Consider the following 72,089-nt stretch of genomic DNA (forward strand, 5'->3'; position numbering starts at 1 on the left):
AGCTGTTTTCATACTATCACCAATTCATGTTTGGATCATTTTTAACTGTTCCAGTACATACTGGTTCCTCTACTAAAATGCAGCATTTATTCACCCAGTATATGCTGCAACACCCACTAATAGTATAGAGCTCAGTGGGGAATGAAAAGGTGAGTAAGCCTCTTAACTCTCTTAAAGTCACTTATGTGAACATTCTTCATAAACCTTCTGTAGTGAGATATCATATTTATTGCTATTATAATTACTCTTGTGAGAAAAATACCTGCTTATAAAAAATTAATCACTTTAAAGACCAAGACAAATAGATAAATCTCCGATGCTTTCATAGAAAAGTTGTATAGCTGCACTGTCCTGAAATGGAGGAATAATCAGCCACAGTGGTTATGTAGCACATACAACATGGCTAATCCAAATTGAGATGCACTCTAACAGTAATATATGTAAAATACATCAAAAAATCTATACAGAAATAAGCATGCAGAATGTCTCAATAATTAGTAGTAATTGTGTGTTGATACAATTGTTTGAATATCTTTGGTTAAATAAAAAATGTTAAAATCAATTTCACATGTTCCATTTACTTTCTATGATGTGTACATTTAAAATTGCAAATACAGCTAACATTTCTATTGAATATTACTGTTACAGATGCTTCTGAAAGTGCAAACACTTTTGAATCAGCAAGAATAAGAGAAGGGAAAAAAAAAACAAAGAGAAGATGATAAAAGTAGAGGATGAATGGGGCATCCATGTTCCTCTGAACTTGTGCTTCCAGTCTTCCCACTCACATACGAGCCTGGTAATGAACAAATAAGCCAAATTAATATTCATTTAGATGAAAATCATAACATTTCTCCTTTCCCCATTTTTTTCTGTTTCTAAAGAACATATGGTCAAGGAAAAAAAATTGTGATTATCTGTATGTTAGGAGGGCTGACATTGTGGTGCAGCAGGTTAAGTCATCTCTTGTACCACCAGCATCTTATATTTTAGCACGTGTTGGAAACTGGCTGCCTTGCTTCTAATCCAGCTCCCTGATAATACACCTGTGAGAGTAGCAGATGTTTGTCCGAGTGGTTGGGTCCTGCCACTCACATGGGAGACTGGGATGGATTTCTGGGCTCCTTGCTTTATTCTGAATCAATCCCTGCTGTTACAGCCCTTTGTGGAGTGAACCAGTGAGAGGAAGATCTCTGTCTCTCCTTTTCTCTGTCTCTCCCTTTGTCTCTATGTCACCTTTCCTTTCAAATAATTAAATATCTTTTTTAAAAAAGAGAAAGGTGTAAGTTTGCAATTTGAATCTTTACAGTTTTCATTCATAATTAACTCTTTGGCAGAGTGGACTTTCTGAGCTGGACACACAGAGCACAATAATCAGGGGAGAAGTAAAGGTAACAAACTTGGTCTGAGTTTAGAGAAATAGACATGTCTGATTTCTATTAAATGTAGGTGGCAAGGCAAAGATTAAAATTGTTTATTTGACAGAGGCACTCAGAAAAATATGCTGACATATTATTAAAGTGAGATTGAAAAGGAAGCCAATAAAGTTATCAATAAAGTTATCACTGTGGACAATTGGAGCTTTTTCTCATTATAGAACTCCTCGATATATTCAGTTCATGGGCTCCAGAATTTTACTATCCATGGAATAAAGGAATGTACTGTTTAGCCCCCCAAAAATCTTCCATCATTTATTGATAATAGTGTGAGAAGAATGTTACCTCCCTGGCACTTCCAGGGTATTCAGGTCACCCTCAAAGCATCTCCCATAGTGTGAGAGGGATTTCAGGCAATGTGTCACAAATGGTGGACAGTGGAAGTCCAGATGCTCTACTCAAACTGTTGAAATCTTTACTTAATGCATACTAAACTGATCTTCTGTAAAAAAAAAAAAAGAAAAGAAAAAAAGAAATTATCAATTCCCAACTTGACTCTCACTGGGATTAAACATGACAATAGGTCTGCTCTGATTTCATCATCATTTAAAAAAAAATCATCTATTATTTTTCACTTTATGTTTCTGTGTGGGAGCAAACTGTTGAAATCCATACTTAATGTATACTAAGCTGATCTTCTGTATATTAAGATAATCGAAAATGAATCTTGATGTGAATGGAAGGGGAGAGGGAGTGGGAAAGGGGAGGGTTGTGGGTGGGAGGGACGGTATGGGGGGGAAGCCATTGTAATCCATAAGTCGTACTTTGGAAAATTATATACATTAAATAAAAGTTTAAAAAAAAACAATAAATCTCAATAGGATATGGATGAAATGCTGATATTATCTGAACTATAGTGCCAACTGCCACTGATTTCCTTCAAGTTGGAGGTTGGTCATAATTCAAAGAAAAACACTATAAGAAGACAAGATACAGTCTCCATTTCTGCAATTGGTGTCATGGACATAACTGATACTTATTATCTATGCCATCTACTACTCAGTCTAGCTTCCCTCTCCCCCTCGCCCAGCCTTTCCAATCTAGGTCTAGGTTCTTTAACCACTGTTATAACACAGAACTTCATCCCTGGGACAGATGAGCTCCAAATTACTCTGCCCTTGTGAGACCAGGTTTACTACAGTAGCTTATCTATGCCTATCAATCAGCATTGCAAAATATTTTCTGTAGTGAAACCTCTGAGTTTGAGACATGTGCCTTCCTGTATACATCGTGTAATAACACATCCATCTCCTTTGGAAAATTAGCATCAATTACAATTTCTAGAACAATACTACCTTCTTTCTTTACCTATTACTCTCTTTGGGATAAGAAAATATGTAGATTATATGGAGCCCTCCCCATGTCTTCTTACTGTAATCCTTGGTGAAGGGATTTCTAACTCCTGGTAACCAAAACACATAGACAAGCAGAGATAAAAATTTGCAGTGTTTGGAAGCATCAAATTTCCAAGTGGACTTAAGGGGAGTTGTAAGATGAGCCATTTCTATTTCAACTCTTTATTTCCTGAATCCCTGTACTCTAGTGTTCAGGGATATTGTACCATGGATACAGGTTTGGAATATGTACCATATCTCAAAAACAGTGTCACAGTCTGCAAGGTGTCATCTCAAGCTGACATACTCTGAGACATATGACTTTTTTCTCATTACTCTACCAAGGCAGTTATGCTATTTCTACCTAAATTACTATAGGCATTGTAGAAATTCTATACATTTATCATTTGTTTTAGTCTACTCTGGCTGCTGTAACCAAGTATCATCAACTGAGTGACATATAAATAGAAATTTATTTCTCATAGGCCTGGAAGCTTATAAGTACATAGTCAAAAAGCCAACAGTTTAAGTGCCTGGTGAGGGCCTGTTTCCCAGTTCATAGGCAGGTGTCTTTTCACAGTAACTCCCCTGGAAAAAAGGACCAGGAAGCTCTCTGTGGTATCTTTTATAAGAGTTCTAACTAATCAAGACACTCTGGAGAAAAAAAAAAAAACCTAAATGAAAGATCTCTGCAAGTGAAATCCCAGTGGAAAGAACGGGCCATCAAAGAAGGAGGTACCTTTCTCTGAAGGGAGGAGAGAACTTCCACTTTGACTATGACCTTGTCTAAATAAGATTGAAGTCGGTGAACTCAAAAGGCTTCCATAGCCTTGGCAACTCATGACTAGAGCCTAGGGAGATTACTGATGCCATAAACAAGAGTGTCAATTATTAAGTCAACAACAGGAGTCACTGTGTACTTACTCCTCATGTGGGATCTCTGTCCTCAATGTGTTGTAAAATGTGAAGTAATGCTATAACTAGTACTGAAACAGTACTTTACACTTTGTGTTTCTGTGTGGGTGCAAACTGATGAAATCTTTACTTAATACATACTAAATCGATCTTCTGTATATAAAGAGAATTGAAAATGAATCTTGATGTGAAAGGAATGGGAGAGGGAGCAGGAGATGGGAGGGTTGCGGATGGGAGGGAAGTTATGGGGGGGAAGCCACTGTAATCCAAAAGCTGTACTTTGGAAATTTATATTTATTAAATAAAAGTTTAAAAAAACCCTAAATCTTAAGAATACCATTCTATTTTATAAAGAGAAAATTGTCTTTCTTAAGGAAACAGGAAATTGTCCTAGGAAAATTAGTGGAAAAGCTCCTAAAAATTTACTTATAAGGAATAAGTGTATGTAGGTTACACAGAAGAGTTGATAATAATTCCAAATAATTTAAAATTTCTCATGAGTCTTGTACCACCACCACCAAAGCTAAAATAATTACATATATTCATACAATGGAAGGCTGTTCATCCATTAGTATAATCATATAAGTTTACATTTTTTAAAAAGAAAAAGATACTTAATGTGTGATTAATTGAAAAGTAGAGTTATCTTAACATATAAATCATATATTTGAGAACAATGACCTGGTTACTTAATGTTTTGCGTGTAATATTTGTTTGAACACTCAGCAGTTTGTAAATTTATGATGAAAGAGACTTTGGTTGGCTTATTATCACATAACTTTAACAGCTTTCATTCTAAATCTTTTCATTATAGTGAGTCCATGCTGAGTGAAATCATGCAAATGTCTTCTACACACACACACACACACACACAGAGTTACATATATCAATCATATAGAGGAAGATATATGCTCTGTTTAGACTGAAGAGAATAACCTTTCCTCATAAGTTTTAGTGAGGGATGTCTTCTACTTTTCCTCCCAAAAATTTTTCAGGAACATTCTTTTTACAAAATAACAATTAGAAAAACAAGGGATAAATTGTGATGTGTTCCAAAGGAGATGTGACCAAACCAAAATAGTAACAGAAGTTCTGCTAGAGTCTACCACAATTTTGTTATGTGCCAGAGGAGTGCAACAAGGATGAAGAATTCAATTATCCAGGTTTTAAGAAAAAATAAACAACTGAATAATTAAAAAAGCAGTAAATTCCTAACCAAAGAACAAATCTGAAAATGTCCTTAGAGCATAATAGAAAATAGACTACTAAGAGAAAACAAGAAGGAGGGAGGAAGGGAGGCCCTCACCATGCAGCATATTCTGCTGGAGAAGTTGAAATTTAGAAATAAGTCACCACTTGGAATAACATATGAAAATTATGACAAGGGGATCCCAGTACAAGAATCTTTTCATCCTCAAAATGTCCACAAATAATTAAAATGCACACTGGCTGCTATGTGACTTCTATTCCACATGTGTCGGACAAATACACAACATGCACACACACATTCCTTGAGTTACCCATAAAATCTTTAAATACCTGTGATACAATATGTGTAAACCTTACCATACAAACCATTGTTCTAGAACTGCTCTGAAATCAACCATTTATGTTTTTTGCAAAGCTTGGAGACGGATCTATATATGCAGATTTTGTAATACACAAGGGAAGTGCAAGGTGTCAGTAGTGATTTTTTAACACTTTTATTTAATGAATGCAAATTTCATAGGTAAAACTTCAGGAATATAGTAGTTCTTCTCTCATAACCAACCTCCCACCCCCACTCTCATCCCATCTCCTACTCCCCCTTTCATCCTTTGAAAAATGTCTTTTTAAGACCTTTGCCCATCTCTTAACTGGGTTTTGTTATTGTTGTTGTGGAGTTTCTTGATCCCTTTGTAGAATCTGGTTATTAGTCTTTTATCAGTTGAGTAGTTTGCAAATAATTTCTCCCATTCTATTGGTTGCCTTCTTTTGCCACACAGAAGCTTCTCAAATTGAATTAATCCCACTTGTTAATTTTGGCTTTGTCTGCCTTTGCCTCTGGCATCTTTTCCAAGAACTCTTTGCCTGTGCCAATATCTTGGCAGGGTTTTCCCAATGTTTTTGATTAATTTGATGATGTCAGGTCATAGATTTATATCTTTAATCCATGTTGAGTGGATTTTTGTGTAAAATGTATGGTAGCTTCATACTTCTGCATGTGGACATCCAGTTTCCCCAGCACCATTTGTTGAAGAGACTGTCCTTGTTCCAGGGATTGGTTTTAGCTCCTTGATCGAATATAAGTTAGCAGTAGATGTTTGGATTTATTTCTGGTGTTTCTATTCTGTTACATTGGTCTATCCATCTATTTTTGTACTAGTACCAGGCTGTTTCAATTATAATTGCCTTGTAGTATGTTTTGAAATCTGGTATTGTGATGCCCCAGCTTTGTTTCTGTTGTATAAGATTTCTTTAGCTATTCAAATTCTCCTTTGTCTCTATATGGATTTCAGCATCATTTTTCTAGATCTGAAAACAATGTCTTTGGTATTTTGATTGTGTCACATTGAATCTGTGAATTGCTTTTTTTTTTCATTTTCGATTCTCTTTATATACAGAAGATCAGTTTAGCATACATTAAGTAAAGATTTCAACAGTTTGCTCCCACACAAACATAAAGTGAAAAATAATAGATGATTTTTTAAATGATGATGAAATCAGATCAGACCTATTGTCATGTTTAATCCCACTGAGAGTCAAGTTCGGAATTGATAATTTCTTTTTTTTTTTTTTTTTACATAAGATCAGTTTAGTATGCATTAAGTAAAGATTTCAACAGTTTGCACCCCCATAGAAACACAAAGCGAAATATACTGTTTGAGTACTCATTATAGCATTAAGTCTCAATGTACAGCACGCTTAGGACAGAGATCCTACATGAGGAGTAAGTGCACAGTGACTCCTTTGTTGACTTTACAAATTGACACTCCTGTTTATGGCATCAGTAATCTCCCTATGCACCAGTCATGAGTTTCCAAGGCTATGGAAGCCCCTTGAGTTCTCCGACTCTTATCTCGTTTAGACAAGGTCATATTCAAAGTGGAGGTTCTCTCCTCCCTTCAGAGAAAGGTACCTCCTTCTTTGAAGACCTGTTCTTTCCACTGGGATCTCACTAACAGAGATCTTTCATTTAGGTGGTTTTTTTTTGTTTTTTTTTTTTTTTTTGCCAGAGTGTCTTGGCTTTCCATGCCTGAAATACTCTCATGGGCTTTTCAGCCAGATTGGAATGCCTTTAGGGCTGATTCTGAGGCCAGAGTGCTGTTTAGGACATCTGCCATTCTATGAGTCTGCTGACTATCTCGCTTCCTATGTTGGATCACTCTCCCCTTTTTTTATTCTATCGGTTAGTATTAACAGGTACTAGACTTGTTTATGTGCTCCCTTTGACTCTTAGTCCTTTCATTATGATCAATTGTGAACTGAAATTGATCACTTGGACTGGTGAGATGGCATTGGTACATGCCACCTTGATGGGATTAAATTGGAGTCCCCTGGTATGTTTCTAACTCTACCATTTGGGGCAAGTCAGCTTGAGCATGTCCCAAATTGTACATCTCTTCCCTCTCTTATTCCCACTCTTGTGTTTAACAGGGATCACATTTCAGTTAAATTTCAACACTTAAGAATAACTGTGTATTAATTACAGAATTAAACCAGTAATATTAAGTAGAACAGACAAAAAAACTACTAAGAGGGATAATGTATTAAGTTGTTCATTAACAGTCAGGGCTATGCTGATCAAGTCACCGTTTCTCATAGTGTCTGTGAATTGCTTTTTTAAGAATGGGCATTTACCAAACTCTTTTATGAGTTCCATTAGTCTCTTAGTGGAGTCTTTTGGATCCCCTATATATAGATTCATGTCATCTGCATATAGGGGTAGTTTGACTTCCTCCTTCGCAGTTTGTATTCCTTTGATTTCTTTTGCTTGCTTAATGGCTCTTGCTAAAACTTCTGTGGCTATACTGATAGCAGTGGTGAAAGTGGACATCCCTGTCTGGTACCAGATTTCAGTGGGAATGCTTTGAACTTTACCCCATTCAATATAATGCTGGCCATGTGTTTGTAATAAATTGCCTTGATTGTGTTGAGAAATGTTCTTTCTAAACTCAATTTGCTGAGAGTTTTCATCATGAAAGGGTGGTGTACTTTATCAAATGCTTTATCTGCATCTATTGAGATAATCATAGATTTTGTTCAGCAGTTTGCTAATGTGATGTATCACATTGATTGATTTGTGAGTGCTGAACCATTCCTGCATAGCAGGGATAAATCCCATTGGTCCAGGTGAAAGATCATTACAATGTATTGTTGGATTTGATTGTACAGAATTTGTAGAGGATTTTTTCTCTATATTCATCAGGGAAATTGGTCTGGAGTTCTCTTTCTTTGCTGCATCTTTATCAGATTTAGGAATTAAGGTGATGCTGTCTTCATAGAAAGAATTTGGGAGGATTCCCTCCCTTTCAGTTGTTTTGAATAACTAGAGAATATTTGGAGTTAGTTCTTCAAATGTCTGATGGAATTCAGCAGTGAAGCCATCCAGTCCTGGACTTTTCTTTGTTGGGAAGGTCTTTATTATTGATTCGATTTTTGTCTTGGTTATGCATCTGTTTAAGTTTTCTATGTCTTTATAGTTCAATTTAGGTAGGTTACATGTGTCCAGGAATCTATCCATTTATTCCAGTTTTCCTATTCTGTTGGCATACAGCTCTTTGTAGTAGTTTCTGATGATTCTTTTTATTTATGTGGTGTCTGTAGTTAAATTTCCTTTTTCATCTCTAATTTTGTAATCTAGTTCTTTTCTCTCCTTTCTTTGGTTAGTGGGCCAATGGTGTACCAATTTTGTCTTCTTTCAAAAAGTAGCTCTTCATTTTGCTGACCTTTTGTATTTTTTTATTTCAACTTTGTTTATTCTCTAATTTTAATTATTTCTTTTCTTTTACTAGTCTTGTGTTTGATTTGCTGTTGTTTTTCTGGATTCTTGAGGTGCATAGATAATTCATTTATTTGGTGCCTTTCCAGTTTCTTGATGTAAACACCAATTGCTATAAAATTTCCTCTTAACACTGCTTTTGTTGTATCCCACTAATGTTGGTATGTTGAATTGTCATCTTCATTTGTTTCCAGAAATTTTTTGATTTCTCTTTTGATTTCTTCTATAATTCAATCACAAACATGTTGTTCATTCTCCATGTGTTTGCATATGATGTGGAAATTCTTGAGTTGTTGATTTCCAGCTTCATTGCATTGTGGTCTGATAAGATGAATGGTATGATTTCATTTTCTTTTAATTTGCTGAGACTCACTTTATAGTCTAGCATATGGTTAATCCTAGAGAAAGTTTCATGCACAGGAGAGAAAAATGTGTACTCTGTGGCTATGTGGTGGAAGGCTTTGTAGATATCTGCTAGGTCTATATGTTCTATGGTATCAATTAGCTTTGTTGTTTCCTTGTTGATGTTCTATCTGGTTGATCTGTCCATTGCTGAAAGTGGGGTATTGAAGTCCCCCATTACTATTGTATCTCCCTTTAAATCCCTTAACAATTCTTTTGAATAGCCAGGTGTTCTGTAATTAGGTGCATATAAATTTATAATAGTCACATCTTCTGGTTGAATTGATCTTTTAATCATTATATAATGTCCTTCTTTATCTCTTTTAATAGTTTTAGGATTAAAGTCTATTTTGTCTGATACTAGGATGGCCACACCAGCTCTTTTTTGATTTCTGTTTGCATGGATTTTCTTTTTCCATCTTTTCACTTTCAGTCTGCATGCATCTTTGTTGGTAAGGTATGTTTCTTGTAGGAGGCAAATAGATGGGTTTTCTTTTTTAATCCAGTTAGCCAGTCTGTGTCTTTTAACTGGGGACTTGAGACCATTTATTTTCAGTGTGACTATTGATAAGTAATGACTTTGCCCTGCCATATTTATGTATTTTGGATTTCATTTGTACTTTTGCTGGGTGGTTTTCTGCATTCATCATCTTTTGCAGTGATGTTCCTATTTCTGTGTTCCTATGTGAAAGCACATCCTTTAGCATCATTTGTAGGGCTGGGTGAATAGTTACAAATTCTTTCAATTTCTGCTTGTTGTGGAAGATACTTATTTCTCCTTCATGCATAAATGAGAGTTTTGCAGGATACAATATTCTGGGTTGATGGTTTTTCTCTCTTAGGACTTAGAATATGTCTCACCATTGTCTCTTTGCCTGCAGGGTTTGTAATGAGAAGTCCAGAGAGATACTAATTGGGTTTCTTCTGAATGTGAATTGTCATTTCTATTGTACACATTTTAAAATATTTTTTTTTTTTTGTGCTTCACTGAAGTTAGTTTTGCTACAATGTGTCATGGTGAAGTTCTTTTCTGGTTGTGTCTATTGAGAGTTCTGTGTATTTCTTTAATATTTCTTAATATTTCTTTCTTTCTTTCTTTCTTTCTTTTTTTTTTTTTTTTTTGACAGGCAGAGTTAGACAGTGAGAGAGAGAGAGAGACAGAGAGAAAGATCTTCCTTCCATTCGTTCACCCTCCAAATGGCCGCTACGGCCAGCACTGCGCCGATCTGAAGCCAGGAGCCAGGTGCTTCCCATGCAAGTGCAGGGCCCAAGCACTTGAGCCATCCTTCACTGCCTTCCCGGGCCACAGCAGAGAGCTGGACTGGAAGAGAAACAATTGGGACAGAATCCGGCACCCCAACCTGGGCTAGAACCCGGGGTGCCAGTGCCACAGGTGGAGGATTAGCTTAGTGAGCCGTGGCGCTGACCAAGAGTTCTGTGTACTTCTTGTACGTGGATATCTCTTTCTTTCTCCAGATTGGGGAAGTTCTCTGTTATTATTTCATTAAGAAGGACTTCTAATCCTTTCTCTATTTCCACACCTTCCAGAATTCCCTGTATTCATAAATTGGGTTGTTTGATAGAACTATGTAAATCTCCAAATGCGATTTTTAATTTTCTAATTGCTTCTTGTTTTTGGTCTGCACCTATTATTTCTGGAAATTTGTCTTCTAGTTCTTATATTCTTTCTTCTGTCTCATCTATTCTATTGCTAAGACTTCCACTGCATTTTTTATTTGATCTATTGAATTCTTCATTTCTAGTATTTCATTATGGTTTCTTTTTAACATCTCAATTTCTTGGGAGCAATTTTTATTTAGATCATGAATTTGTTTTTAAGTAATTTGTTTTTAAGTAATTTGACTATTAATTTTCTGAATTCCTTTTCTGACATATCCTTGATCTCTTCTTCTTCAGCCTCCGTTATTGAAGAGCTGTATTGTTCCTTTACGAGTTCCTAGAGTATTACTCATTGCTATTCGAGATTTTTCTTTTTATTTTTGGCATTTCTGGTTGAATATTGTCTTTAATTTGTGACTTTGTGTCTGCGATGCAATTTCCCTCTGCTATGAGCTGCTATATGTGCCTTGCAAGTGGAAGCACACAGCCCCGCCTCCTAGAGCCCTGTTTACTTTTAGATTGTGATGGAGGTGGGTGTCTGAGCATTGGTGCAGTAAGCCCAGCCTACTGGGGTCAGGTTCGCTTCTTACTGGTACTTGAAACAAGCTTGGGTTTTTGATGTTTAGGACTACTCTTGTTGTACAGCTTGTGTGTGGGGCGGAAATCACTCTGAAATGTTGTGATCCTCATTCCTGGGTGTGGGAAGTGTTGTGAGATGGCCCCAACAATTGGTGAGTGTGTGTGCAGAAGGCAAACACAGCAGTACCCTGCTTACACTCAAAAATGTAAACAATCAATATGGCTTCTACCCGCTTGCTTTAAGTGCATTGCTTGCCCAACATCTCCACTTGTTCCCCTGTTATTTTTCCTTCTTCCCACTTGGAGCTTCAAATGTAGTTCACCAAGCTTTCCTGCCCACTGCTATCCACAGCTCCGTGGACTTGTGAACTCCCCACTAATTTGCTGGTGGGGGGTGGTGCCAGTCTCATCGTTTGGCCTCTCCACTGTGCCTTCGCTGTGCCTCCGCCACTTCTTCCCCTTTGCTCCCTTAGCATGGCCCTGAGCAGCCTCTGGTGGACTCGGGCTTCTCTGCACAAACTTCTTTTCTGTGCCAACTTTCACAACTCGATCTCTGGCTTGTATCCCCTCTGGTTATTAACTATCTATTTTGTCCCACGTGACTCAAAAGACCCTTTTGCTATACCGCCATCTTGGCCCCTCAGTAGTGTTTTAATGACAATAAGTCTTTTGTCTGAATTGTCAGGCTCTCTAAGAACTTTGAGTATTGTTGAAAGATAAGTAATATGAAATTTTAGATATGAGAGAACTCTATCTTTTTAGGTGTTTCCCTGTCTCTTGATCATTTTCTTGACTTGTGTGGTAAAATATGCCTAAGGTCTCATGGACAGTTATAAGTGGATGTTTCAAGACTCACAGCTCTGGTTTATTTCTGTTCTATCCTGTAACACCATAATTAAAAATCAGGGGAATTGAAAATGTTCTAGATGTAACCAAAAATTGTATTGTTTAATATTTACAGATCTAAATTTATGTCAAGGGCTACAGAGGCTTGTATAAATCTTAATGTGGTTCAATGTCTCTTTAGAATAGATATATCAAAAGAATGGTGTTGGAAACTTATCTCCTAAACATAATATCAAAGCTGAATAGGAGGTTGAACTCATTTTAGCTCTTTCTAAAATTCTAAAATTATATTACATTGTATATTTTACATAATATTTATGAACTCTTCAGAAAGGTGAATATATCTCCTTAGGATAAGATGACAAAAATTAATAATGAATATATGGTGGTATGAATTTTATCTGCTTTGAAAAACATTAATTTCCCATCAGTGAGTTTTGAATTTTTTTCCTTCTTTGTAAAGGTTGCTTACAGAAAAATTCTGTACCTTGCAATAAAGCAACTTCTAGTTTAATCTGAGTGGCAATGGTTCCTGCCTTCCTCTGGTGGTTCTCTGTTAATTTGTTGGCCTCAGGATACCGCAGTATATACAGATGAATTTTCTGAACATTTACTTAGAGTGAATGGAGTTTTTAAAAACAATTAGATGTGTTTTTGTTGTTCACACAAATGCCATCAACACTTAAGCTCCCTAAGTAGAAAAAATGAAAAGCCAGGTACATATAGAGAATAATAAATCATATCAATTTTGATCTTTAAAATGTTAGAAGATTGATAAACCCTAGAAAATTATGATCCACATCTTCCATTAGTCTTGCATCAAGCACTACATAGATCCAAAAGCTCACATCAGTGGTTTATCTCTTTTGGTGAGACTACAACATGCCCAGAGAGGAAGATTGATTGACACTAAAATACCATCTCAATTCAGAAAAATGCTGCTTGGTTATGTTCCTATTGATCTTTTGATCATTTTCTCCAACCTTGAAGGATGAATCTTGTCAAATTTCAGGAAACATCGTTGTTTTTGGTGTATAGAAAGATTTTCTAGAATGGAAACTCAATAGATACTTATCATATTCTGTCCTTGCTAACAGAACTGATAACATGTCTTTAAACTCACAGACATCAGGCCAATAAGAAATTCATACCAGACTACTGATATATATCAGTATATACACACACACACACAATAGGGAAGTGCGAGAGGTCAGTAGTGTTTTAATGCCCATAATTTTTCTGACTACATTTTTAGGTCTCTAAGAACTTTGAGTATTGTTGAAAGATATATAAATAAATATATGAAACATCCAAAATGTCCCCATGTAATTCAGTGATTTCAGAAAGCCAAAAAAAAAAAAAAAAAAAAAAACACACACAGTGTAATGACAGATTGCTTTGTGATACCCAGGAACAAATGTGGATAATACAGAAGAGGCTTCTTCCCAAGAAAACAGACAATAAATATGTTTCTGAAGTATTTAGGATTTTAATTGTTACATAAAACACAAGCTCTTTTATTTGACCTTTAAAGTAACTATCCTCACCTTAATTTACATATCGAAAGTCTCTAATGAACCATGCTAAATCACTTCTAAGAGTCAGTGAATTAAACAAATATTTAAACTGATTTGTGCAAAGATAGATGAGGTCTATGTAGAGGAGGAAAAGAGGAAGGTAAAATTTTGAGACTTCAAATGTAAACAAAATTAGCTATAATATGAAGCAGAAGATGCTATCCACAATAAAATAGATGCAAATAAAGTAAAAACTCAGTGAAGACAGAATTTTGACTTTGGATTCTCAAACATGGCTTCACAGACTAGTCTAAAGTTGAGTTGGATGTAGGAATCACTCAGATGTCAGAAAGCAGCCATGTTAGTCAATGATAACATCAACAGCTGTTGTTTCTTTGCCCCGTTTGAAGACAGAGGTTGACAAGGGTCCAGAGAGTGCTATGTTGTTCCTTAAAATATTTTACTTATTAGAGTGGGTGTTTGACATAGTAGTCACTTGAGACTCCCAGCATCCATATTGGAATGCCTAGATTGGAGTCCTAGCTCTGTCTCCCATCCAACTTTCTGCTACTGTGCACCCTGGGAGGCAGCTGGTGATGGCCCAAGTAATTGGGTCCCTGCTACTCACATAGGAGTCTTGGATTGAGTTCTGCATTCTCAGCTTTGGCCTGGCCTAACCCTGGCTGTTATAGGTAGTTAGGATGTGAATCAACAGATCAAAGAACTCCCTATATTTTTCTGTCACTTTTTTGTTTCTCTGCTTTTCAAATACATGAAAATAATAAATAAATAAATGTTAAGGCATCTCACCTTGTGGATTCATTCCTTTAGAATTTACATTTGTATATTTAAAAATAAAATGAGCTCCTAGGTGTATACAACATCAGTCTCCTACACATATATTTTGTTCTAGCAAATTTTTACTGACCCTGTTTCATCATATTTTGCTTTTGTGACACATTTAGATAACTTGACTTTCCTTTTGCTATATTCCTGTAACATACTTTATATAACAACCCTGCATCATAATAAATGTTTGTAAAATGATCTCTGTCCTAGACTGTAAATTCCTTGAGCTTACTAAGTGACTACTATTAGTGTCTATACTCTCATGACCTAATTTGTAGCCTGATACATTTTCAATTTTCAGTGAATTGTTTTATTTTTGTAACTGAATATAAGATTGAAAAAATATATACTCCTATCATTGAGTTTTTGTTATGGTGATAGATTTTATGATTCATTATATTAAAATGGCTCTCTATTCACAAGGAACATGACCATAGTTATATCTAAGCCTTTTATGAAAGCGCCATATTGTTGGCTATATTCTTCCTTAAGCATTGTTAACAATATAGTTTTGTAAGGTAAAGACAATAGGGTTTAGAAGATTGTATAAGCCACATCAGTTGTTCAGAGTTATTGAATCACTCATAAAAAGGCATCTTGAATGTTTCCTCTTTTCACTGAGTATATAGATGAGCCTAATCCCCCCTTAATACCTCTAATACATACTATTTTAAATGGAGTGAAGGCACACTTTATAGATGGGTGAAACTTTAACACTCCTAGAGTGTTCAGTAAAAGCATCACTGCAATCATTTCCCAGTTAAAAACATCAATGTCTCTTTAAATCCAGCACTTTGCTGTAAAAATATGAAACTATGAAAAGGCTACTGTAGACATGACATTAAAGAATGGAGATCTCTCAAGCTGATAAAAATGAAACAACAGTTACATAAGAGCCTATCAGAACAAAGACAAACATTCCATAAAACAATTATTCAAATACTTCACAGCACAGAATTTACAGTGTCCAACAAAAAAATTACTAGACATGACAGAAAGTAGTAAAATATGATCTACAACTAAAAGAAAAATCACCAAGTATAATTAGAACCCCCCAATGGAAATGATGTAATTAGCAAAAACAATCATTTCATTATATTACTTGTATGTGAGTAAAATGGAGAAATGGAAAATATAAATGATAGGAAAATTCTCCAGATAAAAAAAATTAATGTTTAAAATGGAAAACTCACTGATTAAGTTTAGATGAGTTATTTTAGAAATAACCATGAACTTGAAGTATATAAAAAAAGAACTACAGAAAATTAAGTACACAAAGTAAAACCTGAAAAATATGAAAATGATCTCAGTGATTTGAGTATAAAGTGATTGAAAAACATGTAATTGAAGTCTGAAATGAAGAGAAAAATAGATGAGCAAAAAGAAAAGACCTGGAGAAATGCTGGCTAGAAATTTATCAAATTTGAACAGAAATATAAACTAACCAGTTCAAGAAGTCCAACAGATATCTGTCATAATAACCATTCAAACACACATACACACACAAATGCAAACACACACAGTCACAACTAAGACCACACACACACACAAAACCAAATAAAAACCACACAGCACAAAGCAAAACCGACAGCATAAGTACACACTCACAGGCCTTAAAATAAATTCTAAACAGTAAGTGATAAAAAAAGAATCTTTTAACCAATCTGGATGAAAAAAATGCTCATTATATATAAACAGGAAAATATAATTTAAATCGATGACTATTTGAAATCCAGCACAATGAAACTAAACCTTTAAAGTTCAAGAATAAAGAAATTTCAATGTAAAGATATAGGTGTAGTGAAAATAAATTTCATAAATGAAGACCATATAAAGGTGTTTACCAATAAAAGTTGAGAGAATTCATGGCCAACACTAACGTACTACAATAAGTGAAAAACAAAATTCTTGAAGGTGAATAAGAAGTGATTCCAGTTTGAAACTTGCAACCTCACAAAGAATGACAGACATTAAAATGGAGTTTATTTTTTTTCTTTAAACACTAATAAGCACCTAACACGAAAATAGCAAATCAAATAATGAGTTTAAAGTATATCTCAAAGGGAGCCGCCGCTGTGGTGCAGCGAGTTAACGCCCTGGCCTGAAGTACTGGTATCCCATATGGGAGCCGGTTCAAAACCTGGCTGCTCCACTTCCCATCCAGCTCTCTGCTGTGGCCTAAGAAAGCAGTAGAAGATGGCTCAAGTCCTTGAGCCCCTGCACCCGCGTGGGAGACCCAGAAGAAACTCCTGGCTCCTGGTTTCAGATCAGCACAGCTGCTGCCGTTGCTGCCAATTGGGTAGTGAACCATCAGACGGAAGACCTCTCCCCCACCAGTCCCCGTGTAACTGATTTTCAAATAAATAAACAAATCTTTTTAAGAAAAGAATATCTCAAAATAAATTAATAGTAAGAGAATTGCAGATGGGAAACGGAAAAATGTAAACTGTTGTTGTAATTGGTTTACAGTTAGATTGTTGAATGAAACATCTGAGAGGATCACATAAAACAATAAACTGAGATGTACTGTAGCAAGCCAATAATGATAGCAAAATGGAAAGGAGAATAATTCAATCCTTAAGAATTTTAAGGCATGAAAAGATGAGGAAAAAAAAACAAAGAATGGATGGAACGAGTGGAATATAATTAGCAATATAATAAATATAAGCCAGATAATTTTTATAATTGATTTGAATATAAATTGTCTAATGTTCCAAATCAGTCAGAAATTAAACATCAAGATAATAAAGCAAGACCAAATCATATGTCTCCCAGAGGAAAGCCATAGATATTTAGATAAAAGAAAACAAGAAAAATAGTGTTAGAATAAATAAACCGGGGCCAGTGCTGTGGCGTAGCAGGTAAAGCCACCGCCTGCAGTGCTGACAACCCAGAGGAATGCCAGTTTGAGACCCAGCTGCTCCACTTCTGATCCAGCTCTCTGCTATGACCTGAGAAAGCAGTAGAAGATGGCCCAAGTCCTTGGGTCCCTGCACTCCCATGGGAGACCCAGAAAAAACTCCTCGCTCCTGCTTCAGATCAGCACTGCTCCGCCAACTGTGGCCAATTGGGAAGTGAGCCAGCAGATGAAATACCTCTCTCTCTCTCTCTCTCTCTCTCTCTGTAACTCTGACATTCAAATAAATAATATAAATCTTAAAAAATAAATAAACCATCTTCCAAAGGATTGGAGTAAATAAGTGCTAATCAAAAGTTGTCAAAACCTGGTATCTCAAAAATATATTGGACAGAAATATTACTAGGGATAAAACAAAAAGCATTCAAAATTATGTTTCAGCAAGACACAGTAAACCAAAATGTAAATATACCCAATAACAGAACTTCAAAATAAAAGAAGCAAATTCTGATAGTTCAAATAGAAAAATCCTAAATTTTATCTGTGTATTGTAACACGTCATTCTCTGTAACTGGTAGAACAAGCCGAACAAAAGCCAGTCATTGCATTGTGGTTTCTTCAAGAGAGCCTGCTTTGCAATTGATGACTGGCACTCAATGGCTGCTACTTCTTTGAATCTACTGTATGATCCATGTCAGGGCCACCTTTTTCCCAGGATATGCCTACTCAATGATTGACATAGCCAATATAGTAAAAAAATGTTGTTCATGCCCAGTGAGTGTTCTTCTGATTAAACTGGACTAAGCTTTCTCAGAATGGCACAATGATCCAAAGCTCACACTAACCAATCTACTTGTATTCCTTCTCTCCTTCACTCAACACCAGACTAGTGAATGTATCCTCAATACTGTCCTCATCTGCACCTGTACCATCCCACTTTATCTTTCATAGCTACTACCCCCAATAAATCTGCCACACATCCATCCTGTCTTCATGTGTGAAAAAACTAAGAATATTGCAGAAATGGAAGATTTGAACACCCTTCACTTATTTAACCTAATGGAAAATAATGAAAACTCTAAGCAACAAAAGAAGTTTCAAATGCACATAATTTCAGTATACTATATTCTCATTTCACTTACTCAAACCGTTTTCTAATATCTCATGTGATTTTTAATTAGCCTTAGTTGTTTAGAAATATGTTGTTCGATATTTCCACATGTGTGGGAATTTCCCACAATTCTTTTTTTTAAAGATTATTTATTTCACAGGTGAAAGAGAGAGGGATAGAGGGAAAGAGGGAGTGGGGGAGAGAAAGGGGAGAGAGAGAGTGGGAAGGAAAGGGAAGGGAAGGAAAGATGGAAGGAGGGGGGAGGTTTGGAGGGAGGCAAAGGAAGGGAAAGTAAGAAGAGAAGATCTGGGGCCTGCACTGTGGGGCCGCAGTTTAAGCTGACACCTGTGCTACTGGCATTCCGTATGAGCACTAGTTGGAATCCAAACTCCTCTGCTTCTGATCCAGCTCCCTGCTAATGTGCCTAAGAAGGCTGCTGCTGCCGGCGCTGCGGCTCAATAGACTAATCCTCCGCCTGCGGCGCCGGCACACCGGGTTCAAGTCCCAGTCGGGGTGCCGGATTCTGTCCTGGTTGCTCCTCTTCTGGTTCAGCTCTCTGCTGTGGCCCAGGAGTGCAGTGGAGGATGGCCCAGGTCCTTGGGCCCTGCACCTGCATGGGAGACCAGGAGAAACACCTGGCTCCTGGCTTCGGATCAGCATGGTTCGCCGGCTGCAGTGCGCCGGCCACAGTGGCCATTGGAGGGTGAACCAACGGTAAAGGAAGACCTTTCTCACTGTCCACTCTGCCTGTCCAAAAAAAAAAAAAAAAAAGAAGAAGACGAAGAAGGCTGAAGGCTGCTGCAGCCTGCATGGGAGACCAGACGAAGCTGCTGCCTCCTAACTTCAGACTAGGGAATGAATCAGCAGGTGGAAACTTCCTCACTCTTTCTGTCGCTCTCTGTAACTTTGCCTTTTCCATAGATAGATAGATAGACAGATCTGTTCAAACTGGTGCTCAGATTTGGGATTCTGTTGTCACAAAGCTAGTCTCTCCCCTAATTCTTTTTCATGCCAATCTCTAATTTTATTTCTGTAGTCATGGGAGAATACATTTTGTATGATAACAACATTTTAAGAATGTTTTGAAATGTGTATGACAGCTTAGCATAATGTCTATGCCAGGAAGTCTCCCATGCATTTGAGAAGAGTGCAGTTGGTGTTCTTAACTGGAATATTCTTTAGGTATCTTGAAGTCCACAGTGTCATTCAAGCCTGTAATGTTACCTGTCTTCAGTCTCCATCATACAGAGCAGACTACGGAAATCTGAACAATTTATGTTGAAAGTCTTTTTCTTTAGTTGATTATATCAGCTTTTGTTTATCGTATTGGAGGCTGTTTCATGGCATATTTGTTTATAATGGTTCTATCTTTCTGAGGACTTGACCTTTAATTATAAAATGTCCCATTCTGTTTGTAGTAATAATTTTGTCTTAATGATTATTTTGGGTGATAATAATATAGCTACTCTCACTCTGTTAAGTCTACTCCGCATCCAACTTGCTTTCTTTCATCTTTTTACTTTCAACTTACGTGTATCTTTGAATTTTAAGTGCACATCTTTTAGACAACTTCTTGGACCTTGTTTTGTAGTTCAGTATGATGACCTCCTCCTTTTGATTGGATTATTGATCCATTTATGCTTCATGTTATAACTAATTAATATAATTATATAATAATTAATATAATTATATATAATATTACATACAATATATATTATATATATATGGTTAGTTTTGGACTATTTGTTTTCTATGTATCTCATGTCTTTTGTGTTCTTCTGTGACTCATTTATTTCCTTCTTTTTCAATACACAGGATTTTGAACTGTGCTATTTTTCTGCTATTACAGTCTTCGCAGTAGACATAGGGTTTCCAGTAGGCATCCTAATTTAGAAGACTGTACTTCAGACATGTGTTGCTTTTCTAATAGGGAAATGTAGCAACTTTATATTTGACCTATTGAACAAACTTTATTTGTTTCATTTAACTTTATGGAGTTATATTTTCTTCATCCATTTTGTGCTATTATTACTAAGCACATCAATGTCATCATTAATTTGATAATATAATAATTATTGAATTTTACCATTTCATGACTTTCACAAAAATCTAAAATAGGAGAAAAACTTTACCTATTTTTATATTAATATTCTTCTTTGTGATTTCCTAGTCTCTTCATTTTTCCTACATACTGACATTTCATTGTTCCTATATTATTTAATATTCTCCTCCTTTTAGCTATTGTTGCTATTATAGTCAAATATATTACACCTCTATAGATTGTATTTCCAAAGATATAAATTTCAAGATATAGTATTATATAATTATTTTTAATTGGTTGATGAGTAACATAAAAAACATATAATTAAAATCTCATAATTATTTACATGATTTATGTTATACAAACATCATAGCATGTACTAACACAAACTAAGACCACGTTCAAGTCGCTAAATGACAGGTTAATTAATATGATCCATGTGGACAGAAACATCATTACACAGCTCACAGCTGAATTTTAGTTTCAAATTTTAATTGCTGACTTGTATACCTGCCTCCCCTTCTCCCCTCTTTTGTCCCATGTAATTTAGACTTCCGTTAATACATGAGCGTATTCATTTTCTGTTGCTTTTGAAAGACATTACTACAACCTTAGTGTCTTAAAACAATGGAAGTTTATTCTATGGGTCTGTAGGTCGGAAATCTTATAATGTTGTTACCGATCTGATAGAAGGGTGTCAGCAGTGCTCTTCTTTCTGGAGGCTCTCGTCAGAACTTACGTCCTTCATTTTTGCTGCATATTGAGGCTGATTGACGCTTCCTCCTTTCTCAAAGCCAGCCACAATGCATGAAGTCTTTCACATACTGCGTCATTCTCATTTTTCTGCTCTTCCTTTGTTTTCCACTTATAAAGACTTCTGTTTACAGGAGACTTGCCCAGGATATCAATAAGATCTCACAATGTTAAGGTCTGCTGAGTAGCAAACTTAATTCCATCTACAATCTTAGTTGATATTTGCTATATATTTTAACTTCCTTAAAGGTCGTGGGGATTAGGGTATGGATAACTCTGGATGGCTATTATTCTCTACCCCAATTCATACATATTTAAAATTATGATATCTTCCTGAAGAATTGACCAGTTAATCATTACACCATCCCCGCTCCCTTTGGCTGTAGTAATTTTTTTTGTCTCTTCAAGTCTGTTTTGAATTTTATTGGTAAAGTAACCCCAACACTCTGTTGTGTACCATGTACACATAGAACTTGCTTTCAATTGATTGCACTCTATCTAAAGCAGATTTTTATATACATTAGATAGTTAACTATTGCTTGTTTTAAAATAGTCTGATAATTGTAGTGATTTGATTGTATTAAGTAACCAATTCCATTGGATGTGATAACCAGTATGAGTGGATTTCCTTTTTTAATATTGGCTTCCTAAATGTCTCATGACTAAGATGCTTTGGCCTTTCTGGTCCTCCTTTACTGCCTTATTCTAATGTGCCAAGATTATTACTTTGTTACTTTCTCTGAACTATTTTGATATTTCTAATTAGTTGCTCTACTAATTACAAGAAGCAACTGCTTTAGGTTAGTATTAATTTAATTTCAATAAGATTATAGAAACTTTAATACAATGTAACTGATTTCTCTCCTTTAACTTTGTCCTATTCATGTTATATAAGTTGTAGATATTGGGGCCGGCACTGTGGCGCAGTGGGTTAACACCCTGGCCTAAAGCGCCGGCATCCCATATGGGCTCCAGTTTGAGTCCCAGCTGCTTCACTTCCAATCCAGCTCTCTGCTATGGCCTGGGAAAGCAGTAAGAAGATGGCCCAAGTCCTTGGGCCCCTGCACCCGCATGGGAGACCCAGAAGAAGCTCCTGGCTCCTGGCTTCGGATCCATACAGCTCCGGCCATTGTGGCCAATTGGGAAGTGAACCATCGGATGGAAGACTTCTCTCCTCTCTCTCTCTCTCTCTCTCTCTGCTTCTCTATGTAACTCTGACTTTCAAATAAACAAATAAATAAAAATAATAATTGTAGGTATTTAATATGAGCTCAACAATATAGCTTTACAATTATTATGCCATACAATTAAACCAATTAGGAAAAGAAAATATACGCTGTGTTGCAATTTTTTTCTATATTATTAGCTTCTGTGGTACTTTATAATGAATTAGAAGTACTGTTTGGTATCATTTCCTTTCATACAAAATAATTTTTTCTGTTTCAAGTAAGACTGATTGGCCAAGAAAAAAAGCCCTCAATCTTTGTTTATAAGAAGAATTCTAATTAGCCTTTGCCTTTGAAGAAGAGTTTGCTGGGTATAGAATTACTGCCTATAATATTTTTCTTTCAACTCTTTAAATGTAATAATACTCCGTGTGTTTTTAAGCTTTCTATTTTTCTGTGACAAATCAATCATATTGTAGCTTCTTTATATAAAATGAGTTGGTTTTCTCTTGAAGTTTTAGATATTTTCTGTTTGTCTTGACTCTTGGCAAGATTTTTCAATTTTCTAACATATGGTTTTAATTGCTGTATGGAAGTCTCTATTTGATTAGTCCAAAATATTCAAGAAGAGAAAAATAACCTTACTTATTTAACAGTTAAATAAATAATAGTAATAAGCAAATAAGTAATAATAATCAGCAATAGATGATTAATAAATGTTTCAATATGTATTTTAAAATTTCTTATTTACTAAATTCAACAGGGATGGATTCCTCAATTTATAGGAAAAGAAGTAATTTAAATTTGTATTTTAAAAAGTTTAATGCAGCATTAATACATATAAACACATAAATTACATAAATTTCTGAGTCATTTTAAAATTTTCCATCTTGAATTTTTCTTTTTTTTTTCTCTTTCTCTCTCTCGTTTTTTTTTTTTTTTTTTTTTTTTTTTTGTTGTTGTTGTTGTTGTTATTGGGGCATGACATCAGCTACCTCAGAGAGTTTGCTGCTATATAGCAAAGCAGAATGATTTGAAACAGACTCCCTATCCACTTTTATATTTTTACATAATAGGAAAATAGACATCTATTACAAAAACTTCGTAGAAACTGCAACCTCACACATTATTTTGTCTATAGAATCTAGGACCTGTTGGTAGAAAACTATAGCATTTTCAATCAGTGAGCTTTCAACATTTTCTTAAACCAGTCCAGTGTGTAATGCACCTAAAAGGAAACCTGTTGAAGTGAAATGGACACTATGAGAAACAATGACTTGATCAGTCCTTGTTCTGACTATCGAGGAAAATTTACTATATTATTCCTTTTAGCATTTTTTTGTTCTACTTAATACCATTGGTTGAACTATTTAATTAATACACAATTATTCTTAGGTATTTAAATTTCACTGGAAAGTGATCCCTGTTAAATATAAGAGTGGGAATAAGAGAAGGAGGAGTTGCATAGTTCGGCACATGCTCACTCGGACTTACCCCTAATGGCAGGGCTAGAAACATACCAGGGCATTCCAATTCAGTCCCATCAAGGTGGCACATACCAATGCCATCTCACTAGTCAAAGTGATCATTTTCAGCTCATAATTGATCATAATTATAGGATTAAGCACAAACATTTTTAACTACCTTATTTCTGGAGCTTCACAATAAGTTTGAGAGAGAGTTTTAATCCAAATTTAAAAGTTTGAAATTTTGTGTTTGGAGCTGTTAGTGATGGATGGAAGTCCTATCATGTAACTAAAGAAAAAAATTTACTTACAAAGAATTATCAGTGTTTTTTATAATGTTCTTGCACTTCATAGGGCCTATGAGCAGTTGTCAGCTAGTTTGAAAAGTTACAGAAATTAGGATCATGTATATAAAAAATTCAAATGTGTGAGTAGAGAATAAAGAATCACTGCTAAAACTACATTTCCAATCATCATGAAAACATGAGGTATATAAATATGTATAGCTTATATAAATAAAATTTATATTACATATTACATATTTAGATATAAATCAACTTTATATAATTATTCTCTTACTATTTGCTTTAATTGTATATTTGAATGTTTCAATGATAACATTTTATTCCAATTATTCTTAAGTTATTTAAAACTTAATTAAAACAATGATAAAAAATATTAGGTATAATTTTATTATACATTCAAATATGACAATAAATTATGATACTTCTTCACATTTTATACCTAAAAATGTAGATTTTTCTTTTTTTATTTTCTGTGTACTACTTTCCTCCATAAAAGTCAATAAAATTGCTCCTTTAGTAATAAAATTCAAATATAGAAAAAGTCCTCAAATTTAATGCTATAGACATCAAATGGGTAATAGCTGTCTCCTGTTTATCACCTATTTTTGCTATTTTTCATCGTTGGCAAAACTTTGGCAGTAACAAAATAGCCTGAAAATACTTTAAAAGAATCAGAAAGAAATATGAGTATTATTACACAGGAGTTTTATTGATTACCATTCTGGTTTTTACTGGAAAATAGGTTATTTAAAACACATCTATTTATTTTCAAATGGTCTTTCAATTTAAAATTCAGATATGTTCCAGAAACAAAAGTAATATTCACCTGCATTTCACAAGTTTAATCAGTTGGATATGCTCGGAGAACTATCTGTCTTTATAGAATTCTGTACTCATCACTTCTGTGGCATTTTATCTTGACTGTAGATTCCATCATTCATTTGCTCTGTAGAGAATACATTCTCATATGAATAAAAATAATCTTCTCAATATTGCTCTGGGAAGAATAGCTGGGTTCAAGACATATTTTACCTACTAAATAACATGGGATTATTCTGAAGGCTGCTGTATATTCATTGGCTTTTTCGTGTGTTCCTCTCTGGAAAATGCAAGCATCTCTAACCTTTTATTTGTTGCATGCAGTGAAGTACCTTGTTCTTGACCACTGATCTAGGAACATGTTAGAGCATGCCCATAGGGTGCTATGGTTAGTGATTTATAAGGTAGTATAACCTAAAAAGTAAGTGAACAGCATATAAATATGTACAACCAGACTTCAAAAAATTCATGGAAAATTGAGTTAAAAGTTAAATTTTGGGCTACCATTCAGCCTAGTAGTTAAAATGTCCCATCTCTGGCTTCTGACTCCAAATTTCTGCTAATATGAATCCTGGGCAGTAGCAGTGACGTCTCAAGTGATTGGATTACTGCCACCTAAGTGGGAGAACTGGATTGAGTTCCCAGAGCCTGGCTTTGGACACCTGGGCCATTGCAGACATCCAAGGAATGAACCAGATGGGAGTACATTGGGAGAACATTTTCTCTCCCCCCACCCCCGCCTCTCTCATTGTCATTCTTCCTCTTGAATAAATAAAAACGTTTTAGAATATGATTTCAAAAAAGATAAGTTTTCTTTGAAACAAAAGTGTAAAATCCATGTATATGTGTAGAATTTAAAAGATAAATATTTTAATATTTATTTGGTGTTAGCACCCTTTCATATACATATGCATATATATATATACATCTATATACATATGATTTTCATTGAAGATTCAATAAACTGATTTGAATTATCAAACTGTTATTCAGACAAAAGACACCACAATTTCTGTAGAGGAAAACTTTTTTCAAGAGAAACGGACTCTAAATGTTACCAACAGGTACCTTGTGTTGGGTTTGTGGGCTTAATTGTTGCTAATTATCAACTTTGAAGATTCTCTACATTATGCTCATGACTTTCTACACCATCTCTTCTTGTAAGTTTTCCTCATTACCCTTTGTGAGTGACCATCTGTCTCTGTTCAGATCTTCAAGAAGGCAACATGCCAGTTGACTTTATCTGCCAAACTCCAAATCCACTGGGGTTAGCAGAGTGATACCCAAAGATGCCCAAATCCTTCTCTCGGAAACCTGTTATGGTAACTTTCATAGCAAAACGAACTTTGCAAATATAATTAATTTAAGGATTTTGAAATGGGGAGGTGATCTTAGATTGGCGGGATGACTATAATGTAACCTCAAGGGACTTTATATGAGTAAGACAGGAAGCTTATGGTCAGAGAAAAGAGAAGAATATCCATGTTGCTGGCTTTGTAGATGGCATGAGAGGCCCCAGTCAAGGCAGGTAGGCAACCTCTAGAAATTGAAAGAGACAAGGGAATAGATTCTCTTGAAAGTCCCAAGGAAATAGGCAGCAATTACCAACACCTTGAGTTTAGACTTCCGATCTCTAGAAAAAATAACAGAATAATTTTTTTTGTTTTAGGTCATTAATTTTGTGATAATTTGTTACATCCTCAATAGGAAGCTTATTAACTCTTTTCAAGACATCTCTTTTCAATTGTCCCTTTTATTATGTCTCTAGTTTTTGACAAAGGTTTGGTGTCTTAATGAAATTTGCAGTTCACCCATTTGAAGTCTGTTCTAAAACATGCAACACTTTCATGTAAAAGTTCAGTCATGTTTAGGGATTGAGAGGGAGTAAAGTTGCATTCAAAAAGTTAGTGCAGAGGGCGGGGACTGGTGCTGTGGCTCACTTGGTTAATCCTCCGCCTGTGGCGCAGGCTTCACATATGGGTGCTGAGTTCTAGTCCCAGTTGCTCCTCTTCCAGTCCAGCTCTCTGCTGTGGCCCAGGAGGGCAGTGGAGGATGGCTGGCCTAGGTGCTTGGGCCTCTGCACCCACATGGGAGACCAGGAAGAAGCACCTGTCTCCTGGCTTCAGATCGGTGCAGCGCCAGCCGTAGCAGATATTTTGGGAGTGAACCAATGGAAGGAAGACCTTTCTCTCTCTCCTCTCTCTCTCTCTCTCTCTCACTGTCCATAACTCTACCTGTCAAATAAATAAATAAATAACTAGAAAAGTTAGTGCTACAGAAATTCCATTGAGAATTACACCAAGCATAACGTAATCAAAACACAAAGGACATAAACACTGTGTTCTTTGAAATCTCTTTGGAAAATTTCACCTGCACAAACAAAGAAATACCGAAGGCCTTCTCATTCCAGAAAGTTATTTCCAACTTATCCATAACTATATGCAATTTTGAGAACTAAGTGTGGAACCATGCATGGTTTAGAAAATATTTTATAAAAACAGCATGGAAATAACTTCCACAAGCATACTGGCTTCAAGTTATAGTCAAATTTTCATTTATGACTTAGCAGAGGAAATTGATGGGTTTTGATACTTCTCCATTTTTCTGATAGTTTATTTTTTCATGCACCCACATGGGAGACCTAGAAGAGGCTCCTGGATCCTGCTTTCAGATCGGTGCAGCTCCGGTCATTACGGCCATCTGGGGAGTGAACCAGCGGATGGAAGACCTCTCTCTCTGTCTCTACCTCTCTCTGTAACTCTGTCTTTCAAATAAATAAAATAAAACCTTAAAAAAAGATTTATTTATTTATTCATAAGGCAGAATTACAGACAGGCAGAGGCAGAGAGAGAGAGAAAGAGAAAGGTTTTCCATCTGTTGGTTCACCCGCGAAATGGCCATAACGACCGGAGCTGCACTGATCTGAAGCCAGGAAGCAGGAGCTTCTTCTGGGTGTCTCGTGTGGGTGCAGGGACCCAAGGATTTGGGCCATCTTTTACTGCTTTCTCAGACCATGGCAGAGAGTTAAATCATAAATGAAGCAGCTGAGTCTCGAACCAGCACCCACATGGGATGCTGGCAGTTCAGGCAGAGGTTTTACCCACTAAGCCATAGCGCCAGCCCCTCTCTCTTTCTTTTTAACAATTGGTTTGACAAATATATAAAAACGAAGTTTGACAAAATATATTTGCAACAATACTGATACACACAGGCACTTTTTTTTTGTATTTTGTTTTCTGATTTCTTTTTAAATTTTAGCTCCCACATGTAAGGGAGAGCATGTGGTATATGTCTTTCTGTGTCTAACTTATTTCACTCAGCATGATGTCCTGCAGTTGTATTTATTTTGTTCTAAATTGTTGAATTTTATTCTTTTTATAGCTGAATAATATTCCACTATATATATATATGTTTATACACCACATTTTCTTGGTTGATTCATATTTTGGGTATTGTGCACAGTGCTGCTCTAAACATATGGTGCAGGTATCTCTTGGATGCAATTTGTTCATGTCTTTTGGCCATATGCCCAACGTGGGGATTGCTGAATCCTATGGCAAGTCTGTTTCTAGATTTTTAAGAAATCTCCATAATGTTTTTCACACTGGCTACATTAATTTTCATTCCCACCGACAGTGTAAAAGTGTTCGTTTTTCTTCATATCCTTGCCAGCACTTGTTACTTTCTGTCCTTTGTATAATAACCATTCTGACAGGGGTGAGGTGATATCTCACTATGGTTTCGTGGTTCTCCTTATGGCTAATGATCCATTTGTATTTCTTTTGAGAACTGTCTGTTGAGGTCCTTTGCCCATTTCTTAACTGGATTGGCTGCTTTTTTGTTGTTGAGCTTTTCGAATTACCGATACATGATGGATACTAATCTTTTGTCAGGTAGCTTGCAAGTTTATGTTCCCCTTCTATGAGATGTCTCTTCACTCTGTTGATCATTTCTTTTGCTGTACACAGCTTCTGAGTTTGAGAACTAACAGGCTCTGGAGCTGTTCATTCAGCAGAACAACAATCCTTTCAAAAGTCACATTCCCTAACAAAGCTCCTGTCCAGAAACCAGGGGACTTTATTTGTTTATTTTTATTTATTTGATAGGTGGAGAATCAGAAAGATGCACACACACAGACACACACACACACACACTTCTATCTGCTGGTTCATCTCCAAAATGAAACAGCACTGCTGAGCCAGACTGATGTTAGGAGCCTGGCACTCAACCCAGATCTCCCACATGGGTAGCAAGGACCACTGTACTTAGCCATCATCTGCTTTCTCCTAATCTGTGCTTTAGCAGCAGGCCGGATCAAAAGTGGAGGAGCCAGGACTAGAAACAGGCACCCTGATATGAGGTGCAGAAATCTCAGACTGCATCTTAACTTCTGCCCCAAATGTTCTCCCCCTAGATTCTTCGATTGGAGAACTTTAGAATCCTGTTCTCCATAGTTTTGGTGCGTGTATCTCAGTCATAGTTCTGATAAAACCAGTTGAGCCCAGAGTCCTGCTCTGTGTCTCAGACTGCATTAGGCATTTTGTACTGAAAATCTTGTTAAATATAGCAAACTTGTAAAAATTAATAAACAGATTAAATTACTAATTAGCCAACACAATTCTGACCCAAATCCGAGGCTATCAACATCAGAACATTGCTTTTAACCCTCATGCATGACTGACTACTGTGTTTTATGTCATATTTTATACCTCAACCTGAGATGAGGAATCATACCTTGTATGTTAGTGTTTCTCATCCATGAAACTTTGCAATGATGCATAATAGGTACTTCATGGAGTCGTTTTGAGGCAACAAAGGCTCATACAAGAGCTTTGATTAGAATGGGCATTCTCTAAAGATTCTATTAATTCCTGTGTAGATATTTTAAAAGAGACATTGACTGACATAGTTGAAATCTTTGCAATCTGCCTTAAACAGAATTAGGACAATCAATGGAGCTTTGCATAGGCATAAAACCTTTGAAGCCGAAGTAGCCAGAATAAGATGATTACATCCCACATGCTGTGTAGAAGTAATTTGACTTAGACATGCCAGCTAAATTACCTGGGCCTGAGCGTGGGAATTTATAGAGATTTTAGATTAAATCATAGCTTAATTCAAATGCAAGGGTGTCTTTTAAATGGAGAAAATCTTAGAATTTAGAAGATAACATACTGTTTCCTAGAATAGTATATTTCAAATGTACAGCCTTGTCCAGATGGTGTAATGTGTGTTTCATATATTTTGACGTCTGTGAATAAAAAACTTTATTTAATATCAAGTTAAGTAAAAAAGTCCATAAGTCTTCATGAGAAAGGTTAAGTTATAATAGAGCTATTTCTCTTTCTTTTGGAGGATTCAAGGAAAGAAGAAAGGGAAAGAGAGAGAGAGAAAAAGAACACACAAGGGCAAATCTCAAGCTGAAATGGAGCAAAAAGGAATTATTTCTTTTAACCTCTTATAAATGGTGGTCTGTTTGTGTATGTTTTTCTTTCTTTTTTCCTTTCTACAAAGGATCAACCTGCAGGCTTAAAGCAGCACAGAAAATGTATCAGATTAATAAATATAGATTAGATTTTCAAATTCCCATGAGCAAGACATGCTTTTTTGTTTGTTATTTCTTTCTAAATTAAGTATTCTGATTGCAAGTGCATGTTGAGTTATCAAAGTTATGCCATCACTTAATTGTCTCCAATATATTGTGATTAAAGGCATTTAACAATCTCTTGAATGACCAGAAAGGTAATTGGCTTAAAATATTAAAATATGGCTGAATTGTTAATGTAACCATTTGAATGTAATTTGCATTTAAATAAATAATAAGTGCAAGGCCACTAACTACCTTTTATAATGGAAACTTTTCACTCTCTTCCTTTAAATACTAACTCTCTCTTCTCCTCTGGGCACCCTTAGTTCCCTACAGGCAATGAGGAACTTTCTCAGTTCTCAATGCGTCAGCATTTTCTAGGATTCTCTTATTTTCTACGAAACAGTTTATGTGGAAGGCCCTCAATAATCTTACTATATTTAATGATACCCACTGAAGACATGGAAGATTGACAAGACATGATGATGCCTTTTAAGAAGTACCATATCGCCTTAACACCTTATTAAAATAAGGTACTTTTCATTATTTTCAACATTTTTATTAATTTGAAGAGAACAGCTTTTATCTATTTCACAAATACAATTCTAAGAAGTTAGCCGTACTTCTCTCGCTCCCTCAATCTCCCCTTCTTCCATCCTCGTTTTTTTCCCTTTAATCTTTGCAGTAAGATAATTTCAGTTTACTTTTATTTATAGACTTCATAATCACTAACCATAATGTTCAACAAGTAATAAGTAGAAAGACCACTGTTTCCCAGGAGTAAGGCTAAAAACAATAATCAAATCATAAAATGTCAGTTTCATTCTTATACATGGTTTGGGTTTTGTTTGTATTCTGTATTAACTACCAAATATCAGAGAAAGCATATGATATTTGTCTTTTGGGGGCTGGCTTATTTCGCTAAGCCTAGTGGTCTTCAGTTGTGTCCATTTTATTACAAAAGATAGAATTTCATTCTTTTTTTATGGCGGAGCAATATTCCCTTTTGTATATATACCACAGTTTCCTTATTCAGTCATCAGCTAATAGATATCTGGGTTCATTCCATATCTTAGCTATTGTGAACTGAGCTACAATAAAAATAGGGGCATCAATAATTTTTGCAATATTATATCATGAGTCTCAACACATATGAATATGTCACTCTAAATCTACATTTTAAGTCATTTTCTAAGAAACACTAGGCTCAGAAGAACTGTTACTTTAATCATAGGAACATGAGCATGTCTCTACGTTCACAGAAGAAATCAATATAAAAGGGAAACTTGCAATTTCATCCACATATCATTCTAAAACCACAGCTTTTACAAACAGTATGCTTGAAAGTACTTACCCATAAGATACATAGGAAAATTGAACAGAAATACTATTTTAAAATCTCTTAATAAATATTTTTGTAGTAAAATACTCGTAACACAAAATTTATCATCTTTATCATTTGAAGTGTGGGTAAGTGATATCATGTACATCCATATTGTGTGCAACTCTCATTACCACCATTCTCCAAAACTTTTTTTTCTCTTAAAAAATATGAAACTCTAGTTGTAGTGTGACCTCTGATTAGGTTTGGTCCAAGTTCTTTTCTCCACCTATGAAGGAATTCAAGACCTCATGGGGTACAACAGGATAAGCTGCTGTTTGCTGGTGGCAGCCCATATTGGAGTACCGGTTCAAGTTCTGCATATCCCATGCTTCTGATCCAGCTTGCTGTTAATAGGACGAGGAAGGCAGTGGTGATGGCTCAAGTACTTAATCCTCTGTCATACATATGGAGTCCTGTATGGAGTTCCTGGCTTCTAGCTTCAACCTGTCCAAACACTTGCTATTGGGGTTTTTTGAGGAGTGATTCAGTTGATGGAAGAGCGCTCTCTCTCTCTCTCTGTCTCTGTGTCTCTATCTCTTTCTCTCTTTTTCTCTCTCTCTCTGTCCCCCCCCCCTTCTTAACCTTCTTCTTTCCCTCTCTATTCTGCTTTTCCAATCAATAAAAATCTTTTCTTCAAGAAGAAGGAATTCAAGGATGAGATGTGGATATAGGTCTGTAGAGAAGCAAGATTTATTTAAAACAAAAGTACATATCCAATAAGAAGTGTTGGCAATCTCAGGAGAGAAAGCTGAAAGCTGAAATGAAAAAGGTTCAGAGCTTCCTTTTTATATGATCTGGAGGCTTAGGTGGTGGTGTCTAGGGTAGGGCTTAATTGGCTATTCAAATAGAGTGGAGTTTGGGGTAGGAATTGAGTACTACCCATTCCCTTGTCCTTTCTTCGAAATTTTGAAAATGTTACATCAGTTGGCCATGATAGTTTTATTAGAATGATATTATAATGACCTAATGGAACACAACTTTTAGCTGTATTGCATATTTCCAGCTTAGCACTGATTCTAAATTGCAAAATCACAGAAATGACATTTTTTCTTCAGCTTCTGCACAGAATGAGAATTTGGGAGATGCACAGATGGGAGTGTGATGGGAAAGCATGGGCCTGCCTGCCTCATGGGCTGGCTGGGGCTGTCAGTGCTCAATGCTCTTGCTGCTTTCCTGCCTACAACACTGGGAACCCATTTAACAACTATTCCCATTCCACACCCCTGCCTTAAAAATCATCATTCTATTTTCTGTTTCTAGAAATTTGACAATAATAGATACTTCATAGAAGTATAATTATCTAGTGTTTACCTTTTAAAAATTAAACTTTATTTTTGAGAACTTTTAGGTTCATAGCAAAATTGAGCAAAAGTTACAGAAAATTTGTGCACACCTGAACAGCCTCCCCTGACATCAACATACCCCACCAGAGTGATCCATTTGTTAAATTTATGAGTGTATGTTGATGCATCATGATCCCCAAAGTCCACAGTTTGCATGAGTGTGCACTATCAGTGTTGCACATCCTGTGGATTTGGTCAAATATATCATGAGATGGGTTCTACTGGAATGGTTTTGGAATCCTAAAAGTCCTCTGTGCTCTACCTATATATCCCTTCCTCTCCCCTCATCCCTAGCAGCCACTCTCTTTTTGTCATCTGTAGTTGTACTTTTCCAGAGTGTCACCTAGTTGAATCACACAATATATAGCCTTTCCAAATTAATTTCTTTCATTTAGTGACATACATTTATATTTTCCTCTGTAGCTTCTCATGGCTAAATAGTTTGATTCTTTGGAATACTCTAATAGAGTCACAATTTTAATCAGAAGTAATTTTGAAAATATTCATATTTATATTGGAAAATTTGAGATGTCATTCATGTATATGTCCATTTGCTTATTTAATTTTAATATTTACCATATGTCAAACATTAAAGTTGTCAGTTAAAAAGAGATCTCTATTTTCTGGAAGAACAACAGTTTATCCACTCACTATCAGATGTCTTGTGACTAACTCTGTGGTAAACATCTGTGTGCATGATTTACCAAGGAGTGTGTATAATTACTGAATTGTATGATAAGAGTGTGCTTACTTTTATAGGAACTATTCCAAAATTAGCATTCTACTAGCAGGATATGAGAGCTCTCGTTGATACATTTTTACCAGAATTAGATATTATCATTGTTGTGGAATTTGGTCTTTCTAATGAACATGTAATGGTATCTCATTGCTTTAATCTGCACTTTCCTGATGACGTATGATGTGGGATACCTTATTACATGTTCAATCTCATTTGTTGTTTTCTGAGGATGCTTCATAAAAATGGAATGAAAAGACAAATTTATTTTGGGGCAAAATTTGTTGAAATCCATGGATAGTTCATACATACACACATAGACACACATATATATAATTTCTCATAAACTTTTGAAGATCCCTCATTTATCCTGGAGTAATCATTGTAAAGTGGCTTATTCCTAGATTTCTGAATTCACTGTCACCATTCAGATGCCTTAATTTCAAATAATAGTAATTCTAAACATAAATTGTTTTAGCAATTGGAAGACTATTTTTGTACTGATGAAAATCTATGGCAGAATGTCTACAGGATTGTTTAATTCAGTTTTCAATGGCATAACAAGAAGCCAATTTCTTTCATTTTATAGTCTTCCATGATAGTATTGTTGACTTTGTCTTTTGCTAATCCCCTCCTGTTTGAAAGATGGCTGACAAATTGCTTTGTAAGCATACAATAATATGTAGTAGAAAAAAAAAAAAAGAGGGCTTTGCCTCTTTTTGTGAGTTTCCATTAATTGGTGAGGATGCCTTTCTCAGTGGCAGCTACATATTTGCACCCTTGAATTACTGACCCAAAGGGTCACATTCCATGTTAAGTCCATAATTTCCATAGGGAATTTGATCAACATGCTAGGTTAAGATCAATCAGTTAAGTGGATGGCTTTAGGAGTGCTATTGCAACTTAGGAAAGAGTTGGAAATGAATATTGAGAAAAACTATAAGATGGTTTATTCCACAAATGGTTGCAACAGCCGGAGCTGAGCCTATCTGAAGCCAAGTGCTTCTTCTGGATCTCCCAAGAAACTGCAAGGATCTGGGCTTTCTTCTATTGCTTTCCCAGGCCATAGCAGAGAGCTGGATGGGAAGTAGAGCAGCTGGGACTGGATCTAGCACATATTTGGGATGCCAGAGCTGCAGGTGGTGGCTTTACCCACCGTGCCACTGTGCGGGCCCTTAAATTATCTTTTTCCTAAAGGCCTTGAAGTTTGAGGGTCTATACTATGACAATTCTGCTATCATTTGAAGAACATGGAGTTCAGATTCACCCCACACTATTAAAAATGAATGGGTCACTCCCTATTCATATCATTTGATGACAATTTTAAAACCTTTCCCTGCAAATAATATTTTAGATAATCCTGGATTTAACAGTCAACGTGAATTTCATTTTTCTTCTTGGCCGTTGCTTGAGCACAACTTTTACATAACCCCTACTTAAGAGTCTTCTTTCTCATAAAAGGTATACAATATGAGTGACACTATCATTGTTACATCAGTATTTCCATTTCGAGATGGAATAGCTTGCTTGTAAAGCTAGGTCAACACAGACATAATTCTGCAGACTTTCTCCTTCCTTTTCAGTTTAAAATAGCTCAAAGTAGATTTCATGTGGTCCTGGTAGCTGTACTTCAGCAGTTGGTAAGTGAGAGTATGTTCTTGGACATTGTATTTTTAACCAGGAAAAATTTTTTTAACCCTCTAATCTATATTTGAGATGTGAGTCATAACAATATATATATATATATGTGTGTGTGTGTACCATTTTCTCATTCAGTTTCCTCATCCATTGTATTTCAAATATTAGATTAAAGTTTACCAACTGAAGGAATGTCTTGTATTGTATTATGATAGAAAAAGGTTGATGTTCTGGAAGTGTTGTACTTGGTTGTCTCAATAACAAAGTTCTGCTACTCTTCTCATGGAAACTAAGCTAGAAATATTCTTTTTGTAGATTACAGGTAACTTTCATGGAGATTTAAAAATCATAAAACACTCCCTTCCTAAACAGCTCCCATTTTATTGTAGAAAAAAAGAGGTGCTGTTTGCCTGGATTATCCCCTTGAGAATTTTCACCTTTTTCCAGTTTTACCCATTTCACAAAAATTCACTCTAAACAAGATGTCCAGGCCCTCAATAAAGAATCTGTTATATGAATTACACTAATACAAACAAAAATATGGTAAATTTGTATTTAAAAGTTATAAGACATGAAGCTTTTTATGTAAACATTTATTGGAAAGTACATTATTATACAAATTAACGACATTTTCCCCATTCTCTTAACCTCCTCACAAAATGCATCAATGTAGGGGTGAGTGTTGTGGCATGGTGGTTTAAGTGGCTGCTTCAGATGCCCACATTCCACATCAGAGTGCCTGGGATTGAGTCCCGGGACTCTGTTTCAGATTCAAGTTTCTACACACAATAGGAGGCAACACCACTGAGAGGCAGCAAGTGACTGGTAAAGTACTTGGGTCTCTGCCATCCATGTGGGAGACCTGGATGGAGTTCCTGGCTCCTGAATTCGGCCTGGCTCAGCCCTAGTTGTTGCAGGCATTTGGGAGTGATCAAATGGATGGAAAATGAATCTCCCTCTCTCTCCTCTTCCTCTCTCTTTTTCACTCTGCCTTTCAAATAAATGAAAATAAATAAGCTTATACATGCATCAGTATTATTCTTATTGTATTATTGTTATTAATATTATCAGTGCCTTATGCATCACAATGGTGGATTCACTCAGAAAATGTGAAAAGAAAAATATAAATGAAGAAAGCCACTCTGTTGGTTTCCATCCTAGGAACACTCAGTTCCCTAGCCGTGCTTGAAACTTTTATAAAAATCAGTGGTTGATGGGACTCACATCATGATTTTAATTTTTTTGCTTAAGTCTACTTTAGGCAGGAGTCACATAAGATCTTTCCTTGGAATTAATATGTAGTTTAAAACTGGTCATGTACAATCCCTAATATAAGGAACCATTCTCTAAGCACTAGTTGGGGAAAAGACCAGAAAAATTAGCTCAAAATTAGAGAGAATATTGCTTTCCTCCCAAGCAGCTCCTGTATATGGTGCTTAATAGTTGTTTTAAAATTACCATAACATTTTTAATTGTGTTCTAAACAATATTTTATATCTCACTCTGTTTTTCCTGTTTAGCAAAGCCATTTTGATGATTTGTTGGCTCATTTTATGTTAAATATTTTAAGAAGAATGGATTCTTGACATCAGGGAGTCAGTCAGATATAATGGAGTTCTGCTAACAAGCCTCATAAAAATATAGGAAAGAGATAATAAATCAAACTTATATTCTTCGTACATAATAAGTTGAAATTTGGAATAATTAAGTATCTAGCACAGTACAGAATATGTGAGACATTAAAAGCTTGATTCAGACAGAAAAGGAAAAAAAGTCAACCCATATTTAAAGATGATTTTCTATTCTTAAGTCAAATCACCAGAAATGTATGCTGACACATTGACCACACCACCTTAAGAAAACAGTATAAGGTCCCAGGGGTGGCTGCTGGAATTAGGACAAATGCCTGGAGTTCTCCAGGAAGTTGGCTGGATGAAAGGAAAAGTGTTGAGCAGTTTGGCCACAGCTGGTCAGGACATTTCATTAGTGCTTTTGCTATCAATTCTTGGCTAAAAGATTAAATGAAAGTCCTATGAATTATTAATAGTGCTCAGAGCTGAAAATGTGGCTGGCACTTTGCCTTAGGGGCAGAGTTTGAGAAAGCCCAGAATGAGTGAGAATAGTTATTTCTCTGGTCCAACATAAACGTAACTTCTCTACCTAAAGTGTGATACCTATTTGTTGACCACTGATGTAAAACCTGATACTGGTTTCTCCATAAGACTACCTATGTCCAAGTAACAGACACTGCATTATAGAATATCATAGTTAAAGTTAAATCATAAAATTTCTATGCCAATATTATTTTGATTTGCAAAGCATTTTTTCATCTGACAATCCAGTAGTAATTGAGTATCTTCAAAAACTGATATAGTCTTTAAAGGGAAGGGTGGACATTCAATTAAAATTGTTAGAATTTTCTTATTCTGACACTGAAACTTCTAATTTGGTTCCACATTCAAAGAGAATGCTTTGCTTGAAACATCCTACCCCTGATGGTGTGCCATCAGAGGCAGTTGTGTTTCCTTTCATATGCATCTATGGTTGCTCCTTGCCTGATGTGGTTGTATTCCAATGAGTCCATTGGAAGATGAAAATATCACAAGTCAGAGAGGGCATTTAGCCTACAGGTAAGGTACATGCATCCCATGTCAGAATAACTGGGTTTATTTCCTAACTCTGTCTCCTAATTCCAGCTTCCTGCTATAGCAGATGAGAGGCAGTGGTGATAACTTCAGTAACTGGGTTGTTGTCACCCCTGTTGGAGATTTAGATAGCATTCCAAGCTCCTAGTTTTGTCCCAGAAGACATTTAGGGAGTGAGCCAGTGGATGGGACTCTCTCTAAAAGTATAATGAAAATATCAAAAATCAAAGCTACATTTAACAACCTACCCTATGGAACATAATAACTTAGCACCATGGCACACTGCAGAATGTAGGTGTTCACTCCTGTGGTCATTTGACTGAGAGTTGTGGCTTCCTACCAGTGCCCAGCTTCACAGGACACTATCACATTATGAAAGATTGTTCTGTGGAATATTGCTAACTCAGGAAAAATGAAAATTCTAAATCTGAAATAAAATTTCTACTGAGTGCATATAGCCTATGGACCATAGTGAAGTAAAAAATCTTATGTGTAACTATTCTAAGTCAAGGACCATCTGTTTTTAAATAGGAATTTCTTTTATATTTCTACAAAATATATTTGAAAAGACCAAACATAGATGTTGAACCACTCATACGAACCCATTTCCATTTGCCATTAGTTAGCTCTGCTGCATAATGCCAGTGTATTACTTGATTTTTGTAAGAGATCTTACAGCAAAGCTTCATGACCATAATAGAAAAGGAGAAAATAAGCCTTCTATTTCTACATTTTTAGCCATTTACATTCAGATATGTATAGAAGCAGAACCTAGTTTACTTTCATAGGAAAACTTAGAACAGGCCAAATTAATGGCTCTTAGGTTACAAATCAGTTTCCTTCTGAACTTAACTTTTACATCTTATTGTTCTCCTATCTAAAATGGATATACAAGACCATAGAGCTATTATGGATTATCAATAAGTTAACACAAGTTAAAGCCTTAGCACAGTGCTTAGTAAAGAATAATTGTGATTCCTCCAGGATGATTTCTTTTGCTCATGATTGGTTTAGCTATTCTGGAACTTTTGTGATTTTCAATGAATTTCATCATCACAATACCTGATTTCAAGGCATACTACAAATCTATAGTAGTTAAAATGGCATAACCCTGGCATGAAAACCAACACATAGATAAATGGGACAGAATAGAGAGTCCAGATATTAATCTATATACCTACAAACAACTGATTTTTGTCACGGTGCATAGACCATATACTGGAGAAAGTGTATACTGGGTGTATATATGTGCAAGAAAGACATTAGATTTCTACATCTTACTATATACAAAATCAACTCAAGATGAATCAAACACCTGAATTTAAGACCTGAGACTATGAAGTTTTTGGGAAAGAATGTAGAGGAATAACTTCAAGACACTGGTGCAGGGGGTGACTTCTTAGATAAGACCACCCAAAGCACAGGAAGTAAAAGAAAACTAGACAAATGGTAACATATAACACTCAGAAGCTTCTAGACATCAAAGGGAATAATCAGTAGAGCTAAGAGACAGCTAACAGAATTGGAAAAAATATTTTCAAGCCACCTACCTGAAAAAGGATTAATACCAGAATGTATCATCAACTCAACAACAATAACAAACAAAAAAGCAATCCAGTTAAGAAATGGCAAAGGACCTCAATAGTTCTTGAAAGAAGAAACACAAATGGCCAAAAAACATATGAAAAAATGCTCAACATCATTAGCCATCAGAAAAACGCAAATCAAAACCACAATAAAATATCACCATGTCAGAATGGCTATTATAAGTAAGACAGAAAGTAACAAATTCCTCAGAGGATATGGGGAAAGGAGAACACTTCTACACTGTTGGTGGGAATATAAATTATTGCAGCCAGTGTGGAAAACAGTATGGAGATGTCTTTAAAACCTAGAAATAGACTTCCCATATGATCCAGCAACCCAATTGGGTATATGCCCAAAAGACATGAACACGTTGTATCAAAGAGATACTTGTGCTACAGAGTCTATAGCAACACTGTCATAATAGCCAAAATATTAATCAACCCAAGCATCCATCATCATATGAATGAATAAAGAAAATGTGATAAATATACATATATGTGTATATACACAGTAGAATACTAATAAGATGTAAAAATAGTGAAATTATATCATTTGCATCAAAATCGTTGCAACTGGAAGACATCATGTTGAGTGAAATAAGCTGGAAATAGAGACAAATACCATACGTTCTGCCTTATATATGGTTGCTAAACTTTTTTTTAAAAGATCAAAAAACAAAAACAAAAAAAGAAATAACTTTTAACAGTATTGCTGATAATAAAGTTTATCAAACTTTTTTTCATATCTTTGTCAGATGAATTGTTAAGAATGATATACTACTGCAGTTTTAAAGATCACTGATTAGTTTAAAATTTACTGTATATGGGTCCAATGGGCATCTTTTCATTTGGTACTATGGATAGCCCTTCCCTATATTCCAGCTGAACTGTGGTCTTCTTTTTACTTGTTGAACTGTTTATTTTGTGGAGCATTAAGCCTTTAAGTATAACATAAATTAAAAATATTTTATCTCAAAAATTAAAAAGAAAGGAAGGAAGGAGGGGAGTATCATTATACTCTTGGAATTATATAAGAGAACTATATTAAATCTGTTCTCTTTCCATTAATATCACAATAAAAATATTAGTAAATAATAAGTGCTCAAAAACTTACTTTAATTGCCCTGATTTGATCTATAAATTATATATATTCATTGAAATGTCACACTGTACCCCATAAATATGTACAACTATTGTCAATAAAAATGCTTAGTGCTATAAAAACCATTTATTTAAACATTTTAAAAACATTAGCTACTGCTAAAGAAATTATTATTTCATTAGTATTAATCTTCTAACTACTCCTTATAGAGAATTGTGGATGCAAAAATGAAGGCAACTTGTAAGCTAGGCAAATGTTCAGAGGCAAAGACTATACAAAGCATCAGTTTTAGATAATGATGAGCAGAACAAAATAAATCCCCTCAAGTAATTTCTAGTTTAATTAGAAGAACAGTGGCTGACAGGGCCAGCACAGTGCCTCACTTGTTTAATACTCTACCTGCAGCACCAGCATCCCATATGGGCGCCGGGTTATGGTCCCGGTTGCTCCTCTTCCAGTCCAGCTCTCTGCTGTGGCCCTGGAGTGCAGTGGAGGATGGTTCAAGTGCTTGGGTCCTGCACCCGCATGGGAGACCAGGAGGAAGCACCTGATTCCTGGCTTCGGATTGGCGCAGTGTGCTGGCCTTAGTGGCCATTTGGGGGTGAACCAACAGAAAAGGAAGACCTTTCTCTCTCTTTCTCTCTCTCACACTCTCTAACTCTGCCTGCCAAAAAAAATAATAAAAAAAGAACAATGGCTGAAAAAACCTGGGATTTATTAAATTATCTTTAATTCAAATAAATAGGCTAATCACACTGAAGATTTATTGTGTGTTTGATAAACACAAATTCTTAACTTAATTTCATTCATTTTATTTATCATTATCTGTATAAATAGTGCTTTATGTGCACTGTTAATAATCAAAAAAACTTCCTGTAACATCATGAAGATTTTTCTTTCTTTTAAATCTAACTAACATCTTTAAAATTCACCTTTTAAAATTTAAACTTGTGGCCTGCATTGTGGCCTAGTGGGTAAAGCTGCCTCCTGCAGTGCCGGCATCCCATATGGGCGCCAGTTCAAGTCCTGGCTGCTCCACTTCCAATCCAGCTCTCTGCTATGGCTTTGGAAATCAGTGGAAGATGGCCTAAGTCCTTGGGCCTCTGCACCCACGTGGGAGACAAAGAAGAGGCTCCTAGCTCCTGGCTTCTGATTAGCACAGCTCCTTCTGTTGCGGCCAACTGGTGAGTGAACCAGTGGATGGAAGACCTCCCTCTCTCTCTCTCTCTCTGCCTCTCCTTCTCTCACTGTGTAACTCTGATTTTCAAGTAAATAAATAAATCTTTTTAAAATGTATTTTATTTAAAAATAAAATAAAATAAATGTTAAAGCTAATGGGGTTTAGTATATTTAAACCACTTAGGAAACTTTATTGCCATTGTCTTTTTGAATGCTTCATTGACCTTAAAAGAAATTCCACATGTATTAGCCAGTATTTTCTTTTCTTACCTCTCCATTAGACCCTAAAAATTACTCATCTATTTTCTATCTCTATATATTTGCCTATTCTGGACACTTCATATTAGTGCAAGGATATGTGGTATTTTAGTTCTTTGATTATTTCATTTATAATCATGTTTTTAATGTTCATCCATGTTGCAGCATGTGTCTTGTGTTCTTTTGGCGCCTGAAGCCTATTCTAGTATATGGTTATACTAAATTGCATTTATCCCTTCATCAATGGATAGATATCTCTGTTTCTACCTTTTGACTAACATGTAAAACACTGTTGTGGGGGCCGGCGTCACCGCGCAGTAGGTTAATCCTCTGCCAGCAGCACTGACACCCCATATGGGCACCGGTTCTAGTTCCATCTGCTCCACTTCCAACTCAGCTCTCTGCTATGGCCTGCGAAGCAGCAGAAGATGGCCCAAGTCCTTGGGTCCCTGCACCCGCATGGGAGACTGAGAAGAAGCACCTGGCTCCTGGCTTCGGATTGGCACAGCTCCAGCAGTTGCCGCCATCTGGGTAGTGAACCAATGGAAGGAAGACCTTTCTCTCTGTCTCGTCCTCTCACTATCTGTAACTCTAACTCTCAAATAAATAAATAAAATCTTAAAAAAACACTGTTGTGAACACTGTGTACACATACATGTTTTTATTTCTCTTAGCAATATACCTAAAAGTGAAAATAATGGGTCATATGTTACCTTTATATTCAAATTATTGAGTAACCACCAAACTATTTCCAAGAGATCACACCATTTTATATTCCCACAAGTAATTTTTCAATTTCTGCACATCCTTTCCAATGCTTGCTCTTCTCTCTTTTTTCATTACTTTCCTTTTCTGACTTGAGAAACCTTCTATTTAAGGAATGCAAACCATGCATTTCATAAGTACAACTTTAGGAACATAGTGATTCCTTTCACTGTACCCACCCTCCCAACCACACTCCCATCCTAGTGGATACGGAGAGGTATTTCATGGCAATTTTGATTTGTGTGCCTGGTGCTAATGATATTTACCATCTTTTTGTGTGCTTATCATTTATGTATCTTCTATAGGAAAAGATGGATTCTAAACATTTGGCCATTTTTGATTTGGTTATTTGTCTTTGTATTGTTGAATTATGAAATCCCTTTGGATATAATGAATATAAACTCTTTATCAGATATGTAACTTACAAATATTTTCTCTTGTTCTTTGGGTTGTGTTCTCATCTTCTTGCGGATATTCTTTGAAACCTAAAAACTTTGAATATCTGTGAAATACAACTTATCTACCATCTTTCCTTTTTTGTTTGTGGTTTTGATAACATAGCTTTGAAATAATTGCCTAATTCAAGGTCAGAAAGATTTAAGTTTTCTTCTATGCACTTTATAGTTTTAGCTCTTACATTAAGTTTTAATTTAATATAAACCATTTTTTGTATGGTGTGAGATATGGGCACAATTTCATACTTGTACATTTGGATATCCAATGTCCAGGTACCATTTGTTGAAGATATTTTTCCCCAATAAACTGTCTTAGTGCTCTTGTTGAAAATTAATTGACCATAGATATAATTTTATTTCTGGAATCTCATTTCTATTCCATTAATCTTTTTCAAAGTTCTTATATCAGAACCATGTTGTCTTGAGTACTGCTTGTTTGTTATAACTTTTGCAATCAAGATATATGAAATATCTATTATTCTTTCATTTGAAATCTTTTGGCTGATCTTTTTCAAAGATTTATTTTTATTTATTTGAAAGAGAATTACAGAGAGAGATAGAGAGAGAGAGAGAGAGAGAGAGTTCTTCCATCCACTGGTTCACTCCCCAAATAACAACAATGGTTAGAGCTGAGCCAATCCGAAACCAGGAAGCAGGAGCTTCTTCTGGGTCTCCCAAGTGGGTGCCAGGGCCCAAGGATTTGGGTCATCTTCTGCTTTCTCAGGTCATAGCAGAGAGCTGGATGAGAAGGGGAGCAGCTGGGACTAGAACCAGCGCCCATATGGGATGCTGGCACCTCAGGCCAGGCTTTCACCCACTGCACCACAGTACAGGCCCCTTGGCTGATCTTTGCCCTTGCATGTGCATGTGTATTTTAACATTTGCTTCTTAATTTGGGGGGCAGGGGAAGGAAGTAGTCAGGATTTTGGTAAGTGTTATCATTTTTTTAAGATTTATTAATGTATTTACTTGAAAAGCAGAAAGAGTGAGGGAGAGAGAGAGAGAGGCAGAGAGAGGAGGGCAGAAGAAAGAGAGAAAGAGGGAGAGAGATCATTCATTTGCTGATTGACTCTGAATGACCCCACAACCAGGTCTGGGCCAGGTGGAAGCCAGGAGCCAGAACTCCATCCTGGTCTCCCCTATGGGAGACAGGGATGCGAGGACTGGAGCTGTCATTGACTGCCCTCCTAAGAGCATTATCCAGGTGTTGGATTCACAGTAGAGCAGCTGAGACTCAAACTGGTACTCAGCATCGTAAGCAGCAGCTTAAACCCATGGACCAAAATACCGGCCCCTCGCCTATGTTTTAAAAGATGCAATGTCCATTATTGTCATTTTATATTACTGCCATCATGAATTACCACAGATTCTGAAGGCTTAAATAATGGTAATGTATTACTGTATTGTTCTGTAGTTCAGAAGCCTGGTATAGGTCTCACTCAGCTCATACCAAGCAGGGGTATGCTTTCTTCAGAAAGCTCTCAGGAAGAACATGACTGCCCATATCTTTGACAAATACTCAATTTTCTTTTCCATTTTTTTAAGGCCATCAGGGTAGGTCAAGTCCTTTGTATGCTGCCATCTCTCTTATTCTTTTCAGCTGATAAAGATTCATATAATTAGAATGCACCCATTTGCATAACCTAGGACAGTCTTTCCCATTACAAGGTGCTTAGCCTTAATTACATCTTCAGTCTCTTTTGCCATATAAGCCTAAGGCAGCATATGCACAAGTTCTAAGGATTAGGTCATGGACATCTTTGTGGAGTTGATATCCTGTCTACCACAATCATCTCTCCAATTGTTAATAGTGATTAAAAATGAGAAACAGACTTAGCGCCCATCAAACTCATTATGCTTCATTCCATAGAAATATGTTTGAAAATTGAGTGAACTATGCTACTTCCAACAATGTGATGATTTTACAAACACGATATGAATGGAAAATAAAGGTAAAAATGATTCCATTTAAAAATTAAGAAGATAAGGCCGGCACCATGGCTCACTTGGTTAATCCTCCGTCTGCGGCGCTGGCATCCCATGTGGGCGCCGGATTCTGTCCCAGTTGCTCCTCTTCCAGTCCAGCTCTCTGCTGTGGCCCAGGAGGGCAGTGGAGGATGGCCCAAGTGCTTTGGGCCTCTGTACCCACATGGGAAACCAGGAGGAAGCGCCTGGCTCCTGGCTCCTGGCTTCGTATCAGTGCAGCCCCAACCGTGGCGACCATTTGGGGAATGAACTAAAGGAATGAACTAAAGGAAGTTACTGTCTGTAACTCTACCTGTCAAATAAAATAAAAAAATAAAAAACATTAAGAAGATAATACTAAGCTGTAGTGGAAGTGATAGATGTTTATTTAGTAAACCTAAAAGCATTCTGGGGAGAGGAATCAATAAAGTAGCTCCTGTTAAATTCAAGGTAGTGATTACTTTTATTCATAGAAGGAAGAACAGATGGTAAGGAAATGCAAGGGTAATTTCCTAGCAGTTTTCTGGATCTTGCTCTTCATAATGGTTATATGATCTTTACTTTGTAATAATTCATTGATGTGTAACAATGTGTTGTTCTGATTTCTTTATGAATATTATACTCTGTATTTTTAAAATGTTTAAAATTTTAAACACTTTTGTTGGCCCTGTGTATTATTAAAGAAGAGGGAAAAAGCACTTAATAGAATTTTTTTTCTTTCTTAAGGAAAAGACTATTCTGAGATATTCTCTATTTCAGAGAGGAAGATAAATGCTTGTTGGAGGCCGTTACTTGGAATATGTATTTTTTGTCAGCTATTTTTAAGGTCTCTCCATTCGAGATGAAACTTTTAAAAGATTTAAATTGTGACCGGCACCGCGGCTCACTAGGCTAATCCTCCACCTGTGGCTCTGGCACACCGGGTTCTAGTCCCAGTCAGGGCGCCAGATTCTGTCCCGGTTGTCCCTCTTCCAGGCCAGCTCTCTGCCGTGGCCCGGGAGTGCAGTGGAGGATGGCCCAAGTGCTTGGGCCCTACACCCGCATGGGAGACCAGGAGGAAGCACCTGGCTCCTGGCTTTGGATCAGCACGATGCGCCGGCCGCAGCGGCCATTTTGGGGGTGAACCAACTGAAGGAAGACCTTTCTTTCTGTCTCTCTCTCACTGTCTAACTCTGCCTGTTTAAAAAAAATTAAATTGCTTGGTAAATCTAAAACTGTTTGGTATAAATTTAAATGTTCATCTGTCAATACCTATTACAGAGCTTCTTTTCTATATATTGGATAGGGGTCATTAGAATATTACTTGAGAGAATATATGTAATGAATGGAAAGAATGGTTATAAGTGACAAAGGCTTAATGTTAGAGCTGAATTTAATTTGCATTGTTGCTTACTTTTTGTTGTTTTTTTTTTCAAATTGAAATATGATTGTACATATTTATGGGTTACATTTGATGTTTAAATATTTGTAAACATTGTATAAATTTAAAATCAGTGTAAGCATATTTATCTTCTGAAACACTTATTATATCCTTGAGGTAAAAACATTTAAAATCATTTATTCTAGCCTTTCCAGTCATTTGCAACAAAATGGAGGAATCTGGAACACATCATGCTGAGTGAAATAAGCCAGTCCCAAAGGGACAAATATCATATGTTCTCCCTGATTGGTGACAACTGACTGAACACCAAAAAGGAAACCTGTTGAAGTGAAATCGACACTATGAGAAACGGTGACTTGATCACCATAGCCCTGACTGTTAATGAACAACTTACTATCCCTCTTAGTAGTTTTTTTTTTTTGTCTGTTCTACTTAATATGACTGGTTTAATTCTGTAATTAATACACAATTATTCTTAAGTGTTGAAATTTAACTGAAATGTGATCCCTGTTAAACATAAGAGTGGGAATAAGAGAGGGAAGAGATGTACAATTTGGGACATGCTCAAGCTGACTTGCCCCAAATGGTAGAGTTAGAAACATACCAGGGGACTCCAATTTAATCCCATCAAGGTGGCATGTACCAATGCCATCTCACTAGTCCAAGTGATCAATTTCAGTTCACAATTGATCATAATGAAAGGACTAAGAGTCAAAGGGAGCACATGAACAAGTCTAGTACCTGCTAATACTAACCAATAGAATAAATAAAGGGGAGAGTGATCAACATGGGAAACGAGATACTCAGTAGACTCATAGAATGGCGGATGTCCAAACAGCACTCTGGCCTCAGAATCAGCCCTAAAGGCATTCCAATCTGGCTGAAAAGCCCATGAGAGTATTTTAGGCATGGAAAGCCAAGACACTCTGGCAAAAAAAAAAAAAAAACAAAAAAAAACACCTAAATGAAAGATCTCCGCGAGTGAGATCCCAGTGGAAAGAACAGGTCTTCAAAGAAGAAACAGTGACTTGATCAGCATAGCCCTGACTGTTAATGAACAACTTATTAAACCAGTCATTTTAAGTACCTTTCTCTGAGGGGAGGAGAGAACCTCCACTTTGACTATGACCCTGTCTAAACAAGATAAGAGTCGGAGAACTCAAGGGGCTTCCATAGCCTTGGAAACTCATGACTGGTGCATAGGGAGATTACTGATGCCATAAACAGGAGTGTCATTTTGTAAAGTCAACAACAGGAGTCACTGTGCACTTACTCCTCATGTAGGATCTCTGTCCTTAATGTGCTGTACATTGAGGCTTAATGCTATAACGAGTACTCAAACAGTATATTTCACTTTGTGTTTCTATGGGGGTGCAAACTGTTGAAATCTTTACTTAATATATACTAAACTGATCTTCTGTAAAAAAAAAAAAAAAAAGAAGAAGAAGAAATTATCAACTCCCAACTTGACTCTCACTGGGATTAAACATGACAATAGGTCTGATCTGATTTCATCATCATTTAAAAAATCATCTATTATTTTTCACTTTATGTTTCTGTGTGGGAACAAACTGTTGAAATCTTTACTTAATGTATGCTAAACTGATCATTTGTATATACAGAGAATCGAAAATGAATCCTCATGTGAATGGAACGGGAGAGGGAGTGGGAAAGGGGAGGGTTGCGGGTGGGAGGGACGTTATGGGGGGGAAGCCATTGTAATCCATAAGCTGTACTTTGGAAATTTATATTCATTAAATAAAAGTTTAAAAAGTCATTTATTCTAGCCTTTTTGAAATCTGCGGTACAGCATCAGTATCTATAGGCTTCCTACTGTGCAAAAGAACACTGGAATTTATTTCTGTCATCTATTTCTGCAAGAGATACATTTCAAGAACCCCATTGAATGCCTACAACTACAGTATATAAATATACACACTTATGATAAAGTTTAATGTATCAAATAGACATAATAAGATATTAACACAGAAAGGTATAACTTACCTCCTCCACCTTATCACCGTGTAGCTACTAGTCCACTCTCAAATTCAATGAGATCAGATATTTAACATCCCAAGAATAAATAGTTGAACTCTCAGTGAAACTTCAAAGTACCGAACCTTTTGTATACTCATACTTTTCCTATACATACAACTTTTGATTAAGTTTCATTGATGATTTCTGCACAGTAAGATACCAACAATAATAACTAATAATAACATAAACAATCATACCAACATAATGTAACAAAAGTTATATGATGCAGAATTTAAAATATTATTCTGTACTCCCCTTGTGGCAACTTAAAGTAACACAATGCCTACATGATTTCATGAAGTGAGGTGAATGAGATGAGTTTTGTGATATCATCTTGAGCTACTACATAAGGTTTGCTTGAAATACAAAAACTGTGACACCACACAGTTGATCTGATAACAAAGATGGCTACTAAGCAGCTACCAGGTGGGCGGCACATACAGCTGAATAAAGGGATGTTTCACATCACAAGCAGAATAGTGCACAAGACAGCACAAGTGAAGGATAGCTATGCAGAATGGTATGGGATTTAACATTTATGAACTGTTTATTACTGGAATTTTCTATGGAACGTGTTCAGACTATGGTTGACTATAAGTAACTAGTTGAATCTGTTAAAAGCAAAATTGTGAATACTGGGAACTAGTTGGTACAAGTTAAAATAATTAACCATACAAATTAAATTTAAGTGTTAATTTAAAATATGTCTCACTGTGAAATATCTGAGGTATTGAGATAGTCCAGAGAGTGGTATAATCTTAGTCAAGTATGTATAGGATTAGAATTCAATGAAGAAAACAAAGTTCTTGTCTGGCTCCTTTTCTGTGGTGAAATTCCTTACCTAGCTTGGATCAGACATTTCTTATTCAAACTGATTTTTCATAAGATCAATGAATAGGAATCCAATTGATTTTTTTTTCCATCCATTCCACGAATATTTAAAATCCCTGGAAAGAAAGACCACAGGAGCAGTAGGTAAATCAAATGGGCAAGAACCTCAAAATTATTTCAGGAGAGTAGGTCCTATACTTAAGGTAATATATTTGCCTTTATGAAAATTTTCATTAAGGAAAAGGGGAGTCCTGCTTTTAAATTAAAAGAGATAATAAGACTATCAGTGATATAATAATCATGATTTTAAGTGCAGTGACATGCTTTTACTATCGCATATAGTGCGTTTCACAGTTTAAGTACCTTTTAAATGTCTGTTGAATTTATAAAATAATGAGTACCTTAGCTCACAATTATACAAAGATATTATAATTCCCATATGTAAAAATTCACTGAAGACCAGAGAATGTAATAAGGTTCTGTGTCTCTTAAATCTTACAGGCTTAAGACTGAGTGAGATATGAATATAAATAGTCCCCATCTCTACTTTTTGTATGAGAAAAACAATGTTCAAGGAGATTATATAACTAGAGCCCAGGTTTCTAATGGCAAGCACAATCAATGCTTCATGCACTATAACAAACGGCTACTAATTAATATTCAGGTTTGAACTTCTTTACCCTAATCATCTGTATAAAGAGGCGATTGGAGTAGATAAACCCTGAGGACTGTCTACTTCAGCTTAAAATTTCTAACTATATTTCTTGATAAGAATCATAATATTATTTCCAAATGCTTTACATAAAAATAAAGAATATTAAGTATTGTTCAAAGGATCCACCATGAAATATTTTTAACAAATTAATAATCATTCTCAATATATTTAAGGACAGTACCTCAAGAAATTGAGAACTGATAAGGCAAAGTTCACTAGTAGTTATTTCATTTCCCTTAGAGTCAGATTCCTTTTGAAATTACTTTCATTCAAATAAAGAATCAGAGAACTAATGGAGAAATGGTATCTATAATTCCATCATTTTAGGACCCAGTATTGAGTTGTGATTCTCAAAGGAAGTGTGAATGATTAGAGATTTAAACGTCCATTATTCTAAAATAAATGTCTCAGGTTTTTAAATTTAATCAACATGTTAATTGGAAATTTTATAGATTCTAAATAAAATACGTTTAGGCCACCTTAATTGATAGCCTCAGTTCAACTTAAAATATAGAAAGAAGTGAGAGCCTAAACGTTATGTCCCACATCAAGGCACCTAGATTCAATTCTCAGCTTGGGCTCCTATATGCATCTTCCTACCCTTGAAGATCCTAGGAGTCAGGGATGATGACTCTTAGCTCTAGCCAACTCTGGCCATTGGCAATTGTGCACATTTAGGGAGTGAAGCAATGGATGGGAGCTTTTAGTTTTTCTCTTTCTCTCTTTGCTTCTCATTTAATTTTTGCTTCATTTAATTTGCTTCTCATTTAATTTTTTCAAATAAACATTGAAGCCAAAATAAAATGAAAAAATTTCAATAATTTTGGTAACTAGCTTCAAGATTAAGCAGGATATAGCCAAACTTTAGAAAATATGGCCGGCACCACAGCTCAATAGGCTAATCCTCCGCCTGCGGCCCCGGCACCCCGGGTTCTAGTCCTGGTCGGGGCACTGGATTCTGTCCTGGTTGCCCCTCTTCCAGGCCAGCGCTCTGCCATGGCCCGGGAGTGCAGTGGAGGATGGCCCAAGTGCTTGGGCCCCGCACCCCATGGGAGACCAGGAGAAGCACCTGGCTCCTGGCTTCGGATCAGCGCGGTGCACCGGCCGCAGCATGCCAGCCGCAGCGACCATTGGAGGGTGAACCAACGGCAAAGAAAGACCTTTCTCTCTGTCACTCTCTCTCTCACTGTCTACTCTGCCTGTCAAACAAAAAATGTAAAATGGATTTGAGATGTCTCTAGAAAATATATCAGTGATAACAACAGTGCAAACCCAAAAAGTACCTATGTATCTCTCATTTGCTTTAGCGGTTTTGTTCCTTATACCCAAACCATGTTCCCAAGTACATAAGAAAGTCAGACAGTGATAACTGTAACGAGCAGTATGCTCATAAGAGCATCACTACAACTGCTTTTGTACGTGCGAGGATATTTTGTCTGACCATCTTCTCGTAAATATGAAACAGCAGGGCAATTTCTTCAAACAGATCATTTCAGAGGTACTTTGACAAGTACTGAAAGACATACAAAGCTTTAAAATTTTTTGGTACCATTTCCCATAATCTACCATTTTTAAAATTACCATAGATGGCATTCAGTTTCTAGAACTGCCCTACTAAAAATGAAAAGGCAAAAAAGTAAGTAAACAACGTTGTCCATTGGTCAATTGCTTTGTAAGGTGTTCCTATGGACAGAATTGGTTCTTATTCCTCAGGAGTCCCTTAGCAGTAAGTTGACTCTCCAGGTATGTGGCATCTATGTGACCCTCATCTAGTGCCCCTCTCTGGTGGTATTATGGAACACTGGGGAGCTAGAGCCTCTTTATTTTTTTGCCCCTTGCAGGCAATGCCCACTTTATTGTGAATGTGTAATGCCATGATTGTTTATTTCAGTTTTTCTAGCTGTCCTAATTAACTGTCTCAACAACGGACTGCTCAACAGCCATAGAATGAACAAAAGTATTTTGAAGAAAGAACATAGAGGGAAAACTAACACAAGCTTCCTTCAGGGTTGCAGTAATAAACAATACAGTAATAACAGTAGTTTGGTATTGGTGCAAAGATAAATACATGGATTTGTGGAAAAGAATGGAGTATAGATATAAACCCAAACACTTTAGTAGTAACTATTTTCAATGACATTACAAACACAATTCAATCAGGAAAGAATTATTTTTTAATCAAATGGTACTAAAAAAACAAATGGTACTAAAAACGAGTATTCACATTAAAAAATTGAATTCATTTCTAAAACCTTAGCAAAATTTCCTAAAAGTATATCATGGGCCTAAATTTAAAACTGAAATATCCTGAAGAAAATATAAGACAAAAAATCTGTTATCTTGGGTTGGACAAGTGGTTCAAAACAGGCTATGTGTGCCACAGAATACCTGTGGAAATATCTGAAAACATTCTTGGTAGCTGTGTGTAAATGGAACACTAATGCCATTAAATGGGTGGAGGCCAGATATTCTGTTAAACATTCTACACATCACAAGACAGACACTGATAGCAAATAAGTATCTAGTGTCACTGTCAGAGACTCTGAGTTAGACCATATTTTTCAGTATTATAGTAAAGGCACTATCCATAATAGGAAAAAAAAACTGATAAATTGGACTTTTCCTTCTTATAATTGAGTAGGGAGGAGGAGGAGGTGAGGGAAGGGTAGAGGGAGGAGGAGGAAGAGGAGGAGAAGGAGGAGAAAGAGGAGAAGGAGGAGGAGGAAGAGGAGCAGGAGGAGGAGTAGGAGGAGGAGGAGCAGGAAGAAGAAGATCTTCCATTGGCCAGGGCTGATCCAGACCAAAGCCAGGAGTCAGGAACTCCATCCTGTCTCTCACTTGGTTATCAGGGTCTAACTCCTTGGACTGTCTTCTGTTTCCCTTCCAGGCTCATTAGCCAGGAGCTGGACTGGAAACAGAGCAGCTGTGGCTTTAACAAGCTCTCCAATGTGAGATGCCAATGTCACAGGCAGCAGATTAGTTCATTTGCACAATGCCAGCCCCAAAAGCTACTCTTCAGAGAATGAATGTCTAATAGAGGGTAGAATTCTTTCTAAAGGATATTTGATAAAGAATTTGTATTGACAAAATGTAAAGGTCAAAAATGAACAATGCACAAATAAACAACTCATTTAAACATGAATAAAGTATATGATCAAGAACTTCATAAGACAAAAAAAACACAAATGACTAAAAAGCTGTTCAAAATCATTAGCCTTTGGTTAAATGAAGTAAAACTATGATGACATAGAACTTCACATCTATTAAAATGGTGAAAAATTACGACATCACACAAACTTTTGACGAACATGTGGAAGAACTAGAATTCTCGTACACTGCTTTTGAGAATGTAAAATTATAAAAGCACTTTGAAAAACGTATTGGTAGATTCCTAAAATATACATAAATTCACCTACCGTCTAATCAACCATTGTACTTCTATGTATTTGCCCAAGAGAAATGCAAGCATCTGTTCACACAAAGACATATACAAATGATCACAGCAGCTTTATTTGTTATAAGCTCAAACTGGAAATATCCAAATGTTGGTTTTCTGATGAAAGGATAAATAAACTGTGGAATTTCCATACCATGGGATACTTCTCAACAATTAAAATAATTGACTATCATGAATTACAATGCATCTGGACCCATAAATAATTGTGCTGGAGAAGCCAGACTAAAGCATGTGTACTTCATGGTTTCTATAATTTTTAAATATACGCAAATTCAACTATAGTTATATGGTTAAGGCAGAAAGTCCATCACTCATTGGGGACATGTAATCAAGCATTTGAAAGAGGGCAACAGGGCAGCATGAGGAAATTTCACGTTAATGGGTGTGCTCATTTATGTGATGGTGGTAATGGTTTCTGAGAGTATACATGTATCAAAAATTATGAAATTGTCCCTTTATATGTATTTTGGGGTATCAATTCTATTTTGATGAACTGTAAAAAGAAGGCAAATTAAACAACTAAACAGGTGTGTCCATCTCTGAACATTAGTTATTGACAAAAACCGCTTGTTCTTCTACCCAATCCCTAAAGACATTCATCTATTTATGACGTAAAGCCCAATTCAACAATACACTTTCTTTATGGCTTCCTAAAATGTTGTAGCACTTTAGAAAGTGCTATTTAAAATGAGAGTTGATTTTGATGTGGGCTTAACAGGGTGGACATTGTGGCGCCCCAGGTGAAGCCACCACTTGTGAAGTCCACCTTCCATAGGGGAGTGTTAGTTCAAGGCCCATCTACTTTGCTTCCAGTGCAGCTTCCTGCTAATGCAGCAGATGATGGCTCAAATGCTTGGGTCCTGCCTTTCATGTGGGAGACCTGGATGGAGTTCCTGGCGCCTGGTTTAGGCTTGGTCTACACCTGGCTGTTGCAGGCATTTGGGGAGTGAACCAGTGGACGGAACATCTTACTCTGTCCATTTTTGTTTATCTCAGTCATCGGCCTTTTAAGTAGATGGTAAATAATAAAAATAATAATAATAAAACATTTAAAGTGTATTTAAAAGTAAAGCTGAACTAGCAGAAAAAAATAAAACATGGAAAAGCTGAGCATTTGAATATAATGAATAAAATGTGACACTATTCTATACTTAGGTCCATTTTCTATATGGCATTGAATTTCATATCTAGAAGAATTTAACATTCAGTGAGAACAAATGGATTGTAATCGCTGTTTAGTTTCATGCCTGCAACATAACAGAGAAGTCATGGTTAAAAATTGTGTAACAGATAGAAAGGCCTGTGGTTTTAATTTGCAACAATATCCAATCATTGTGAACAGGCTCTATCAACACCATCTGTTCCACAAAGGAAAGTTGCTGATTATGGCATCTCAGAGTACACTTGGTTTTCTCCCACGACAGCAGAAGGTAAGAGGCTGTGAAAAGTATTTGGGAGCTGATGCTTGTTTCTAAGGTTGATGATTTTTCTATTGACAGTACTGGTTGGTGAACTCATTTGTGCACCTCTTAAGACCTGAAGCAGTCTGGAGGCAAAGCAAAACAGAGAATAGAATTTCCCTCCTCTCACCTCTTATAACTTTTCCAGTGTCTCTCCTAGAATCTACTCAATAGCCTACATATACAGCAATAACTATAGGTGATACTCTTACAGTGTTTAGTCACAAGCATCATTTCATGATGTTTTCCTTATTTATTTTTTGTCAGCATACAAACTGGAAGAAATTAATGTGCTAGCCAAGTAAAATGATGTCACATTTCTAAATTCTGAAATAGAATGGTATAACAGTGAATCATTTAAATTAATTGTTACTAAAATATATCATGCCAAAATCGTAAAATTCAGTTGGGAAAGACATTGGTTTTTCAAACTTGTCTTAAAAGATTGGGAAGATTTCATGGAACTCTAGTTTCTTTATCTCTAATATGAGAATAGATGTGAGAACATCAGGAGTACTGTGAAGAAATGCATGGTTATTTGCCTCTGATTTAAGGAGAAGTTGGTTGATTATTACACTGTATAGAAACAAGGGCCTCTATATAATATTTTATGGTTCCAAGACAAATTCATAATTTCTTCCTTTTGTTCTGCATATCTTGGAATCAAACAAGATCTTGGCATGTCTCAGAGCCAAGAAAAAGGGCTTGCCAAATTGTCCCAATGGTAGGGCATGAGGAGTCTGTGAATGTGGCACTCAGCCACTTTCCCTTTCCAGGAAAAGTTCTCAAAGTGTAAATTTCAGTAATGGTTCACAGGTTTATGCTATCTTTTCTGTGATAGCCTGATTTTTATACAAAGAGAAAAATAATTCCCTTTTAAATTTAGGATATATTGTTTATATCAACTTATTTTGATGACATCTTGAAGGAAAAAATCCTTCCCTGGAGACTAAATAGAAAATAATACTCTACAGAACAAATTGCTATCCCAAATCAACTGTTAATCTCAAAATGACTCCACTGTTCAGGGGAAAAAAGTGCGTCCTTCTAATGCAGGATTTGCAGTTTAGTTTTCCATTAAAAGAGTATATTCTAATAAGAGATGCAGTTGACTCCTTTTATTCATAGGTTACCTCCCAAGGCCCTTGTGGATACCTGAAACCATGGCTAGTACCAAACTCTCTCTATATAAAAGATATATATATATATATATATCAAATATAATGCCATCTAAATATAAAACAACATATATAATTGTGTTGTGTATAACGTATAACATACCATACGTATATATAAAACATAACACCGTAATAAATGTTATGTGATTGTAATATTGTAATATCCATCCCTCCCCCATCATATCCTCCTTTCCTTCTTATGTCTCTAAAATATCCTATTGTACTGTATTCACCATTCTTCTTATTGAGCACAGGTAACTGGAACCACAGAGACCAGCAGTACAGATAAGAGGGGACTACTACTATATATCTCATGAGACTGCCAGTGAGCCGATATGGAATCTTGAACAAGTTAAAATGTCTTTCCCTCAATTTCTATGTTCATTAATAAAATAGAGATAATAATAATAATCACTTACCTCCAAAGTAATTTCTAAAATTGAATTACTTAATAGAGACAAAATACTTATGTTAATCCTTATGATACAAAATTTTCAAGATTTTTAGTTAAATAGCCTTACATGCATCAAGCACAGTGATAAGAATGGAAGAATCATGGTATAATTAGACTGTGTGCTGATTTGCTTCTCAGAACTTAAAATTAAAAATAAGAACCAACTGTTAACAGATATACATTTTAGAGTTATTATTTAATAATAAATATTATTTTGATACAAACTGTGTAAAAGGCAAGAGAAATATGAAAATATATCAACCACCAATGTCTTAGAATTTTGTGTACAACTATAAGGTGGTGTGTGTTAGGTAGATGTCCAAACACAGATCATAAATAATAAAAAAATTACTTTTGTTATACAGACAGAAAATCCTTTAGTTTACGGAAAGGAAAAAAACTATGTTCCATTTGTATCAAAAAAAATTTGAAGAATTCAGGTATGGATATGCATGCTTTAACTTAATTTCCATTATGGCTATGTTGTGTCATATTAGTTCTACAGTCGTAGGATTTCAAGTAAATATTGCGAGGTGGCCATAGGAAACTCCAACAAGGATGTTCCTGTTGTAATGATAGTTTCTAAAACAAAATGGTAAAATTTTGTTGGGTGTTAGTAAGGACTGAAAAAAGTCTCATAAAAAGAAAGAACTTATATAACATTGTAGGCAATGAAATATTTGTTAAACTGTTTCAGTATTATGCACTTTTTCTCTGTGAAAATTAGAAGAAATCTACTGGGAAGCATGGGAGAGGGAAATGGTCAGGTTGATTTAAGTAATTATTATCTGAATAAAATGGACACACAAACTGTGTATATGCTAAGTAAATATAAATCCTGGGATAGCATATGAGGGTTTCTCACATAACTAATGAAATTCACATTTGCTTTGCTCATTATCTTGGCCTCAGGGTAACAGTGACATTTTGCAAGCTGTGCCTGGTTCTTCTTGAAGCAGTATCCTGGCTAACTTAGAAATACTTCATGTATACTGCTAAGGAAGAAGAAAACTTTAGCTATCTATACAGCCAGAGTAATTGTCTTTAATTTACATTTAAGTGTGCTTATATGTATTTAATTATGAAATGGGCATGAACTCTGGCACTCACAAGTCCTCTCAAAATACCAGAAGGTGAGTCTCGGGAGGGCATTGTTGAGAGAGCACATTTCAAAGTGACAAAGTGCACACATGTTCATTTTTTTTTTATATGGGGGTGGCACTCATGTGCCTCACTGCAGATATATTTTTTTCACAGGCAAAACATTTGGCTTCTTAGTCAATTGTTTACAGAGAAAATGAGTTGGCAGTTATAGTCATTTTCCATTGTCAGAAATGAATACAATTGCAACTACTAGGATGATACTTTAAAAATACAAAACAAAACTTCCTTTTGTTCCTTCACCATGCGCATATGGATCATTGGAAGAAGAAACTGTTTTCCTTCTGTCTCTAATTAAGCTTTCATGCATCCCTGGCCTCCACTGAGCTAGAAAAGCAAGGACCTTGTGTAAATAAGATTACACATGTGAAAGTGTTTGGAAATGGAAAAGCACTGTACAGTTCTAAGACATATACATGAATGTGAATATCATAGGTTCTCCTATCATTTCCATGAAATCATCACTAACTACTTTAATTTACAGCACATCCTGTAAGGGGGAGGGAGGGAGGGAAGGAGAGAGAGAGAGAAAGAGAGAGAATCTTCTATCCTCTGGTTCACTCCCCAAACGGCCACAGTGGCTGAGGTTGCAGGAATCTAGAACTCTGTCTGGGCCTCCTATGTAAGAAGCAGGAGCCAAGCACTTGAGTTGTCTTCCAGTGCTTTCCCAGGTGCCTTAACAGGGAGCTGGATTAGAAGCAGAGCATCCAAGATACAAACCAGATTTTCAATATGAGAAGCTGGCATTGCATTGCATTTTTGGCTTAAACTGTTGCACTACAATGAGGTCAGATGAATTAGCAAACTCTAGCACATGGGGAGCCAAACGCCCTCAAAAGGCATGTGGATTAAATTTTAAATGCAGCCGGCGCCGCGGCTCACTAGGCTAATCCTCCGCCTAGCGGCGCCGGCACACCGGGTTCTAGTCCCGGTCGGGGCGCCGGATTCTGTCCCGGTTGCCCCTCTTCCAGGCCAGCCCTCTGCTGTGGCCAGGGAGTGCAGTGGAGGATGGCCCAGGTGCTTGGGCCCTGCACCCCATGGGAGACCAGGAAAAGCACCTGGCTCCTGGCTCCTGCCATCGGATCAGCGCGGTGTGCCGGCCGCAGCGCGCTGGCCGCGGCGGCCATTGGAGGGTGAACCAACGGCAAGGGAAGACCTTTCTCTCTCTGTCTCTCTCTCTCACTGTCCACTCTGCCTGTCAAAAAATAAAAAAAAAATAAAAAAAAAATTTTAAATGCAAAGATATATACTGGAAGACTTTAAGCAACAAAGAACTATAACCTGATTATGGCCTGCTTTCATAAGATTATTTTAATATCTCTGTTACATAGACTCCATTTAGACTCCATTGTTAGGTATCTTTGCCCTGAGCATCATCATGTTAGAAAATTCAACACTGGAGCCAGTGCTGTGGTGCAGCGGGTTAACCCCCAGGCCTGAAGTGCCAGCATCACGTATGAGCACTGGTTCGAGTCATGGCTGCTTCACTTCCTATCCAGCTCTCTGTTATGGCCTGGAAAGCAGCAGAAGATGGCCCAAGCCTTTGGGCCCTTGAGGCCACATAGGAGAACCCGAAGAGGCTCCTGGATCCTGGCTTTGGATTGGCGCAACTCCTGCCATTGCGGCCAGTTGGGGAGTGAACCAATGGAAGGAAGACCCCTTTCTCTCTCTCTTTGCCTCTCCTCTCTGTGTAACTCTGACTTTCAAATAAATAAATAAATCTTTAAAAAAAATTCAACACATCACAAAACAAGTTTCTTTTTTTTTTTAACAAACAAGTTCCTTAAAGAAGAAGTGTCCCCATCAGTTGCCCAGGACAATGAGTAGCACTGGCAGTGGACAACTAGTAACCACAAACATCTGTCTTGGAGACAATGTTTAGACCTCAGTTACATGCTTCTCCACATCTCTTGTCCTTAAAACTAAAGGGAATTGTGTTTTAGTGGTACAAAAGCTTGTGAGTTGTAGGCCTGTCAATGTCAGAGACAGACAACACTTCAGAGTTCAAGGAGCATTTGAACAGCAGACACAGTTAGGTAAGATAGACAGCTGATCCATGTACTTGGCAAATCTATTCTTTCAAATTAACATGGATACAATAGATGTTTTCTGCACACCCACACTGATGCACTATTTTATAGTGGTGTCAAGTGTTCATTTCCTGATCCCTGTTTTTGTCTAATTCATGTTTTGGGGAGTACTTAAAATCAATGTAGTATTCACTATAGTTACAGTAGTGGTCAAGCAATATTTTGCAATTTAAAATAATTTTTAGTCTTTTTGAATCTTTGTAAATATACATCTAGATCAGAAGGCATGGCAGCAAATTTTAGCTTATAAGCTAAATTCTATCCATTTCCTACTTATACACATAGTTTCATTGGACATAGCTATGCAGTCATTGGTTTATGTGTTTTTTAATGCCTGTTTTTGAACTATAGGAAGAAAGTTCTTTTATCAGTTTTGAGATCATATGGGCAAAAAATCCTAAAATATTTACTACTCAGAATATTACAAAATTTTTCCTCATCTTTTCTCCTGAATTGCAATTCATAAGACCCCAAATAAAGTTGTTATACAGTTTCTGAGTTTGAATTTATTGACTGTATACTTTCCCAGAAAGCACCTGTAAAAAAACACTTGATGAAGGGGCCAGCATTGTGGCATAGCAAGTAGAGCCACTGTCTGCAACACCGACATACCATAAGGGCACCAATTCATGCCCTGGCTGCTCCACTTCTGACCCAGATCCCTGATAATGGATGGTGAAAAGCAGAAGACGATGGCCCAAGTATTTGGGCTCCTGCCATCCATGAGGGGGGAGAGATGAAGCTCTTGGTTCCTGGTTTTGGCCCAACCCAGTACTAGTCATTGTCTGAAAAGTCACCATCTGAAAAGTAAGCCAGCAGACAGAAAATTGTCTCTCTCTCTCTCTTTTTCTCTCTCTCTCTTGCTCATCCCTCCCCCCCATAAATAAATATTAAAAATACTTGATGAAAACAGAAAAAAGAATGCTAACCAAGAAAAAGAAAAATGTGGAATAAGGAAGGGAAAACAATATCTAAATATAGGAAACATGAAAGGAAACAGCTAAATGAGGCCTCCAGGAGAAAAATCGTTCAAACATTCAAAAATCTAGAGAGTATGCCGGATATATTGGATGTGGAGAATGGAAGATTCTTGGAGAAATTTGGCAAAATAAAAGAATAATAAAAAGCTTAGTTCATATTCAAGATAAATAAAATTAGATTTAATTGTCAGAAAATTAGAGGACATTATTTTTAGTAAAACAGAGAATTCAGAAATTAAATAAAATTAAGAAAGCAAGTGCTTGCTTCAAGGAATTGAAAACATGGGGAAATAAGATCAAAGTTTTCTGACTCAATAGTGGCTAAGATTTCCACAGTCATAATAACGTACACTAAATACTGATTTTTTTTTTTTTTTGACAGGCAGAGTGGACAGTGAGAGAGAGAGAGAGACAGAGAGAAAGGTCTTCCTTTGCTGTTGGTTCACCCTCCAATGGCCGCCGCGGCCAGCGCGCTGCGGCCGGCGCATCGTGCTGATCCAAAGCCAGGAGCCAGGTGCTTCTCCTGGTCTCCCATGGGGTGCAGGGCCCAAGCACCTGGGCCATCCTCCACTGCACTCCCGGGCCACAGCAGAGAGCTGACCTGGAAGAGGGACAACCGGGACAGAATCTGGCTCCCCAACCAAGACTAGAACCTTGGGTGCTGGCGCCACAGGTGGAGGATTAGCATATTGAGCAGTGGCACCTGCCTAAATACTGATTTTTAAATATCCTAAATTAATTTCCTTGAAAACTAACAGATGTTAACTTTAACCAGATTATAAGGTAATTATCAGTATAGCTGGGCTTTGGAACTAGCAGTCTCCTTCTTACTGGTAACTACTGTGCTATGCTAGAGTCCCATGATCCAATATCAATCTTTAGTATAAAGCTATAGTAATGATGTTTACAGAGAGCCATAGAATACAGAAGTAGGAAGAAATATGCTCATGAATTTAGGGTACTTCAAAAAGTTTGGAAAATGGAATTAAAGGATAAATTCATTTCAGTGCAAAGAAATTTTGACATATTTGTAGTTTTTTTATCATATGCATTTTCCATAAACTTTATGAAGACGCCTCATATATAGTATCATAGCTAAAGCAATATTGCAGAGAAGTGAGAAATTGATGGACTTTTCAATAAATGGTTGTAGTAAACATGGTATCCACTTTAAAGAAAACAGAAAAATACAGTAGCTTGGAAAGGTAGTTGTTAAAAAATAGTGTTGTATTTTATGAAGGTAAAGATAATGGTGCATTTTGTAAATTTGCGGGGATTTTCCAACAGAAATAAAAAGTGATGCTACAGGAAGGAAACTAAGGGTGTGCAGAAGTTCTTCATTGTTGATGTGAGTAGAATGAATTATCACATGATTCTCCTTCTGTTGTAATAAGAAGAAAGGTAAATGTCATTTTCAAATGCATAGAGTTGTGTGAATTGATAATGCAGGGATTAAAAAGCTGCTGTCTGATTTCCTACTATTTCTAAACTAAGTGAGACATGAGAATGGCAGTTAGTGGGGTAGGGGAGGAGAAATCAGCAGGCATAGAAACAGTCAACTTGGAAATGAAGAATTAGCAGGTACAAAAAACTGTTTATTAAAATACCTGTATTCATAAACGAACAGCAAAACCAAACATATATGTGTGTGATTTTTATAACTATGTGTATTAATTTACTTTACAAAAATCAGATGCTTGAATGAACCAATTTTGGGATTTTCTTGACTTTATATTTTTGAAGAGGTTAAAAATAAGTGAAGTAATGTTGATAGGAGAGTGAGTACAAAAAGACTATGTGGAATACAACCTGGGCAATGGAAATAGAACTTAAGGACAATGGGCTATGTGCAGTGCAAAATGTAGGAATCAGTGGATTAGAAGTTTCAAGCACATCTGAGACTTGTTCTAAAGAAGGTAAGGGGCAATACCAATTTCATGAGGTTCTAAAATACAGTTTGGGGACTCCTCTTTAAACAACAAAATGTAACAATTCCTTGCCTTATGAAAGTTTACAAAAACATATGAACTCATGGCTAGAATTCCTCCCAAGTACTTGTACAGAGTTCCTAAAAATGAGAAGTCAAAACTGGTAGCCTCATGAATTTCATAGGTAGCAGGAAAGCAGATACCTGTCAGAGAACACAAAGCACAGATTTCAAAGATGTTGTGAATACTGGTGAGTACAAACAGGTTCAATGCTTTGAACGTGAGGGATGTAAAGTGTCACAAAAAAGAAGGAAATGTGTGGTTTTTTTCAATCCTCCAAAAAGGAGTTGAAATGCTAGGAGACTTTTTAGGTAAAGTAGAAGCCATCCCTAACTCAACAAGATTGAGTTATGTGTTAATTTTATATATTCACTGAACATCCTCTACTTAAATGTGTACTTATCATCTGTCCTGAGTTCTCTCTGTGTTGTGTGGACATTCCTTAGGCATTATACTTGACCTTGTAGGCACAATCATATGCACATTTCATCTAAACAAAGAAAGTGTATACATCATTGCTATACACATTGCATTGATGTGACCAATCCTCTAGCTTGGAATCCTAGTTTTCATTTAGGTGACCACGAGTACTGCTAACATTGATACAGTGTTAATGACTTCATCACTAAATTTAAGAGGGAAACAGAGATCAGATGCAACTAACAATCTCTGTTATAACCCTTCATGAATATTCCTCAGGTTAACATGTTTCAAACCATCATACGCGTGAGGAAACCATCTCTAACCCAGCAGACTGGGTTATGTGACCCTTCTATAAATTACCACAGCCCCCTGTACTTATACATTTGCTAACACCTGCTATGGTATTTATTTATCAGTATCTTCCTCTGTACCCTAGCATCTGGTAGGTTCACAAACATTTACAGTTAAATATATGTATGAGAGGATAAATATTTAATGAAACTCCTTTCATATTCGCTGAAGTTTTGTAGCTTGTTTGCTCATTCCCCCTCTTGTTTTTCCTTTGAGTGCTCTATTTCTTCCTCCTTCATGTCTGTAATGTTAATTTCCCATGCAATAATATATGTTAGAAATCAAATATTAAAGCATATAGGTTAGTGCTTGTTGATATTAAACACAGTGAAGTGTTCAATTGCATAGTGTTAGTTAAAATAAGATAGGTAAAATAGAAACAAAATATACCTGAGGTATAAGACATTGTTTCATGGAGGAAGCATTTAATGGAAAAGAAATCAGAGGGCAATTTAGATAAAGGGAATACTCAATTATTAATGTATTAACTAATGAATTACTATATTTATTCATTTATCATAATTTATCCCATGTTCTATTTATGATGAGCTCACCTAATGATATTTTACTAGAAGTTTGGAGCAATTAGCATATAATACACAAAAAGATATCAAACTTTGAAATGACTTACCTACAACTGGAAATTTATGGATCTTATAATATTTACTGTTTTAAAAAGATCTCCATCTTTTGGCATTAGCAATCAATCAGCATTAATAAATTTTACCAATTGTTTAATGGCATTAGAAGCAAATACAAAGGACACTGTTGACAGGCTTTCAAATATAACCCAGACCAAAACAACAATAATAAATAGAAAAAATATAATCTTTCTGACATTTCCATGAAAATTGAATGCTCTTCTATAAACACAGAAGAGCAGTTTCATTACTAAATGCCAAGGATCACATATCCATAAAATACCGAGAGATTTTGCATGTCATTCAAACACACAGCTGACAATCTTCATGGAGAACTGCTTTTCAGTGAGATGGAATGCTTTAATGAGCCAATTAGTTAGCTCAGAAAGGTGACTCTGTGACACTATATTGGAATTACTCTGAAATCTGCACATTCTTGCTGTTATTTTATGATAAATCATATCACTTTATGGTTTTACTCTAATATTTACTTAATACATAAATCCTATTAAACAGCATTTTATCCTGTACAGCAGGATACTGATTTATATATGTAATGACTTTAATTCTGTCACTCTGAAATATTTAACTCTATTTAGCAGAATATAATTAGCTCTACCATCACCACAAAATGTTCTGATCATCAGATCATCTTTGATGATATAGCACAGTAGAAATAATCTGAGTCCTGATTATACACCTCCCTAGTTTCTTTTTCATATACAAGCATTTCCTATATTCATAAGGACAAGAAGAATAAAGGCTATTGCATTGCATATTTGCAACTTCCGAACTATATCACCAAAGACTTGACATAAGCAGCATTTGGAAAAGAAATTTGACTGAACAAAATGCTAGTAATGAAAATAAAAATCAGTACACGATTCCCATATTTATACTTTAAAACAGAGAAGTGACTGGTAAATGTAGCATTTACCCAGAAGATTCATGTAAGGAATGTCCTCTTTTTTCAGTCACCTGAGTAAATATGTCTGTTCTTTAAATTATCAAGTAATTTTCAAAGCTTTGCTTAACTGACCAAAATATAGGTTGTGTTCATACTGTACTAAACATAAACCTTTGACTCCATGTCCTAATCCTCAAAATGATAGCCAGCATGCAATTTGCCATATACTCATAGGATTTGAAACATCCTGTTAGGTCATACACTCATAAATGTAAAAAAAAAGTCATAATTTAGTTAATTTTTAAATATTGCTTCAGAATATACACAAATGGAGGAACAAGCCTCTCCTGTAGAAATGGGAAAATCACTCCTTCTTGGCAAGGTTTACACCCATTTCAAGTGATTCCAGGCCTTAGAAGGTTGTTGCTCATCAGAACACTCCATCCTCCATTAATCTTCTACCTATAGTTCTATATTTACATTGCGTTCTAGATCTGCATTTGGGAACTACTTCTAGAATCTTGCCCAATTTACACCTCTGGGTCAAATGGACTCATTTTAGAGGTTACTAGGAAAGGAATTCTATCTCTGATGGTTGAAGTGATGAGAACCAGAAGGATACATCCAGTGAAAGGTAAGAATAGCAGAAGTCAGAAGTTAAATCCTATCAAAATTTAAAAAGAGGGAAGTCAGGAATACTGTAGATTAAACCAAGAGGTAGGACTGGATGAGAACTAGGAAGGGAGCAGGAGCAAGCCACGAGTATATGAAATGATTGCTTCTGACAGTTAAGTGTTGCTGCTGAACGCTCTAAGTCTGTGGATGTGTTTCGATTACTGAATGACATAGAGTCAAGGTAAATTATTATTTCTTCTGTCCTTCCATTTCTAATGTGACAGCTTCAAATCAGTTCATTCTCATGGTTGTTTTGCTGAATCTGCCCTACTTTTCCACAGGCCTCCTGAAAGTAGTGTGGAGGAATCAACCGACCACTGGAAGTAGTAATTTCATGTTAATTGATGGAGACATTACATTCCCACAAATAAAGGCCAAACTTGTATTAGTTTATTCTTTTTTTCAGTGATTACTAATTGATTCATAGTGATTCATGATGACTCATAGTGATTCATAATTACTAATTGATTCATATGGTCAGTTACATTCTAAAATATAAAATGCTTCTTTTAGGGGTCCCAAGTATATACAAGACCTATGATTTGTCTATGTTAAATTTAATCCTACCAAGTTTAACCCAATATTCAAGACCACAGAGCCAGTTTTAGATTTTAATTCTGTTATCCAACATGTTGTCTCTTTTAGCTTTATATCACCCATAATTTGGTTAAGTACCTATGTTCAGTGGCAAAAATTTTACAGGTAATTGCTGTAGCTTCTTTTTATAAAGGATTTGTCCCAAGATAATTCCCTCTATGTTACTTAGACTTCATCAAATTTCAAATTCATTATAGCCCTTTGAAAAAACAACTATTTTTTCAAATAATTTATTAATAATATTCATGTACATCTAAAATTTGTATTATGTGAATGAGAATAAGATAGACTTATATAGTTTCTAAAAATAATCCAGTTAAAGATTAAAATATCCCTATTTTGGAAGTAGGTACTATTCTTAATCCCATTTTACAGGTCGGAAACTGACCTACAGAGGAGCTAAGTGGGGCCGGCACCGTGGCACAGTAGGTTAATCCTCCGCCTGTGGCGACCGCATCCCATATGGGTGCCGGGTTCCAGTCCCAGCTGCTCCACTTCCAATCCAGCTCTCTGCTATGGTCTGGGAAAGCAGTAGAAGATGGCCCAAGTCCTTGGGGGCCCCTGTACCCGTGTGGGAGACCTGGAAGTAGCTCCTGGCTCCTGGCTCCTGGCTCCTGGCTTTGAATCGGCGCAGCTCCAGCCATTGTGACCATTTGGGGAGTGAACCAAAGGAAGGAAGATCTTTCTCTCTGTCTCTCCCTCTCACTGTCTGTAACTCCACCTCTCAAATAAATAAATAAACAAATAAAACCTTAATACAGAGGAGCTAAGTGACTTGCCCAACATCATATGTAGCTAAGGAAATTGCAATTTCCTTTCAACTTAAGGTGATTTTCTTCAGAATCCATGCTCATAATCACTGTTCTCTGATGACTTGTACATTATCACAGTTAAATAATACAAGTTTAATATTTGTTTCTAAAATAACCCCACTCTGGATGAAGTAGATGTACTAATAGTCACTCTTTAGCCCTGTTTCTTTTCCCAATCACTAAGCTTTAGGCCACATCCTCTCCATGTTGAACACAAGTTGTCCACTTGGAAATATCTTTGAGATCCAGATACCAAGTAGCTGAGGCCGCTGCTGTATGCAGCCAGTTAAGTTGCTATCTGAAGTGCCGGCTTCCCATATGGGCACTGATTTGAATCCCAGCTGCTCCACTTCTGATCCAGCTCCCTGGAAATATACCTGAGAAAGCGGTGGAGGATAGTACCTAGATGGGAGACTTAGATGAACTTCCTGGTTCCTGGCTTCAGTCTGGTCCACCCTGAGCTATTGTGGCCATTTGATAAGTGAACCAACTGATTGAAAAACTCTCTCTCTCTCTCTCTAATTCTGCCTTTCAAATAAAATAAACTCTACAAATATAAAAATAATTTTTGTGTTACATGAACAACTACATAATAGCACATACAAAACACTAATATATAGATAGTGTTTTTCATGTTTTACCTCAAGGCTATTTCCATTTTTTATAAACTTCTTTTCATTCCAACTTTTTTATAAGAAATTTTTAAAATATTTATTTATTTATTTGAAAGGAAGAGTTACAGAGGTCAGAGGCAGAGAGAGAGAGAGAGAGAGAAGTCTTCCATCCACTGGTTCACTCCCCAGGTGACCACAACGTCCAGAGCTGGGCTGATCCAAAGCCAGGAACTAGTAGCTTCTTATGGGTCTCTCACGCAGGTGCAGGGATCCAAGGTCTTTTATATTTATATTATGTATATATGTTATATATATATATTTGTATATATTTGGCCTTACACAGACATTTAGTTGTAATTTTAATATTTGATATTTTATAGTTTATTTAAATAATTGTGGATATTATTCTTTGATACTACAATAAATTCAAGTGATTACATCTTAAAAATGTTAGGTATAATATAAAATCTAAAACAGTTTCAATAAACTGTTCATATCCTGTTATATCCCATCCATTGGAATATTTTATACTTGGAATGTATGCATGATTGTGAAACATCACTTGAAAAGTATTTGTTCACTAAGTCATGCAGACTTTCTAAGTGTTTATGTTTTATGTAATAACATAAAAAGCAGATTTAAATAGCACCCTCTCACTAAAATGGTATTTACATTTTGAGAAGCTATCAAGCTCATAGTGGCAGATACAAGTTTTCTAAAACTCTAAATTTTCCTTGCAATTTCTAATCTTATCATTGGCAACAAACACCACCAGTTGATGTTGTTGTTTTAAATTTTATACATTTGTTTATTTTATTTTATTTGAATGGCAGAGGCAAAGCCCTCCCATCCACAGATTGACTCTGCAAATGCCAACAACTAGGACTGGACTAAGCTGAAGTCAGGAGCCAGGAACTCAAACTATGTCTCCCACATATGTGGCAGGGATTTGTATACTTGAGCCATTACCCACTGTCTCCCAGGTCCCACATCAGCAGGATGTTGGAATCAGGATTTGAGCCAGGCCTCAAACCCAGAAACTGATTTGGTACGCACACTTGTTAAGAGACATTTAGGTCTTAAATGAAAGATCTCTGCGAGTGAGATCCCAGTGGAAAGAACGGGGCCATCAAAGAAGGAGGTACCTTTCTCTGAAGGGAGGAGAGAACTTCCACTTTGACTATGACCCTGTTGGAATAAGATTGAAGTCGATCGCCGGCGCCGTGGCTCAATAGGCTAATCCTCCACCTTGCGGCGCCGGCACACCGGGTTCTAGTCCCGGTTGGGGCGCCGGATTCTGTCCCGGTTGCCCCTCTTCCAGGCCAGCTCTCTGCTATGGCCAGGGAGTGCAGTGGAGGATGGCCCAGGTGCTTGGGCCCTGCACCCCATGGGAGACCAGGAAAAGCACCTGGCTCCTGGCTCCTGCCAGGATCAGCGCGGTGCGCCGGCTGCAGCGGCGGCCATTGGAGGGTGAACCAACGGCAAAGGAAGACCTTTCTCTCTCTGTCTCTCTCTCTCTCACTGTCCACTCTGCCTGTCAAAAAAAAAAAAAAAAAAAAAAAAAAAAAGATTGAAGTCGACGAACTCAAAAGGCTTCCATAGCCTTGGCAACTCATGACTAGAGCCTAGGGAGATTACTGACGCCATAAACAAGAGTGTCAAATTGTTAAGTCAACAACAGGAGTCACTGTGTACCTACTTCTCATGTGGGATCTGTCCTTAGTGTGTTGTCCAATGTGAAGTAATGCTATAACTAGTACTGAAACTGTACTTTACACTTTGTGTTTCTGTGTGGGTGCAAACTGATGAAATCTTTACTTAATATATACTAAATCGATCTTATGTGTATAAAGAGAATTGAAAATGAATCTTGATGTGAATGGAATGGGAGAGGGAGTGGGAGATGGGAGGGGTGTGAGTGGGAGGGAAATTATGGGGGGGAAGCCATTGTAATCCATTAACTGTACCTTGGAAATTTATATTAACTAAATAAAAAAAGAGAGACATTAATTACCGTGTCAAATGCCTGCCCCTACGAATGTTTTTTAGAAGTAAGCAGTTTCCTGGTTCATTCACTTTTGACAATCAGTTCTTTTATGTAATAATGTTTTCCCAGGGGAAACACACCTAGTTCAATGCTCAACTCAAGCAAGTACACACACTCTTTCTTTAAGGCATCCATTGTATTTTGTTGTGAAGCAGAAGTATTTTTAGTGGCCTTCTCATTTGTCACAGAAAATATCAAAAAGAGATATGTTCCCAAAATAGCATAATAAAATTCTTTTCGTTTATAAATATGTGGCAGAGAAGTGTAAAATTACTACCTGTATAGTTTAAAGCTTCTATCTTGGTAGGTACTAAACCTTAATCCACTGTTTTATCAATCGTTGATTTTACACAAGTGCTATAGTTGTCAACACAGTTGAAAATGGATATATCATGAGATTCAATAAAGTTGTTGAAAACTATACGTTTCAGAATCACTTTAATTAGTTGCCAATATTTAACATAAATGAAGATCTTCCTCCATGATAGTTGGTCCTGATGTCTTAGCGTAAAGCCTAAAATTAATGGCTTCTATTGCGTGTGCTTTGACACCTTTGTATGGCCTGATTTTAAGTTCCCCTCTCCACTCTATTTCCATTGATAAGGCCTCCTTGGCAAACAACCTTCCTTATCAAGGAGATCAAGTTCAGTTCCTACTTATCCCTGATCAAAGTTTCAGTTTCTTTCCAGAATGTGGAACATTTCAAACAGGATGGTCATATCCTTTGGGGACCAAGGGTCACCCAACCTCTTCAGACTACAAAGCCTGCCTCCTACAGTCATGGTTTCTTAATCACTTCCCAAGTGCAATCCCAAGTGGTCCTGCATGATGTGTAGTGTCTTCTTTCCTTTCCTTTGGATATAGATATAGGTGACTATTAAACTGCTGACAATCTCATTTATCCTATAGCAAGTATCTTAAGTTTCACCATTCCCAAACCCTAGAATGGAAATAAATCCTTCATTCACCCATGGAATTAGTATGATGCAATTAATATAGATGCTAGATGAAGGCAAGGCAGTCAATAATTGAGCCAGATAGACAGATTCATCCATTTGTAAAAGCAGAAGTATAAATCTGCATATGACATTGGAACTAATTCTTAATGTCTGTAGCTAAATCATTTTTTTAAATTTTTTGCTAGTTACTGTACTATTAGAAACTGGCACTGCAATGATTTTTTTTTCCTTGATACTTCATTCCACAAGCTTTAAGCAATGTCATGTATTCACATTAGTCACTCCACAATAGTGTGTGCTTTTTAGGCTAATGCAGTATGATAACCCATACTTTATAAAATGCTTCAGGGACTTTCTCTTTCTGGTTTTAAAAGAGCAAATATCATTAGTTTTTAAATAAGTTATAATGTGTATGCTAAAATAATAGTCACTTTTACATTCTGAATTATTGATTTCAAAAGGATGCTACAATTTAACTGATACCTTAGTAATATTTGAAACTGTTTTGTTACCTACAACAATTTAGGTTATGGTGGAACTGTGATTTGAATAATCAAATCTTAAATTTTCTCTTCTAAGTCAATGATTTAAACCTCATATTTTTTACTTTAGAATAGTAAATAATTCGCTACAAAACCAGTTTAAAATTTATAAATAATTGGAAATGCACTAAAATATTATTGCAAAAGGA

The 72,089-nt window shown here is 36.3% G+C and overlaps 1 long non-coding RNA gene across 1 annotated transcript; it reads left to right on the top strand.

The window, feature by feature from the left end:
• The first annotated feature begins 12 nt into the window (after window positions 1-12).
• LOC149122671 (uncharacterized) lies at window positions 13-1,911 on the top strand. The gene is made up of 2 exons (XR_016219747.1): window positions 13-149; window positions 649-1,911. It is a non-coding gene; the product is annotated as an uncharacterized LOC149122671 (long non-coding RNA).
• Window positions 1,912-72,089: the final 70,178 nt, after the last annotated feature.

This window comes from Oryctolagus cuniculus, chromosome 13, assembly GCF_051225735.1.
Source record: "Oryctolagus cuniculus isolate XC-2025 breed Fujian yellow rabbit chromosome 13, ASM5122573v1, whole genome shotgun sequence".
Lineage (NCBI taxonomy): Eukaryota > Metazoa > Chordata > Mammalia > Lagomorpha > Leporidae > Oryctolagus > Oryctolagus cuniculus.